Genomic DNA, 72,089 nt, shown 5'->3' with positions numbered 1-72,089 from the left:
ACACATGCTCAATCCTGGGATTTCCCCTTTCAGAAGGAGAAAACGGTTACAATATTACCTCTTTTATGTCCTGGGAGAGATGAGTGGGGTAACTAGCTGGATAGAAGGAGAGCTAGCACTCACTCGGGTCGTCACTAGTTTCCACAGCCACAAAGTCATAATTATGTCTAAACCCCGCCTATTTCTTCAATTGATCTTCTTACAATGTAATTTTAAACATAACCCTAACCTTAACCACAATGCTAACCTTATGCCTATCCCTAAATTAAGAACAAAAAGCAAATGTTAGTTTTCATACATTTTTCTACCACTATCATCCTCTTTTTGTGGGAGTTTGACTAAATGACATACAGTTTATGTCAGAATTTACCCGTTTTTACTTTTCATAGCAGGTTAGGAGATCTTACGCGGCATGTTAGAAAAATTAACATAGCAGGTTAAGAGAATTAGGTTAAGGTTAGGAAAAAAGGTTAGCATTAGGGTTAGCTAAAATGCAAAACAATTCAACTTCGGGATGAGAAACTTTAAGGGTGAAATTCATACATCAGAGGAGGCTGGTGGGAGGAGCTATAGGAGGATGGGCTCATTGTAATGGCTGGAATGGAATAGATAGAATGTTGTCAAACGTGGTTTGATACAGTTCCATATATTCCATTCCAGCCATTACAATGAGCCCATCCTCCTATAGCTCCTCCCACCAGCCTCCTCTGTCAGACCCACTGTAGAATATTATGATGGCTCAATAATACTAGCCTGCTAGGCATAGCCGATGGAAGAACGGGTGCTGCAGCCCCCTAAAAAAAATGTGACCGACCACCTCGATTCGGTCTTATGTAGCAAAATTTGAAATTGTGTTTTTTACATTGAATAAAAGTAGACTCAGAGCTAGAAAATGATATATCACCCACTACAGTTGAGGAACAATGGGAAAGTAATTCTGCTTTGAAAGCTGATCAACTTGTGACCTCACTGTTGAGAAAATGTCCCTTGAATGTTTTGGTACCTAATGGAGAGCTCTTCTTTGTTTACACCCATTCAGCATCGTTCACATCCTCTTAAGCTTTAGCCCCACCCATATCTTTAAGGATTCACATGTGAGGCTATGTACTGAACAATCAAAGATTTCAAGACTAAAGGCTGGTTTATACTATGGGTGTGTTCGTAAATTTAATCTGGAGTGCCAGAGCGCACTGGGCATTCAGAAACTCAGAGCGTTGTCAGATTGGCCGTTCATAAATGCAGAGCGTTTCGCTCTCGGAGCGTTCAGAGCGCACACTGGATGCTCTGCTGAAAAGTAGGGTTGATCCGAGCGTTCTTAACTAACATCAGTTAATCACCCAAGCTAACTGGCTAACATTGGCTAGTTTGCTAGCTACTTCAAGACACAAATGAGAGAACAGTTCACTCTGACCATTTTACTCACCCAAGCAGAGCTGGTTAGGCTGTTTTTATGTTATCCAGAGTGTTGGTGACTGCAACTGTGCTGCTGGCAACAATTGAATTTTTATTTTTTGCAAACAGTTACTGACACCGGCCAAATTCAACGAGTGTTGAGTGTTTGTACATTTGTCAGTTCTTTTGCGCTCTGGAACACTCAGACGAGAGTGCTCTGGAATCGGAGTAGATAGCCAGAGCAGATTTACCAGCTACGTCTATGTACAGTTGTCACAGTGACATCATAAACGTTCTATTGAAATAGTTACTTGCATAGTGGAGTTTTTTGTTTATCTAGCTAAACAATGAACCATAATCCCAACTCATAACGTTACTATACTGCATGAATCTGCAGGTAGCTAATCAAACAGGTTCAACGTTAGCTAGCTAACATTATGCTACAACTAGCAATGCAAATGAATCTGAGATACGAATAATATTACTACACAGATCATACACATAATGTTAGCTAGCTAGCCAGCCAGCTAACATTAGCTAGCTAGCTAACATTAGCTAGCTAGCTAACAGTAAACTCTCACTTGATATGAAAACAAATTTCTGACAAAATTTGAAATGTGTAATATCTGAAAATGTAGCTAGCTAGACTCTCTTACCCGTATACATGGATGGGCGCTTCTACCTCTCTGTCACGGATGCCATGGTTACCCTTAGTTTGAAGAAGTTATCCGGAGACAGGTGTTTTATACAACAGGCTTCTGTGTTCTCTTTTCGACAGAGTCAAAAAGAGACAATTATCTCAGCCAATCATGGCTAGCTGGGAAGGTTGCTCCTTTTTCTGTGGCTAAACAAATTTTGTTTATATTTACCGATGGCATACAAGTTTGTTAATAAGACACATGAAAGTTCACATGTTCCAGAAGGCATTTCTGCCAAAACAACGCATTTTGATAATAGAAAATGGCGCTCCTGTGAAGTAGTGATGTGCGACATATGCCTAGTTTCCTGAAACGAGTCACAAATATGAATAAAAAAATGTTTTATTAAGAAATACAACATTTGGGGGGGGAAATAACAATTCTTCACAAAGATCGTGCACTGGGCCTTTACTAGTCCTGTATTAGTGGACCGATATAGCCGTCTGTAGCGAGGGGAGACCAGGATCTAAAATTAAATGTTTGGTGTATGGTGAACAATAATGCAATTATTATGGTAATATACCACCCATTAAAAAACAGGGTATTGATGTCCAGAGTGACTAGAAAGAGAGTGCATGACCCCAATATTGTCCCTAACAACAATAACCATTAATACACTGAGGACAGAACAGAGATGCGTCACAGGGCATCTTCTGAAATATCTTCTTATTACAGTGAGGACGGATATTTTCTTTGGCAACTCAAGCAAGAGGAGATTGCTATAAGGGTTATTTTATTTTCTGTAGCTCATTTTGGCTCAGTAATGACTATTTGCTTAGTCTTTTGGAAGGAAGAAAAGAGGCAGAAAGGGGAGACCAGGGCCCGTCCAGACACTTCTTGCTGGACGGACACACTTCAGTCTCGAGTGCCTTGGCTGAGCAGCTCGCTGAGGTCCAGAAACGTCGCTCTAATTAATGGGAGCTGAGCGCATCTCTCTGGCCCAACAATGGAGGCCTGTAAGTGGCTTTGTTCACCAGACTCCACCAGTGTTGTGGGTGTCACTGTCCTGAGGATTGTCTGGAATGGTGTTTTCTATTCAAATTTAGGGCAAAATAATATTATTTTATTCAATTATATTGAATAAAGCCTTATAGGGCCTATCAAAAATGGTTTGCCAGAGTATCAAGTTCCAAGTTTGACAATTCCAAACGAGGAGCGAAACCCTTATTTTGAAATCTTGATTTTGCTTAATGACTGTATATAAATGGACAAAGCCATTGATCATGTGACACCATTCATTCATAGGTGAAGACTCAATAGCACTCTGAAGCCAAATGAAGTCGGTTAAGATGTTGTCTCATGGAGACATAAGATGTACAATTTGAGCTACTTCAGGAAGTGATGTTGTAGACTAGCTTAGTGCCTGAGTAACTCAAGTTGACAGCCATTAGCAGCTAAATGATCCTTATAACTTCTTCTGTGTGTGATTTAAAAACAAATAATAGGTTCAAGGACATAAAGTTCAAGTCGGAAGATTACATACGCTTAGGTTGGAATCATTAAAACTCATTTTCAACCACTCCACAAATGTATTGTTAACAAACTATAGTTTTGGCAAGTCGGTTAGGATATCTACTTGTGCATGACACAAGTAATTTTCCAACAATTGTTTACAGACAGATTGTTTCACTTATAATTCACTGTATCACAATTCCAGTGGGTTAGAAGTTTCCATACACTAAGTTGACTGTGCCTTTAAACAGCTTGGAAAATTCCAGAAAATGATGTCATGGCTTTAGAAGCTTCTGATTGGCTAATTGACATCATTTGAGTCAATTGGAGGTGTATCTGTGGATGTATTTCAAGGCCTACCTTCATACACAGTGCCTCTTTGGTTGACATCATGGGAAAATCATAAGAAATCAGCCAAGACCTCAGAAAAAAATGGTAGACCTCCACAAGTCTGGTTCATCCTTGGGAGCAATTTTCAAACGCCTGAAGGTCCCACGTTCATCTGTGTACAAACAACAGTACGCAAGTATAAACACCATGGGACCACGCAGCCGTCACACCGCTCAAGAAGGAGATGTGTTCTGTCTCCTAGACATGAACGTACTTTGGTGCGAAATGTGCAAATCAATCCCAGAACAACAGCAAAGAACCTTGTGAAGATGCTGGAAGAAACAGGTACAAAAGTATCTATATCCACAGCAAAACAAGTCCTACATCGACATAGCCTGAAAGGCCGCTCAGCAAGGAAGAAGCCACTGCTCCAAAAACACCATAAAAAAGCCAGACTACGGTTTGCAACTGCACATGGGGAGAAAGATCATACTTTTTGGAGAATGCCCTCTGGTCTGATGAAACAAAAAGAGAACTGTTTGGCCATAATGACCATCGTTATGTTTGGAGGAAAAAGGGGGATACTTGCAAGCCGAAGAACACCATCCCAACCATGAAGCACAGAGGTGGCAGCATCACATTGTGAGTGTGCTTTTCTGCAGGAGGGACTGGTGCACTTCACAAAATAGATGGCATCATGACGAGGGACAATTTTGTGGATATATTGAAGCAACATCTCAAGACATCAGTCAGGAAGTTAAAGCTTGGTCGCAAACGGGTCTTCCAAATGGACAATGACCCCAAGCATACTTCCAAAGTTGTGGCAAAATTGCTTAAGGACAACAAAGTCAAGGTATTAGAGTGGCCATCACAAAGCCCTGACCTCAATCCTATAGAAAATTTGTGGGCAGAACTGAAAAAGCTTGTGCGAGCAAGGAGGCCTGCAAATCTGACTCAGTTACACCAGCTCTGTCGGGAGGAATGGGCCAAAATTCACCCAACTTATGGAAGGCTTGTGGAAGGCTACCCAAAACGTTTGACCCAAGTTAAACAATTTAAAGGCAATGCTACCAAATACTAATTGAGTGTATGTAAACTTCTAACCCACTGGGAATGTGATGATTGAAATAAAAGCTGAAATAAATTATTCTCTCTACTATTACTCTGACATTTCACATTCTTAAAATAAAGTGGTGATCCTAACTGACCCATGACAGGGAATTTTTACTAGGATTAAATGTCAGGAATTGCGAAAAACTGAGTTTAAATGTATTTGGCTAAGGTGTATGTAAACTTCTGACTTCAGCTGTACATCTGAGGGGTATACTACATACCTGGTTTGAGGAGTTAGCAGGTAACTTTGGTCAACTTTGAGTTCAGAAAGTGGCTCACCCTTTAGCCAGGTACATTTCTATGGCAAGGAATACTTGAGAACTAACCTGCTCTGGGGCAGGCTAACTCAGGGCTAACTCCATTTATCCTGAATGAAGTGTCTGAGTTGTGAGCTGAAGACCAGTTAGATCAGATTCCCTACCTCGAGCAAACATTGCGTCATCATCCCCTTCATTTGAGGAAGACAACTAACATTATTAATCAAATGTTTTTTTTTTAAATAGTCATTAAAATACCTAACACCTTACATATTTAGTAATAACAGGATGCATTTGAAAGTTCACCCACAGTAAAACTGTTGTAGGCTATGACATCAAAGCACATCATGGATGGAATTAACAATATGTAATAATATAAAGAAAACACATCTAATAGCTTATTTCACATCATAACCTGCTGAATTTGCAATATAACTTTTCTTTCATGTTGATTTATCCAAAAATGAAAATGTGGCACTGACTCGCCAATGGATTGATATTTCAGTATTGTCTCAATTAAGATTTTGCTGTTTGACTAGCCATGTCCGACATGCATTAGTGGCAGGCGGACCCGCAATATCCACCATTATAGTAGGCAACTGGTGAAGCCTGAGCTGGAATGTGAAGCTCGTTAATTGAATTATGAAAAGCCTGCCCACTGGGCACATAGTCAGTTCAACATCTAGTTTTGATTAACATTTAAATAAGTTGTCATCTAATGTGAATTGAACTTGAAATTAACAAACATGCCACCATGTCATTGGATATACAGTTGAAGTCAGAAGTTTGCATACACTTTGGCCAAATACATTTAAATTCCGTTTTTCACCATTCCTGACATTTAACCCTAGTAAAAATTCCCTATCTTAGGTCTTTGTGATGGCCACTCTAATACCTTGACTTTGTTGTCCTTAAGCCATTTTGCCACAATTTGGAAGTATGCTTGGGGTCATTATCCATTTGGAAGACCCGTTTGCGACCAAGCTTTAACTTCCTGACTGATGTCTTGAGATGTTGCTTCAATATATCCACATAATATTCCTTCCTCATGAAGCCATCTATTTTGTGAAGTGCATCAGACCCTCCTGCAGCAAAGCACCCCCACAACGTGATGCTGCCACCCCTGTGGTTCACGGTTGGGATGGTGTTCTTCGGCTTGCAAGCCTCCCCCTTTTCCTCCAAACATAATGATGGTTATTATGGCCAAACAGTTCTATTTTTGTTTCATGAAACGAGAGGACATTTCTCCAAAAAGTACGATCTTTGTCCACATGTGCAGTTGCAAACCGTAGTCTGGCTTTTTTATGGTGGTTTTGGAGCAGTGGCTTCTTCCTTGCTGAGCAGCCTTTCAGGTTATGTCGATATAGGACTCGTTTTACTGTGGATATAGATACTTTTTCACCTGTTTCCTCCAGCATCTTCACAAGGTCCTTTGCTGTTGTTCTGGGATTGATTTGCAATTTTTGCACCAAAGTACGTTCATCTCTAGGAGACAGAACACATCTCCTTCTTGAGCGGTGTGACGGCTGCGTGGTCCCATGGTGTTTATACTTGCGTACTATTGTTTGTACAGATGAACGTGGTACCTTCAGGTGTTTGGAAATTGCTCCCAAGGATGAACCAGACTTGTGGAGGTCTACCGTTTTCTTTCTGAGGTCTTGGCTGATTTCTTTTGATTTTCCCATGATGTCAAGCAAAGAGGCACTGTGTTTGAAGGTAGGCCTTGAAATACATCCACAGGTACACCTCCAATTGACTCAAATGATGTCAATTAGTCTATCAGAAGCTTCTAAAGCCATGACATCATTTTCTGGAATTTTCCAAGCTGTTTAAAGTCACAGTCAATTTAGTGTATGTAAACTTCTGACCCACTGGAATTGTGATACAGTGAATTATAAGTGAAATAATCTGTCTGCAAACAATTGTTGGAAAAATTACTTGTGTCTTGCACAAAGTAGATGTCCTAACCGACTTGCCAAAACTATAGTTTGTAACAAGACATTTGTGGAGTGGTTGAAAAACGAGTTTTAATGACTCCAACCTAAATGTATGTAAACCTCCGACTTCAACTGTATGTTAACAGTTGGGTGAAAAAAATACCAAATTCCCTTCATGACTTTTAAAAATCCAATCAGTTTTCCAAGTTGATTCAACGTCATCGCATTTAATTTGTTTGATAAAATTACATGGAAAAAACATTGATTCCACCCGTTTTTGCCCAGTACATCTAGCTACTTGAAAAGTGTAGGCTACCCCTCTGGTGTATTGTGTAACGTCTGCTTCCAACTCACTCTCAAACACGTAGATCCCCTGAACGCAGCTCACTCTCCAGATCCCAATCACCTGAATTCTGATCACCTGTTCACACACTTGTATGTCTTTATCACACACACATTTAGTTCAGTTCTTTGCACCCCATCATTGGGTGGTGGTGGTTTTGTTTGTGTCACACTTCTATTCGGAGCTCTGGTTTTCCCGTAATTTAAACCTCCCGTGTATGATAGTTTTTGTCTGCCTCACTAACGACGCCTTTTGCCTATTCCTTTCCTGTACTTTAGCCTATCGTTATCAACCTATTGCCTGATATCCTGGACGACGTTACCTGCCTTTTCCCTGCCTGTACTGTTGCCTTTTTGGACCCCCTGTTTATGACCTTCTACCTACCCCTGGACCCAGCTACCTGCCGCCTCCTGTGGTCCTTTACAAACACCTGCTGCGCCCTGCGCTTGAAATCAGCTCTCTGTCTCCCATCATGTTCATTACATATTGGAAGCAATTATTGTTAGGCTACCATGATTGTCCTCGAAACACTGTTTTATTCACCTGAAGATTGACCACGAAGATTACACTTTTTCTATTCACTATAATGGGGGATCCTGTTTTCTGCTAACAATGCCTTCAGTTGCCCAGTAAAAAAAATATTTAATAATAAATATTGCCTGCAGTACCGCGGTCGGCCTTGACCTCCCATCGCTTAAATGCTAGGGGGCAGTTGTTCTCCCTGGTTTTGCTCCACATTTAGGTCTAATAACGTTTATCCAATGTTCTGTGCACAAAAAAAATATCCCAAATTCTCTCTCATGGCATAAACTGATGGATGGTCTGATGCGCTAAAAGAAAAGTTTTTATTTAATCTTGGTTGTCACGCTATCTGTGTAATTATGTATAACTCATTTTTGCATAGAAATCGAATTATTAATTGAGATATAAATTAGATTCCACATTCAGTGCGACCGGACTCCTGCAGAATCATATTGAATTTCCTGCTACTGGCTCTTTCGCTCACTCTCTCTTTTCTCTGAAACCCATGAGATCGAGAGTAGCCACTGCAGCTGCTATTCACATTTACGAGGTAATTGTTAATGAAAAGTCACTGCGCGCCATTATGTTGTCCGCAGGATCATTGTTCATTTTCCCATCGCCATTGAAAACTATATTGAGGACCCGAGTGTTGCTATTCAGGATCTGTTGCCTGGTTACTAATAAAGGGGGAAATCACCCACTGTATTGGCCAAGATGGGCCGCAAGCCGGCCCTGTGTAACAATGCAACTTTTGTAAAAAGGCGTTAATACAAGTTAATGACGCTTGTTCAACAAAACATTAATGGACTTCTTCACGGTATAAGACTGCGAATGAGAGGGGACTGCCTCGGCACTGCACTTTAACGTGTGTGTTTTTGTCCCTGAGAAACTCAAAGCGCTGTGTCCACTCCACAGACACGCAAATACGTGGTTTATCTTCCCACTGAGAGGAAAATATCAACAGCTAATCTGTGTAGGACTAAGCAGTGTAAATTAATTCCTGAAGTGTGATTTATTAATACTCATTTGATATTCATTATAATGAATGGGTACATGATTAATTGCCACATCAACATGACTTGAATGGGGCTGTCTGCAATAACTGCTGCTGGATTATGTATATAGTTTCCTCACAACATGGGAGAGGGAACTCATTGCAGTGGGGCTCTTGGAGCTTTGTGGATTTCTGACATTCTTTTCACTCTGACGTTTTTAAGCGGGCAATTTGGTAACGGTCCCATTTGTTGCACCCGCTTTTTAACTGAAGCGGACAAAGCTGTAGGTAGTCCTGTCACCCCGAGCAGAATAAAAAGAATCAAAGGATTTTTCCCTTAAATGGACTAATTTTCTCCTTGAATTATGAAAGTAATGGCTAGGTAACAGCCTGTGCTCTGTACCTAACGGCTTAATGCCTGCTAAACCCTTCCACGTGGCTCGACTAGTCGTGGCAATTAGAGCTCATTATAGACTCATAAAGGATCTCATTTGTGGGATTACTTAACAGACAATGACATTTTATCTTGCAGAATTCTGGAAAAATAATATTGGAGCTAAAATGGTGTGATGAGGGCGCGCGCCACACATCATTCCGGCTGGTTTGTTCTCTCTCTCTCTCTCTCTCTCTCTCTCTCTCTTTCTTTCTTATCTTTCTTTAATCTCTTTCTGTCTATCTTTCTTTCTTTATTCTCTCTCTATATATATCTATCACTCTCACTCTCTCATTTGAAACCGTTCTCCGTACCATAACAACCCAGAGCGCCTCTCGTGTCATACGCTGTGTTCACTTTATTATAGCAATTACAGTCTGCGTGACAGACGTGTTTGTTTTCTGTCATTTATTCCATCTTAAAGTCCTATTCTAATTCGTTTAAAGATGCCAATTCAATTCGTATCAGCACTGGTCACCCACTGGTTGCTCCCCCAAATTAGCAGAAAAACACAGACAACGAATTGACAATGTTCCCTTCCCCTATAAAGCTAATTTACACGTAGAACAAAACAGTTATAAACCCCACAAAAATATAAGTGTATGATCTTGGAGATATAGTTCCATTGGAAAATGTGTAGCCAACGTGGTGCTGTTTATAGTCAGTCCAGTTTGACCTCAATATTGCAATCCTTAAACTGAACTCTTGTAGCTTGTAGGCCTACTTATCCTTTGTTTTATCAAAAGGCTTAATGGATGTTTGCGCCTGTAATGTTTGCGCCATGAAAACTCACAAAGGGCGCGCGCGGCTCGCCTTCCTGCGCTCTGTCTGGAGGTTCGAGGCGTTTGTCCGCAGATGAAAGTAGAAGTTAAACCCACTGGTGACTCACCCGCCTGGAGATCAAACTCGATAATTATTGTCACAAGATAAGGGATTAACATATTTCTGAAATAGCTGCCTGTTTACCCGGCAGAAACCCACCATAACAAACACTTTCTAATTGAATCCTAATAACTTTCATATAGGCACCACCCAGACGGCAGGCATCCATAATTCTTAAACGTTGGACCCGAAATCTTTACCAAAAGGACGCATGTAGTGTATGATTATACTGCAATTATTAGTCCGCGTAGTCACGAGATTTACAACCTTAAATAGCATTTCCACAAATAAACTTTCACATATAAAGTAGACGTACGCTTATTGTCACCACATACAAGGCTTAGGCAATACAATTATGTTAATTATACAGTAAATATCTAAGCATAATTTGCTCAATAATGGGAATTTTGTAACAAAACGAATAACCGATACTAGAGGCTTTAAGATGGTTTGGATCCCTGCTAAAAGAGAGCTCATTGTTATGGACGATCAAGTCTGTGGTTATACAGTACCAGAATTATAATTCGTTTGGAAATTTCATCCATAGCCCCAAGGCAACTGCTCACATCCTAGAAGATAATGCGGGGTTTTTTTGTATCTCAGTTTGCTGAGAGCTATATTTAGAGGCTGTCGATTGATATGATGATAGAGGTTGATATGGTGGTTGGGGCTTTTCAACTCCAATAGGCTACTGCAGATGTTTGTAAATCAGTTTTATCTATAGACCTACTAGTATATGAATAGATGTAGCCTATCGGTCAAGTTCACATTTTAATCGAGCATGAACAGGTGTAGGCCCTACAGCCATTTTTTGGGGGGGAAACATTGCAGAAGATGTGCGCACTATTCAAATCAAATCAACATGTATTTTATCGCATACACATGATTAGCAGATGTTATTGGGAGTGTAGCGAAATGGGTCACCCACGCGTCACCAAGGCAGCTGATGATACTAGAGAAATATTACTTTGCTAACTAACTTTGCTCAATCACGTTATGTTTTTGTGTGACTTGTTATTAACATGGCTTTTCATTTGTGGTAAAATTAGCGAATGTGGAGATTTTGATTGGAAGTTCTCTGAGGCATCACGTGGTTTTGCAGGAGAGCATACTGAGCCGGGTGCGCACGTGGGTGACGCTAGGGCCAGCCCTCTCCGGGGTCCCTTTTGTTTAACTATCAAACATAAGCACCTTCCGAGATCCCGAGGGCTTCAGATGACAAAACAGCCAACATCTTGTGCAAGGATCAATACTGACCGCGTATCGTTCTGCAGCCATGTCTAGGTCATTTTATGTCGACTCTTTGATTATCAAGGACACGGTGCGACCCATACCTCTTAACGAGCATCCCCGACAAGACTTCCTCTTCCCCATCAGCATGCACTCACCCACCATGATGACGGTCACCGCGCCAGTGTGCCCCTCCAGGAAAAGCGGCACTTTCTGCGTCTGCCCGCTTTGCGTCACGTCCCACCTCCACTCTCCCCGCAGCGGCATTTCGATGCTGAAGAGTCAGTTCCCGAGAGCGGAGCCCCAATATTGTCAGAGGATATCACACCACCAACAGTCTCCGCCACTTGCGCACCCGTCTGCACGCCCTGTCTGCACGCCTGTCTACAAGCCCATGTACAGCGTCACAGACCCCATGAGTTACCACTGTCTCTCCATAGGTAAGACTATGTGCTCTCTGACCACCTGTATCTGCAATACAACAACCTGTCAATTCAACCTTTGAAGTTAGAGCGACATATTTTAATTGAACGACTACATAATGTTTGTTAGTTCGTTAGTCTATCCAATTACGCACAGTAAAACCAATGCAATATATTGCATAAAACATGTACTGCGGTGTTAGAAATTTGGAATAGAACTATAATGGTTGACTAAATTGTTGTCCTGTCTCCATCAGGCGCCTCTGAGAGCAGTCACATCCAGAATGGCAAGAGAATGCGCACGGCTTTCACCAGCACACAACTTCTGGAACTGGAGAGGGAGTTCTCCTCCAACATGTATCTTTCCAGGCTCAGAAGAATTGAAATAGCAACTTATCTAAACCTCTCGGAGAAACAGGTGAAAATCTGGTTCCAGAACCGGAGGGTGAAACACAAGAAGGAGGGCAAGGGCACACAGAGGAGCGCGCACAACGGTTGTAAGTGCGCAAGCGGTCACATGGATTACCCGAGGTCTGAGGACGAGGAATCTCTATCCCCTGCATCAGCGTCAGAGGAGAAACATATCTCCCCAATCTGAGGCTATCTCAGACTGCCACTGCACAGACTTCCATTACACTACTGGCACTTAGTCTACCATGGTTCTTCACGAATTCTGCAACACCAGACGACTTCCGGGCCATGAGATACTACTTTCAGTCTGAGAAGAAGTATTGGAAATGTCCTTGGTTTTCCCTGGTTAAATGATGTAGGCCTATTTGTACGTTCATTTTATGTTAACTGTGAATACATGTTTTATTTGTTGAAACATAAAAAAATAAAATAAGTGACGTTAAATCCTTCAGGGTTCAAACCAACGTCAAAGTTGTACATCCTCAGTGGTTGTCATACAATGTTTGATATCATTCTTATCAGTGTAAATATGATGGCCGTGGATCCACTCTGTTTGATTTCTTATTTTTCCACGTGAAATTGTATGTACATAGTAGACTATTATGTGTATATAATATGTATATTTGTATTTATTCTAATAAAACATTGGTGAGTTGTATCTCAGACAAAACATTTTTATTTTAAGGGTTGGCATGGTGGATCTTTGATGCAGTCCTTACAGGCCATCGTCATAGCATATTTGTAGAGCTTTTGTGTTTGATATATTTGTCAAGAAATCGATGTTTAGTCTGTATTTTGACAAAAATGTTAATTTAATATAATAATTACACACATTTTATCTTGAGACCATTTCAAAGAGCATATTGGACGTCATCACACGCAGGTGACCAGGGACGCTATGAAGAACAGTATCAGATTCCCATTCACGTTAACCTTAATTTACTCCCTGTGGAAGATAGTCTAGTACAGGGATCATCAACTATTCAGTCGCGGGCTGATTACTTTTCTTCAGTGGATGGATGGTCGTGGGAACATAATTACAAATGTGTAGATTGCAAATTGACCGCAAGAAACGCAAACAGAATGTTTGATTAAAACACAACCATTGCTTACATTTGTATGTGATCACGTCTCTCTATTAAGCGTGGGAATACTTGGGAACAGATTTCCAAAATTAAAATCGATTGGAGCTGATTTCCTGTTATTTTTAGTCTTTATATTCTATTTCGTTGCTCAGAAAACTTGGGGTGACAAATAAAACTACCCGCGGGCTGCCAGTTGGGAAACCCTCTACTATGTACACTGAGTTTACAAAACATTATGAACACCTGCTCTTTCCATCTCATAGACTGACCAGGTGAATCCAGGTGAACGCTATGATCCCTTATTGATGTCACTTGTTAAATCCGCTTCAATCAGTGTAGATGAAGGGGAGGAGCCAGGTTAAAGAAGGATTTTTAACCCTTGAGACAATTGAGATATGGATTGTGTATGTGTGCCATTCAGAGGGTGAATGGGAAAGACAAAACATTTAAGTGCCTTTGAACGGGTATGGTAGTAGGTGCCAGGTGCACCGGTTTGTGTCAAGAACTGTTTTGTACACTCGGTGTAATCTATACTCATTTTAAGAAGATCAAGAATAGGTGGTTTAAAATTCTTAAAAATGTCAGTATGTTCCTTCGACTAAGGTATGCAGTGTCCATCCCACAGGGGGGTGCTCCTACTCGGGTTAACCATGTGTTCATTTACTGTTAATAAAGAGTTCATTTACTGTTAATGAACTATACTGGCACTTAATGAGAGTTCACTTGTTGTCTATACTTAACAACTCTCTCTCTCTCTCTCTCTCTCTCTCTCTCTCTCTCTCTCTCACTCACTCACTCACTCACTCACACACACACAGATTCTCATCAACCCCCTCCCATTATAAAAATATAAGACACATTTTAAAAATGTCAAATTATGATATAAAGCATTAGAGAAAACTAACATGTAACCTAAACTGACCTATTTCAACTCAGACTCAAATGCATAGGCAGGCTTAAGCCTAATATAATTTAAAATTGGTCATCTGAAATTGAACAAAAGCCTAAATAAATATGTTTGTTATATTTCCATTTAAGTAGACCTACATTCGTTATTAATTATTGTTAATTGTTATTATTATTATTATTATTAACACCACCATTATTATTACGTTATTATTGATATCTGGCCTTTATTTGAACAGTAGCTATATAAAGTACTAGGCCTATAATTGGTCCTGCCCACAACGCCCTTTCCGGTTAAGCCCCGGGATAACAGACATTTACATTTACATTTTTGTCATTTAAGAGACAGTCTTATCCAGAGCGACGTAGAGTTAGTGCATTCATCTTAAACTAGCTAGGCCTCTATCGTCCATGTTATGTTGCTTGTCCAAACGGAGTTTAATTGCTGTTTCAGTCCCACGTTGGCTGATTATGCTGCAATTCCTTCGAAACCACAGAACAAGGATACATAGAACTGGGCAAAGGCTTTGACAGGTTAGATTGTCCTGGGACTCGCATTTAGCAGTGGACCCCCGACGGCTGCAGACTCTGAGGGCTTTGAAGAGACAGCTACAGGGTTCCTCGGAGGGCGAGTGAACGATTTGGTCACTGTTTCATTAAGCACTATTTGAACCTTTCAGTTTATGGTAAATTGAGGGGGCACGCTGTAAATGGAAGGATTACGTAGGAAAGGCGATAGGAAATTATCTAACGGTTAATTTAACTCGTTTGAGTCGACGTTTGGGATACATTCCTAATTGAGAGGGGAAGCAGGTGAAGTTTTGGTCCCACGCAGGTCCATTCAGACCAGGAATAAATGGTCTCTTTTCACATCCCGCTGGTGATCATATATTATTGAGGGAAAGCCACCTAATGAATATATATTGAAGTTCCTATTAATCGAATTAGAGTTCACCCCTTGCAGGTGTGAGAGTGAAAGACCACCGGCCCATTAAAACGGATTAACAAAGGAACTGCAGTTTTGGGAAAGTCTCCCCCTTTTCAGACCGACGGCCCTGACCTCGAACTGTCAGTCCACTATAATAGCCTAAAGCTCATGTTTATTATACCTTCAGGCCATGGCAAGACTATCTGGGGAGACAAACGAAACTCTCAAAAACACCATCACAGTCGTGTAGGCCAGTCAAGTTATTGGCTACAGTCAAAGAAAAGGAATAGCATGAAACAGTTGTGTAAATTCCTGTGGCATGACTTGAAAAAAATGGCATATTGGCCTAAATCATAAACCGTGATAAACCGTTTTCTCTTTGCCCGTGGAAACCTGTGCTTTGGTCATCAATCTGCAAGTAAACTTCGAATTGATTTGGATTTTTGATTTGAAGTACAATTCTGGCACTCGATAAATGTGACAACCCTCTCTTCTGAGTCCAAGGCCTTCGAGTGACCACGAATCATCCTGCCCTGCGTAGCCTATAGGGGCCAGGAGTGTCCGGTGAGGAGCTTGCTTGTTTTAAATGGTGATGAAACTGTGCATTCTGGACACGTGTCCCATCAATGCTGTCATTGGTGACTTAGTCTAGTGGTATCCCGGTCACCACACAATATGTGCCAGTAATTTTTACCATGCTCTTCATAATATGCCTTTTCTAAAGTGTCCATTCATTTGTTGGATTAGAGTTGCCTCTTATCATTTAGTGGCTGAATTAATTAATATAGCTCTCCAAAACAGAGGACAATGAACTGAATATGATGATATCGATTAAATACATTTCAGAAAGCCCAAATTGCAGACCACTGCAACATAATAATGATAACACCTTATTTTGATGCAGAGTGATGTACTTTAGCTCAAGAGACTTATGAATAACTATACCAGCAGAATAGAGATGTTATAGGCCAATTGTTATATTCAGTTGTATTATGATCATAATGGCACATTTCTTTGTGTGTGTGTGTGTGTGTGTGTGTGTGTGTGTGTGTGTGTGTGTGTGTGTGTGTGTGTGTGTGTGTGTGTGTGTGTGTGTGTGTGTGTGTGTGTGTGTGTGTGTGTGTGTGTGTGTGTGTGTGTGACATAATTACTAATCACTGCCCTACACTGAAAAAAGTAAAAGTTCTTCAATGGTTTTTCCTTGACTGATAAAGAACCTTTGAGTTAAGTGTGGGGTTTTTTGACATGGCATCTAAGGTTCTTATGAATTCTAAAAGGTTCTTGAAATATATGGAAGCCTGTAGATGTGTCCCTTTCATAGCACACAGCAAATTGGCCAGTGTTAACTTAATTTTTCAGTAAAGAGTTAAATTAACACATAGTGGTGTAAAATAACCCCAGTGTTGGTGTTAATAACCAGAGTTGAACCAAAATCGCACCCATCATTACCATACAGGTAACTGCCAAAATAATGCAATCACTTGAGTAAATAACGGATACAAAGTATAATGAAAGCAGGTGCTTCTACATAGGTGTGGATCCTAAGTTAATTAAACAATTAATATCTCATCATGCTTAGGGTCATGTATAAAAATGCTGAGCAGGCCATTATTTTGGCTACCATGGCTATGCCCCTATCTGATGACAATGCCCCCATCCACAGGGCATGAGTGGTCACTGAATGGTTTGATGAGAATTAAAACGATGTAAATCATATGCCATGGCTGTCTCAGTCATCAGCTCTCAACCCAATTGAACACTTATAGGAGATTTTGGAGCGTGCCTGAAACAGATTTTTCCACCATCATCAACAAAACCTACCAGCTTTCACAGTCTCACGTCAGAATTAGACGTTCATCCATGTTTCTCAAACATCAATATTCAAAGTGTTTAAGGTTAAGGTTAGGCATTAACTCTGAATGGTTAAGGTTTGGGATAGACTTTACACTTAAAAAAAAAAAAAAAAAAAACATTTCTATCACTGGACTCAAACTTTGGAACGCTTATGGCTATCGCCATCCCTGTCAACTCCCTAGCAAAACCAAAACTTACTTGAAGATAACAGCGCTCACTGTTGCCCCTAGTGGCCAGTTTCCACGCCCTCTCCCGACATTCTCAGACATGGATGGACGTGACCTGGCTGAACAAAACACCAAATTATGGAATTCCACATGGAAGAATGATGTCGGATCCCTCCGATAGAGTTCCAGACACTTGTAGAATCTATGCCAAGGTGCAGTGAAGCTGTTCTGGCTCGTGGTGGCCCAACGCCCTATTAAGACACTTTATGTTGGTGTTTCCTTTATTTTGGCAGTTACCTGTATTTCCCAGCATGCTCTATTGCAGGTTGATTTTTAGAATTCTTTGTTTCAATATCTTTGTTTTTGCATGCACATTGATTGATTACTTAATCTTATGCTACTGAAATATAAATAACATTATTATTTTTTAAACTATTCCCATCTGTTACATGGATTTATTGCACCCGCTACTGAAATGGTTGCTCCAGTTTATATTTTCAAGGTAGTCTCATGGCTCAGTTTTATCAACCCTGGCAATTATTAAGAAGCAGGTTGCGGGTGAATAAACATTCCAAACGCTGGATGTCCCCACTCTGGCTGGATCCAAATAGGAATTACAGACATCGCATTACAAGAGAGCATAATGCGACTTGCAGAACTGATATGTCCTGTGAACTGAGATTCAGCCCACTGTGTTTAGGTAAAACTAGTTCCATCAAAATAAAGCCTTATGAAATATGTATTCTAATGAAGAACTTAATTTTCATGGCAACATGATCACCTCGGAGCTTAACTTTTTTTTTTCTCACCTTAATTTAACATGGCAACATCTCACTTACTGAAAGTCCTGAATGAATTCAACACTCATGTGTCTGTCACACTGTACTTGTAACTCAAATATTCTCTTGTAAGGCACCCAGGGGAATATGCAAACAAGGCCTAAAACCCTAAAGCAGGGCTATTAAATAACGGTGTTTGGAGGTCCAAAACATTCCTGGGTTGGGATTGTTGTATAGTTCTTAGAAGAGACATCCCATTTATGGTTCTTCAGAGATCCTAAAATGGTTCCCCTATCACTCTCAATAACCTTATTTGGTTCCAACTTGCAACTTTATTTTTAAGAGTGTACTTACATATGTTCCCAGTTTTTCCATAAATGTCGCTGGTGTTATTTTATCAGCTAAACCAGTCATGGTGAATGACAGCTTTACATACAGTATTTACAAAGGAAATAAATTAAACACCCCTTTGATTACGAAAGGTGGATGAATTAGCCCTACATTTCATGCAACAAGTCATAGTGAATTTATGCAATTGAATACGGTTCTGTAAGACTACATATTGGCCTCCAAGAATCTGTCCTTGTCGAAGTAATTTTTATGATGTGAATATATTATTCCATTTAGTAAATATCAATGTCGGATTTAGGTATAACATGTCGGATTTAGGTATAACATTTTGTAGTTGTTAAAAATGTGCACCTTTTACCAAACAAATAGGCTAAAAGGTAGAAAAAAGGTTTCGTGTTTCAGGTAAAAAAATAATAAAAAAAACGTAAGTTAACATGGCTGTAAGTTTCATGTTGGGACTTTTTGTTTGTGATTCATTCCCCTCTGGAAATAACAGGTTACATTTTGCATCAGCGCAAACCTTGGTAAATCTGGCCGATAGCCCAGTTATTCGTTTAGTGTCAGTCACGTGACTTGGATCAGGTATGCACTCATAAACGCACTCCAGGTTGTGGCCTCACTTGAAGGATATATTGCAGGGACGTACATAAACGTCCTAAACATTATCGCTGGGAAAATTTGCTCAATAATGGATACCTTGGGTATTTATGATGGTGGGCGCTTCCAACTGCCGTCACCGGAGGAGTATGACTACAACCCACCCTCCTGCCGCTACAGCTGTGACACCGAGCAGGTACGGATCCCCATTCCCGCGTGTGCCTCTGCCGAACACCAGAGTAAGGGGACTTTACTGCCCTACGATCTATCTCCCTATCAGTACTCGAGCCCTGTTCAGACACAGACCCAGGACCAGGAATACCTGACAGGCCAGGGTCGTGTACCGGACGACTACCATCCAGGAGACAGCCCAGTAGTGGAGGGAGAGTCCCTGGGACACTTACCTTTCTCCTGGATGAGGAGCTCCAGAGTTCACTCGTATCAATCAGGTGAGCAGGCTACTTTGGGGCTACTGCATTATTACAATATTTTTTCATTTGCATGTCATAATTGTGAAATTGATCTCTATTGATTTTTTAATATGCTTACACTTGTGTTTTGAATCGATTTAGTGTCTGACAGGTGAAATTAAATGAGAGATGAGGGAGCAGAGCAAAGGTTTCACAAGGCATCAAAACTAGGCCTAACCTAGAATAAATAGGGTTATAGTATAAGAGTAAAAATGCATAAAAATCGAGATAAATTAACAGAGAAAAATAGCTACACTCCTTGTAACCTTGTATAGTCTTTTTTGAAGGTGGTCATTCTGAGAACCCAGACCAACACAAGCGGAGCCGCACCGCGTACAGCCGGGCTCAGTTATTGGAGCTGGAGAAGGAATTTCTCTTTAACAAGTATATCTCCAGGCCTCGCAGATATGAACTGGCCACCACACTCAACCTGACGGAGAGACATATTAAAATCTGGTTCCAGAACCGGCGGATGAAGTGGAAAAAAGAAGAAACGAAAAAAAATCATCTGAACACCACGAACCGGAAAGTTCCAATAACAATTGCTAAAACGTTTGGAGCAACATGTGACCCTGGGTTTGAAAACCATGCCGGATAATATTTTGCACTTGCCTATTTAATCATATACAGTATGTCCTTAAACTTTATAGCCTACGTTAGGCCTATTCCGAGGTTCAATGAACATTTACAATTTGAAGTTGCGAGCTATTAAGTTATTTATACAGTTAATGTGCATATCTAAGTCATATGTTAAGTAGTTGCCACATTGATTTAAAATATCTAACATTTTAATTAAAATGGATAAGATCACCCATTTGTTTCACTTGGAATTTATTGTCTAATTTATTTTAGACAAACAACAGTTTACATAAATTAATCACTTGTTTACTGGGTTCTAAACTTGCATGTTATGATAAAAGCATGATAGGCCTACATTAATTAATTATCCATGTATGAATCAATGAATGAATCAATGAATGATTGTGTTGAATAGATTGAAGTCGAAATTGGAAGAATATCCATATTCTGAGGCAACCTGGTCTCAAAGCATTTCGTATTATTCTGTACATAAATCAGACACCCCATTTGGTATATGTTACATTTTATATGGTATGTTTTAATTTGTGGATGTCCTTCACCCATTTCTTATGATATGTTAGGAATAGCAATTCCTATTATATGTTACGAATTTTCAAAACATACTATATGTTATGAATTTGCTAAATCTATGATATGTTAAGCATTCTAGCTAGGTGGCTAACATTAGCTCGCTGGCTAATGTTAGCTAGGCTAGGGGTTAGGGTTAAAGTTAAGGTTGTTTAGGAGTTAGATTAAAGGGTTAAGTTTAGGGTTAGGTGAAGGGTTAGCTAAAAGGGTTAAGGTTAGGGGTAGGGTTAGCTAACAGACTAAGTAGTTGCAAAGTAGATAAAAAGTAGTAAGTAGTTGAAAAGTTGCTAATTAGCGAAAATGTTAAAGTTGTCTGTGATGAGATTCGAACTGGCAACCTTTGGGTTGCTAGATGTTTGCGTTATACGTTGGGAAATGCCTTCAAAACTAGCCACTAGGGGTAGCAATGAGTACCATTACATCAAGTGGGCAGGGGTGGTGGAAGGGTGCTATCCCATGACTCTGGTTCAGAAGGTTGCATGATCGATTCCCAGGCAGGTTACCCATGATACAACTCAGTATTCGATGTCCATCCATGTTTAAAGGACATTGTGAGATGAAATGCAAACCAGACACTAGGGTCAACAGTGAGTGCTGTTACCTTCAAGTAGGCATGGCGGATGGGTGCAAGCATCTGCCTCTGATTGCATATTTGAATCCAGCAATAGACAGTTATTTTTGTTTAAAGCCTATCACAAACCCTTACCGTAGTCATTCAGAGTTAATGCCTAACCTTAAGAATTCAGAGTTAATGCCTAAACTTAACCCTTGAACGATTCAGAGAAGAAGCCAAACACTTCGACATTTGGAATTTGATGTTTGAGAAACATGGATGAATGTCAAAATCTGACATGAGACTGTGATAGCTCGTTGCACTCCTAGTTGTGGACACTGGTTTGTTATTTTTGGTTTTAACCCAAACCTTAACCCTTACATGCTGACCAGACTGCCCAAGTTGTGTGTGCGAGCGTTGCAAAATAAATGTACACATACATGTTATTCAATCATTTAATCCAAACTGCTTGTGCGTGTCAACGGGTGTCTTTGTAGTCAGGTGCTAAAATCGAACTTGGAATAGAACTTAGTTTTATTTTAGACACTTGACACGCTCCAAGTCCCCCCTCTCACATCTACTCATTGGTTTTTACGAGCATATACCCAAGTGGGTGATTGAAAGGGGCGGCAGGTAGCCTAGTGTTTAGAGCATTGGACTAGTAACTGAAAGGTTGCAAGATCAAATCCCAGAGGTAAAAATCTGTTGTTCTGCCCCCGAACAAGGCAGTTAACTCACTGTTCCTAGGCTGTCATTGAAAATAAGAATTTGTTCTTAACTGACTTGCCTAGTTAAAATAAGATGAATGAGGTCCACACTCCGGTCCAGTTGGTGGCCAAAATGTATCTTTAAGTTGGTTGCCAAGGTAAAATAACCCAAAGTTTATCTCCCATGACAAATTAGCTAAAATCAGCAAGCTTGCTAAATGTCCATGAATGTTTCATATGTGTTTTGACCTCTCCCCATATTAATATAGTTGTTTCACATTTGGTTTTGTTATTTTAACCTAGGTGTTATGAACGCGTCTGCAGGGGATAGACAAAATCAACCTGTGCAAGATGGCACACTCATGTCACCTTAACCATTCGGAATGAGTGACTAAACATAACCTTAACCTCGAAATTTGACATTTGGAGAAATGGAACAATACAGAGCATCAGGAGCAACAAAAACACTTCGGGAATTTGACGTTTAGAGTAACATCGGAATTTGCCGTTTGGAGAACGTGGATGAACGTCTAATTCTGCACTGATACTGAGAGCTTCTTGTTCCACATAGCCTTAGCCAGCAGAATAGTTGGTCTCATAAGTCTAAAAGGCATCTGCAAAGGGTTTACCTTAAGGGTGTCAAGACCTGTAATTTGTGGACAAATTATTTTATGAGCGGTTTAAGATATGATTTCCGTTTTCGATTGTAGGCCAATTTTTATAAACCTGCGGCTAAAGATAACAAAGTACCTTTTCAAAGTGAAGAACAATGCATATTGCAACATTTTCTCTTTCAGGGCCCTGTCATAGCCTAACTCAGAGAAATTGAAAAGAAGAAAAAGGGACCAGCAGGACGATGGCAAATACCCAGAACAAGTATGACTCCCCCCCGAGTTTGAACAAACAATTAAGTCACTGTGTCACCTCCACTGTTTGTGCAAATGCAGGTTGCTCAGCAACACTCATCAACACAAATCAACACAAGCGACTTTACTTTCAGCCTATAGGGGTTGGATTAAAAACATGGTATTTTTGTAAAATCCTGGGCTATTTGTAGAACATCAATGTTGGCTGATATGAAAATGTAATTCTTTGACGTTTTGAGGTCGATTTTGCATCAGGACTATATTCGTTTTTAGCAGGTTCCCTTGTAAATTGAAGTTCAGTTATTGAAATCTCTATTTGACTCATTCATTGTGTACTCTGAGGTCATCTGGACCAACCTTTTAGGCTAAATGTGACGTATGCACAAGTCATTTTCATGTTGTTAGAATACTAAGATAAGGATATTTGTGTTTGAATGGGAGTGGAATGGAATGGGCTGCACCTTTTGGGTGCGGACCACTGTGTGAAACGATGAGAAAGCCCCTACAGTAGCAAGGGCGCGTTTCAGCAAGCTAGACAGCGCTCGAGGGGACAGATAACCCTGTACCATGCAATGACCACTGAATATGCTCTAGAGAGTAAACTATGCCTAATCTTACGTAAAAGCCATGTGTTTGAATGTCTGAAAGTGAAGTTACATTGCTGATTGAAACAGCCTAAGATTAGACGAGTTTTGTTAGTCTATCTACGAATTACCTTACAAAAAACTTAACAGAGAGAGGTCCCCGCCCCTGTATCGGTAAAAATCTGAGGGACGGGGTCGAAGAAATGTTACAACTCTCAAATTCATAGACAGAGCTATGGATGCAAGGACTGACCAACCATGATATCAAAATTATAGTTTAAACCATGTTTTTAAGTTATGTAGTATCTGTTTAAATGTACTTTGTTAACAAACATTGGAGTAAAACTAACGTATATGTTTGTTTCTGTTGGGGTGCGACAGTTGAACTAAGCTAATGAGGAATTTCTAAGTTATATTCTTCAATAATCAATGGGTAGGCAACTACATATCATTCCTTTCCAAGAATGGATGTAGCAACTGCAGATTGCACCTCTGACATGACGTTTTACGACGGCAATATCGATTCCAACAGGGTGTGTATCTTCACATTTCTGTGGTGATTGAGATGGCCTATCCTAATTCAAAATGTGCAGATTTATGCCTTCATTGATGTCAAAGGGAGATTTGCGAGTTGATTCAAATGGACAGATTGACATATTCTGCCCAGAGGCAACACAAATATCCATATGACCTTATATATCACTGACCTTTCGTATAGCTCTATATAACAATGTGTTTGTCTTCATATAGCCTAAGTAGTGCAATCTCTTTGGAACTTAGAGGGCTCTCCTAAGCTGCTGTTTAGAAGTCTCACATGGCACATCCATAGATAGCTTATTCCTATTCATTTCTATGGGTTTACAGTATTATAGGCTATTGAAACTGTAATTTTGACTGATGCTGGGTTCAGACACTAAAACGGGTCTGGAAAAACAGTTTGGGGTCAATTATTGACCAAAAAGCCTCCAGTTGAAACCAAAAACATTTGAATGCCCCCTTGTGGATGCTTGCTTCTCAGTGGAAGTAGGCTACAGGTAACTGACAAAATAAAGGAAACACGAGTAAATGAGGGGTACAAAGTATAGTGAAAGCAGCTGCTTCCACACCGGTGTGGTTCCTGAGTTACATAAGCAATTAACATTCCATCATTCTTAGGGTCATGTATGAAAATGCCCAGTTGCCCATTATTTTGGCTACCATGGCTAGAAGAGAGCTCAGTGACTTTGAAAGTGGGGTCTCAAAGGAGCATTGGGGGTTTAAAGGGTGCGTGTGTGTGTTTCTGTGTGTCAGTCACCAGATCTCAAGAGATTCTGGAGCGGTGCCTGAGACAGCATTTTCCATCACCATAAAAAACAAAAACAAATTCTGGAATTTCTCATGGAAGAATGGTTTTGCATCCATCCAAAAGAGTTCCAGACACTTGTAGAATCTATGCCAAGGCATATTGAAGCTGTCTGGCTCGTGGTGGCCCAACGCCCTACAAAGACACTTTATGTTGGTGTTTCCTTTATTTTGCAGTATGCAATCTTTTCTTGTTGGCAGTCAATAAATGTTATCATCCTGATCCCCAGTTGGTTATTGGGCTATACAATTCATGAATTACATTTCCAAATTATTACTATAGACCAGGGGTTCACAAACTTTTCACTTAGGCCCCATCATTGGGGAACATCTGTAATTTTTCAGGTTTAATAAAGCTTATATCCTCTAATTCCATAGGCCTACATTTTGCCATGGCATGGATTTTTTTCTTCAGTTTTAAAGCTCATTCCCTGCAATTCTACACACTTTGCCATGGGTTGGAGAGACGATTTTGCAGTTTTAAAGGTTATTTCCTGCAATTGTACACTTTTTCCATGTCTTATGTGTGTCCGGTGTGATATCTGAGTAACTCAAACATTACAACAAAATCACTAAAACACCTAGCTCAAAAACATTAGCTTACATAGGCTAGTTGATCTGGACATTTCTGAAAAGTTATAAATAGCTCTCTAAGGTCTGCAATGACTGACATGACAAGAGGAAAACTGCTGATGCACTACTCAATTTTGAAATGGCACATAAGGACACTACCTCCGCCTTTGTGCAAGGAGGAGCAGGAGGAGCACTGCCAGAGCCCTGCAAAATGACCTCCAGCAGGCCACAAATGTGCATGTGTCTGCTCAAACGGTCAGAAACAGACTCCATGAGGGTGGTATGAGGGCCCGACGTCCACAGGTGGGGGTTGTGCTTACAGCCCAACACCGTGCAGGACGTTTGGCATTTGCCAGAGAACACCAAGATTGGCAAATTCACCACTGGCGCCCTGTGCTCTTCACAGATTAAAGCAGGTTCACACTGAGCACGTGACAGAGTCTGGAGACGCCGTGGAGAACATTCTGCTGCCTGCAACATCCTCCAGCATGACCGGTTTGGCGGTGGGTCAGTCATGGTGTGGGGTGGCATTTCTTTGGGGGGCCGCACAGCCCTCCATGTGCTTGCCAGAGGTAGCCTGACTGCCATTAGGTACTGAGATGAGATCCTCAGACCCCTTGTGAGACCATATGCTGGTGCGGTTGGCCCTGGGTTCCTCCTAATGCAAGACAATGCTAGTCCTCATGTGGCTGGAGTGTGTCAGCAGTTCCTGCAAGAGGAAGGCATTGATGCTATGGACTGGCCCGCCCGTTCCCCAGACCTGAATCCAATTGAGCACATCTGGGACATCATGTCTCGCTCCATCCACCAACGCCACGTTGCACCACAGACTGTCCAGGAGTTGGCGGATGCTTTAGTCCAGGTCTGGGAGGAGATCCCTCAGGAGACCATCCGCCACCTCATCAGGAGCATGCCCAGGCGTTGTAGGGAGGTCATACAGGCACGTGGAGGCCACACACACTACTGAGCCTCATTTTGACTTGTTTTAAGGACATTACATCAAAGTTGGATCAGCCTGTAGTGTGGTTTTCCACTTTAATTTTGAGTGTGACTCCAAATCCAGACCTCCATGGGTTGATAAATTGGATTTCCATTGATTATTTTTGTGTGATTTTGTTGTCAGCACATTCAACTATGTAAAGAAAAAAGTATTTAATAAGATTATTTCTTTCATTCAGATCTAGGATGTGTTGTTTAAGTGTTCCCTTTATTTTTTTGAGCAGTATATGTAAGTGCCTTTGAACATGGTATGGTAGCAGAGGTGTAAAGTACTTCAGTAAAAATAGTTGAAAGTACTACTTAAGTAGTTTTTTGGGGTATCTGTACTTTACTCTACTATTTATATTTTGGCCTACTTTTACTTCACTACATTCCTAAACAAAATTATGTACTTTTTAGTCCTTACATTTTCCCTGACACCCAAAAGTACTTGTTACATTTTGAACGCTTAGCAGGACAGGTCAAATGGTCCAATTCACAATCTTATCAAGAGAACATACCTGGTCTTCCCTACTGCCTCTGATCTGGCGGACTCACTAAACACATGCTTTATTTGTAAATTATGTCAAGTGTTGGAACATGCCCCTGGCTATCCGTAAATGTAAAAAAAACAAGAAGGTTCTGTCTGGTTTGCTTAATATAAGGAATTTGAAATGACTCATACTTTTGATTCTTAAGTATATTTTATCAATTACATTTTCTTTTTATATTTAAGTATATTGAAGACCAAATACTTTTAGACTTTTACTCAAGTAGAATTTTACTAGGTGACTTTCACATTTATTTCAATAAGCATTTTCTACGGCTGGCCACGCTTTCCACCTGGCTACCCCTACCCCGGTCAACATCCCTGCACCCCCCACAGCAACTTGCCCAAGCCTCCCCCATTTCTCTTTCCCCCAAATCCAGATAGCTGATGTTCTGAAAGTGCTGCAAAATCTGGACCCCTACAAATCAGCCGGGCTAGACAATCTGGAACCTCTCTAAAATTATCCAACGAAATTGTTGCAACCCCTATTACTAGCCTGTTCAACCTCTCTTTCGTATCATCTGAGATCCCCAAAGATTGGAAAGCTGCCGCAGTCAACCCCCTCTTCAAAGGGGGAGACACTCTAGACCCAAACTGCTACAGACCTATATCTATCCTACCCTGCCTTTCTAAAGTCTTCGAAAGCCAAGTCAACAAACAGATAACCGACCATTTTGAATCACACCGCACCTTCTCCACTACGCAATCTGGTTTCTGAGCTGGTCATGGGTGAACCTCAGCCACGCTCAAGGTCCTAAATGATATCATAACCACCATCGATAAGAGACAATACTGTGCAGCTGTATTCATCGACCTGGCCAAGGATTTCGACTCTGTCAATCACCAGATTCTTATCAGCAGACTCAACAGCCTTGGTTTCTCAAATGACTGCCTCGCCTGGTTCACCAACTACTTCTCAGACAGAGTTCAGTGTGTCAAATCGGAGGGCCTGTTGTCCGGACCTCTGGCAGTCTCTATGGGGGTGCCACAGGGTTCAATTCTCGGGCCGACTCTTTTCTCTGTATACATCAATGATGTCGCTCTTGCTGCTGGTGATTCTCTGATCCACCTCTACGCAGACGACACCATTTTGTATACTTCTGGCCCTTCTTTGGACACTGTGTTAACTAACCTCCAGACGAGCTTCCATGGCCTCCAACTGCTCTTAAATGCAAGTAAAACTAAATGCATGCTCTTCAACCGATCGTTGCCCACACCTGCCCACCCGTCCAGCATCACCCATCATCCCACCTCCGCTGGACTGAAGAGCGTCGCTGGATGCTCCGGACTGAAGAGCGTCGCTGGAGGCTCCGGACTGAAGAGCGTCGCTGGAGGCTCCGGACTGAAGAGCGTCGCTGGAGGCTCCGGACTGAAGAGCGTCGCTGGAGGCTCCGGACGGAAAAGCGTCGCCGGAGGCTCCGGACTGGGAGGCGTCATAATAGGTTCTGGACTAATGACCGTTGCTGCTGGCTCCATGCCATGGATCATCTCTACAGGTTCCGCGCCAAGGATCATCACTGGAGGCTTCTTACCATGGATTATCTCTACAGGTGCCGGGCCATGGATTATTCTTACAGGCTTCGTGCCATGGTTTATCTCTACAGGCTCCGGACCATTTATAATCCCTCCAGGCTTTTTGCCAAGGATTATTTCTTCAGGTTCCGGGTCATGGATTACCTCTTCAGGCTTCGTGCCATGGAATACCCCTACAGGCTCCGGGCCATGGATCATCACTAGAGGCTTAGTGCCATGGATCATCTCTACAGGCGTCGGACCATCGATTATCACTGGAGGCTTTGTACGTGGAGCAGGAACAGGTCTCACCGGACTGGGGAGACGCTCTGAGGACCGAGTGCTCAAAGCAGGCACCGGCCGTACTGGGTTATGGAGGCGCACTGGAGAGAGAGTGCGAGAGGCAGGCACATGCTTACCACAAAAAGCACGGGTAGTTGACTCAGGCCTCACCCCTGGCCCAGCCAAACTACCCGTGTGCCCCCCCCAAAAAAAAATGTGGGGGCTGCCTCTCGTTTTTCCCAGCTAGGCTCCGATATCTATCGATTACCTGGCCCCAAGTCCAGTTCCTCCTCTCCATCCACTCCATATGTGACCAGGTGTCCATTTCAGCCCGGGCATGCCGCTTGATCCAGTCATGGTGGGTAGTTCTGTAACAGGGGTCGTCTAAAGGGGTCCAAGGCGCAGCGTGTAGAGTGCTCATATTTACTTTATTAATGAAACACTTAACAAAAACAACAAAACGACTACCAACAGTTCCGTCAGGTAACACATACAAAACGGAAAACAACTACCCACACCTGAATAACAGGCTGCCTAAGTATGGCTTCCAATCAGAGACAACGATAGACAGCTGCCTCTGATTGGAAACCATACCTGGCCAAAACATAGAAAACAAAAACATAGAAATCTAGAAAAAACCCACATAGAAACAGAAAACCAAAACCACCCAAAACACACCCCTGTCACGCCCTGACCACTCTACTATGGAAAATGACCTCTTACAAGGGTTCAGGACGTGACAGCTCCTGTACATAGCCCATCTGTAAATAGCCTATCCAAGTACCTCATCCCCCATACTGTTATTTATTTTGCTCCTTTGCACCCCAGTATCTCTACTTGCAAACTCGTCTTCTGCAGATCTATCACTCCAGTGTTTAATTGCTATATTGTAATTATTTCGCCACTATGGCCTATTTATTCCCTTACCTCCCTTATCCTACCTCATTTGCACTCACTGTATATAGACCTTTTCTATTGTATTATTGACTGCATGTTTGTTTATTTCATGTGTAACTCTGTGTTGTTGTTTGTGTCGCACTGCTTTGCTTTATCTTGGCCAGGCCGCAGTTGTAAATGAGAACTTGTTCTCAACTAGCCTACCTGGTTAAATAAAGGTGAAATAAATAAATAAAAAATTTAACTTGAGTAATTTTCTATTAAGGTATCTTTACTTTTACTGAAGTATAACAATTGTGTACTTTTTCCACCACTGTATGGTAGTAGGTGCCAAGCGCACCGGAACTGCAACACTGCTGAGTTTTTCACACTCAACTGTTTCCTGTGTGTATCAAGAATGGTCCACCACCCAAAGGACATCCAGTCAACTTGAGACAACTGTGGATAGCATTGGAGTCAACATGAGCCAGCATCCCTGTGGAACACTTTCGACACCTTGTAGAGTCCATGACCCAACAAATTGAGGCTGTTCTGAGAGCAAAAGGGGATGGGGGTGCAACTCCATATTAGGAAGGTGTTCCTAATGTTTGGCTATACTAAGTGTAGACTGTAATGATTATGTATTAGGTAATGCTGGGAAGTGAGTGAGTGAGTGAGTGTGTGTGTGTGTGTGTGTGTGTGTGTGTGTGTGTGTGTGTGTGTGTGTGTGTGTGTGTGTGTGTGTGTGTGTGTGTGTGTGTGTGTGTGTGTGTGTGTGTGTGTGTGTGTGTGTGTGTGAAGTGATGAACTATACTGGGCTGTGCATTAGTGCCATACATGACATTCCACTCCTGTTTAAAAATGTGGAATGTTGAATCAACATCCAAATGTAATCATATCATATCCATAGAACACCCTTATACTTGTTTGCAAACACAACGTGATAGATATGAGTTGATGCAAGAAACAGTTATCACAAACGGCATCCTCAAGGGCCAGCTGACCTTTTACAGAGTTGGGAAAAGCAACACTGGTTATAGCCACGATACTGTCTCTGAATCTTGATCAAAGAAATGAATAACTTAGAGCAGAGATTGTCAGAAAGTGAGCTCTAGCTGGCCCATATAGGCTACACATGAAAATGTCTGAAAGCAATTGGCTACACATGTGCCCTAATACGTGTATGTATCCAACTGATTTGTACAGCAATGCATTGGTTCAGTTTTTTAGTATAGCCAACTGTAATGCTTACAACAAATCACAATTCCGAAAATCCGAATGAACTTACTATTTTAATGGACTGACGTTTTGAATGTGTTGTTGAAGAGTGTGAAAGAAAATGAGAGCCAACAGTAAGGATCTCTACACGTTTTAGGCACAACATATTGACTTCTTTGTTTGGAGAAAAAGATACACTGTTATTTTGTTGTTGCGATTCTTCGTCTAAGCTAGGAACATGTGGAAGTCATCGTGCCTAGCGGCTGGAGAGATGTGTTTCTCTGCAAGGGAAGCGTTGCGGTGCGGGCCGGGCACCGCTGGAAGTGCCACTGAGAGAGAAGCCAGGTCAGCCGGCCTGGTCGTCTGACCTGGCTCCGTATCGCTGAGTGCAGTGAGATATAAATTCATAATGACTCTTTATCCTGTGTGTCTGTTAGGAGAGCTTCATGTTCGGGGGTGAGGCAGGGAGGCACATATCACCTTCACAGAGTCCGTAAACAGAGGCAATGGTGTGCCAAATCTGCCAACAAAGCAACTATAATTTTGTTGTTTTTCTTTATAAGAAATTGCCCAAAAAATAAGAATGACTGGAAGTTATTCTATCTGAGAGTTAAATGAAGCAAATATGTGGTTGAGAGAGAGAGAGGGAAAGAGAGAGATTTGAGTTGTGTAGTTCATGGTGTTGGAGCGCCCCCTATGCGCTATGGAGGCTTGGACGCTCATGTTTCCAAGTTTCGGGTTTTGAAAAGTGCCGATGCTAGGCTACACTAATGTTAGACCAAAACTCTCCAAATACAACCTATTAGTATACTATTGTTACTATTTAATTAGATGTGTATGACAATCACATTTATTTGACTTATTTTAAACATAGGCCATCTTAATAATTTAGAAAACAACCCTGGTCACATTTGTACATTTGACAGTGTTCCCTTTGCGTCTTTGCGAAAACATCCATAAATGTCGCTTGATAACTCAATTGTATATTGCGTGCTTTCCTTATATAATAGTCTCTATACCGGATTCTTATTTCTCCCCCTTTCCTACATCACTACATAGCAGAGAAATCTGACTCCCGCTCCAGTCTCACTGAGAAAACAGCTAGGACTCTTATTTTGAAAGGCACCCCATGCTGGAGCGGAGTAGAGGGGGTCATTTCCTGAGAGTTATTTACTTTGAGCCAGATGATTAGTTTTTTTTGGGAAGGATGGACTGTAACGTTGAATCAATTACAGGTCGCTGTAGCTCAAGCGCATTTGTGAGCGCGGTCGTGGACGCAGACGGAGGGGTGCACATATGCTAGCTCTCACAGTGAAGGATCGTGGCCATAGGATCACTACTACTACACACTTGAGGAGAGGAGCCTTCACTGAGAGGAGCCCTCACCGGAGTGATTTTATGCTCCTGATTTAATTCTACTGGGATTTATCATCGATACGCAAAATCCAAGGGAATTTAAAAGGTTTGTATTTTAGACAAATTGGCTAATCTCTTTCATTTTTTTGCAAACTTTAATTTTCTCAAGAATTCTATTAATTGAGACCATTTTTATCTGAAAAAAATGAAAAAGTTACTAAACTGGACCACTTTTAGGCTAGTTGAATATGTCCTTCTTTGTGAAAATTCACAAAATAGCCTAGCTTTTTATTATGGCACAACATTGTGAAGAAAAAAATCCTGATAAGAAATGATTCATCTGACCGGATCCATCCATCACACTTTGGGGGCTTTCATTATCGTAATTTCGCTACGAGGAAACGTTTCACAAAACTTGTTTAAACTTTGAAGATGCATTCGCTTGCAGGCTATGTGTTAACTTCTGCATTGAACGGGATTCAGTTTTCCATGCACCATATGGTCTCACCTCCGGATGCCGAGCGGAGAAATGTTGCTAACTCGACTGGATAAAAAGCGCTCAATTTCGGCCTTACTGCTGGAGGTGTCACCTCGAGAACTGAGCCTCTATTGTGGGATAGCGCTGCCTGCCCTCTCATCTAATGGGAAACACATTGGAAATTGGATTTCAAGTTGTTTTCGTTTCTGCGCTTGGAATGTGTGGAATTAAATGGAACATTGTGCATTGGGATGTGCTTGCTGAGCTGGGAAGCAGGCTGTAGCCGATCGGATTTTAAGTTAGACACAAGATTCATTTTGAGACCCGCTACAAAAAAGTAGGGTAAGGGGGACCCCATTCCTGGTTGGATGTAATTTCAGTGCGCCAGACAACAAAATGCAAATAGCCTACACGCATATTGCCTCCAAGAATAGTATTCATAATTAGATTACAATTGAATGATGCACTATATTTCTTAAGATTTACATAATTGAGTTGAGCGCCGCACGAAAGTCAAATTAGATAGAACAGTTAAAGTTTTTCATCAGTGAAACTCACTGCCTTGCTTGCCTCAATGCCCCAACCACCCTCTTCATTTCGAAATGCTATCTTTATAAATCTCTCTGCTATATTCCCATGGAAATCAATTCTTCACATGTGGGATTGAATTTAACAGTTTAAGTGTCTGTGGAGGACAGCGAGCTGAACAACCCTCCCTCAGCTGTTGCTCCAAAGTGTCAAGCCCAGAACGGCGCGTTTGGTAGGCTGCACATTGGTTGGGACTGTACTGTTGGTGGGGGTGAGGAAAATAGGTAGAGGAGAACCAGCGGACAAGCGGTACATTTGCACAACAGGCTGGATAGGAAATGTCCTACACCAACGATGTGCGCAAAAGTGTCAAAGTATATTAGTCAGGATTCCCACGCTAATGTTTGTCTTACAGACTTCTCTTCAGAGAGGGCTCTTAATTAGAGGCCCTCTAACCCTGGGTTTGATTTGCCAGTCATAATTAGCCAGTCCGGGGATGAGACAGAGCGGATTCGCACAAACAACTCTCTTACAGTCAAAGTAGCAGCAAACTGTTATAAAACAAAAGGGATTTTGATAACGGATAAAAAATTATGTAGACTATTTTTATCGCCCCAATAGGAGATTAGAACAATTAGTAGATCATTTAAAATAATTATCCTATAGTATCAAATTTGTTTAAAACAAAGAATAGATTAGAGTAAAACTGGTAGACTGCATTCATGTTTCCAATGTTTTCAGCGTTGAGCGCCTCTGCTTGGAGTTGCGTCTGTCTCTGATAATTTGTTGATGGAATTCAGGGTCCGAACATCACAGACAGACAGACAGACAGACAGACAGACAGACAGACAGACAGACAGACAGACAGACAGACAGACAGACAGACAGACAGACAGACAGACAGACAGACAGACAGACAGACAGACAGACAGACAGACAGACAGACAGACAGACAGACAGACAGACAGACAGACAGATAACACACAGACCAGGAAAATGCCTGTTGACCAGGACATGACCAAACGGCAAACTAGATTAAACCTAGATTAGTTGTTTATCAGCTCAAAAACGTATATTGGTCGAGTTCCTTGGTTTACAAGCCAACACTGAAAAAAATAAAGGTTCTTATTAAATGGTTCTTCCTCAGGTCTTAACGTTCCTTGGATAACTCTTGCACGATAAATAACCTTTAACACTGATAAATAACATTTAACACTGTAAAGGGTTAAATTAACATTCAGTGGCGTAAAATAAACCCAGTGTTGGTGTTAACAATAGAGTTAAACCAAAACCACACACATCATTATCATATTTCCCAGCATACTCTATTGCAGGTAGATTTTTCAAATAGTTTGCTTCAATATCTATGTTTTTGCATGTACATTCATTGATTTATTAATCTTATTTTACTCAAATATAAAAATATACATTTTTCTAAACTATTCTAATCTGTTACTTGGATTTATTACGCCCATTACTGAAATGGTTGTTCCAGTTTAGATGTAGTAGTCTCATAATCTGATGTCTAAATCTATCCAACCCTAGCAGTCATATATATGAAAAATGTTGGATATCACCGTTCTGTCTGTAATCTAATATGAATTACACATCTCTTTGCAAGGCATCATGATGTAACATGCAGGCCTGAGGCAGCCTCTAAACTAAGAGTTTCAGGCTACTGTGTTAGGGTAAAACTAGGCCTGAAGAAGTCCTTATGAATATTAATTGTCTTAAATATAACGTTTTTAATGATAACATAGTTACTTAGGATCTCAATTAGTGAAAACCACAGTACTGAAATTGAATGAATGCAACAACCATGTCTCTGTCACTAGCAAACACATCCATGGGTAGTACTGGTAACTCTAAAATTCACTTGAAAGGCACCCTGGGAAATATGCAAATAAGGCAGGACAGGAATTCCAGTTCTGGAGAGCTGAAACATTTCTGGTTTTAGATTTTTCTATGGTTCCATTTATGATTCTTCAGAGACCCTAAAATTGTTCCCCTATGGCGTCGCTCTCAATAACCTTATTTAGTTCCCACTTGCATCTTTGTTTTTAAGAGTGTATGGTGGTAACCATGTCTAGATTTTCAGTTGCAGTGAATAAATCAAGCCTATTTCTAGATGCAAACAAATATAGGCCTATTTGAAAACTTTTGTAGTGCTTTCAATGTGTTGATTAAGGGTGCTAGATTAGGCAGGTAAATCAATCAAATGGAAAATAGAGAAGGCCAGATTTAAAACTTCAAAGCAATTAGAAGAGAAGGAGCACACCATTTCTGTAGTTCTGTATTGCCTAATGCACATCCAACTCATGTTGCTGCTACTAATGTGCATTGTATGGAGAAGACAAATACAGTCTGCAAGTTTGTAGCCTACCTAGCCACAGAAATATAATATTCCTTTTGAGGGGACTAGATGACATGGAACAAAGGAACTTTCCTGCTGGAGAAAGGATTTACAGCCAGAAGATGCCTGATGCAAGCAAAACGTGTACTATGTCGCCCCCTAGCGACTTCAGTGCCTGAATTTATTTTTAACCCTGGCCCCTATGCTATTCAACCATGTCCAACGATTTTATAAACATCTCCCAAAAACAAACCAGCGTAATCATTGACTCATTGTGCCCTTTACAAGACCTGGCAAGGAGAAAGACAGTCAGTCTAAATGCTGTGCTGGAGCAATAAAAGTCCACCTATTGATTTTAATTGATCAAATTGCAATGTTTTCCAAAAAGACAGAGGTATCTTTTACCATAAGTCAATGTATTTTCTCTTTGCTTAGGCTGATAGTTTTGTTTTTGCAACATCTGGTGGAACCATGTTTGACCTGCCTGTGTTTCTACTCTTCCAGCTGAATTAACCATCCGTGACCATGGATGAAATGAAGACATGTCTCATCATTGGGGTGGTCTTGTTTGGGTTGTTATCGGGTAAGAAGCTAATTTAAATAAGTAAAAACCTTTCTATCACCTGGGGGGGGGGGGGGTATTCATTAAAACATTTACTCCAAACGGAAAATGTTTTGCAACGAAAACTAGAGTTTATATTGGACAAATTCAGGTAGGTCCCTCCTCATTTTGTTTTCTGTTTGATCTGTTTGCTTCCGTTTGGTTCTTAAACAGTAAACGGTTTCTGTTCCAAGATGTAATGAATATACCCCTGGGTGTGTTCATTAGTCAGATTCCGTTGCAAAACAAAACAACCTGCCTTTTAGTTTTAGTTTTATCACTGTTAAAAACCTGTATTGTTTTGTATTGATTACCCTATGGACGTTCAGTGAACTGTTGCACTTTCCTTTAGTTACCTGCGGACTGACGCCACCGACCATTGTATCAACTGAGGATGAGTTTGTTCTCGAGCCACTCTCCGTTTTCAACATCAGCTGCACTAGTGAAAGGAACGTTGCTTGGGTCGAGCCCTTACCGAACAACACATTTGTTTTGCCTGGATATTACACGGCCACGCTCTTCATCTATAACGCTTCCGTGACACACACCGGATATTACACCTGCAAATACCAAGACAAAGAGGGCGATGAAGAGGACGATGAAGAAAATGAGGCAGTCATATACGTTTTTGTCCCAGGTAAATCTGGTGGGAATGGTTGTCATTTCCATGCACCATCACTTTATTCTATTCTATTCTACTCTACTTCCCGTAGCTTGCAGTTTTTTTGACCGAACAACCTTGTTTTGCCTTGTGCAGATCCCAAGGTTCCGTTCGTGCCTGAGGAGCCAGGTAGCATGGTAGTTCTAGTCTATCCTGGTGAAACCATCATCCCATGCAGGGTCTCAGACCCTCACTACCCGGTGGTCCTAAAGAGTGCTCCCAGTGGAGTAGAGGTGGACGCTGCTTATGACAACAAGATCGGCTTCATTGGCAACTTGGACGCTGGACTCTACGTCTGTGAGACCACCGTCAACGGCGTGACAATGACCAGTGACATCTACACCGTGGAGGACAACAAACGTAAGTCCAGATGTGGATGATTTGGCTGCGCTGCTTAGTTGTCATATCACATTGGTTGTATGTACACATGGCTATAAGCCGCTTTTGGGTAAAAACATCTGCTAAATGGCATATATTTGATTATTTAAAAAACTGACTTTGTTTACCAAAGAGAGAGAAATAGAGGGAGGGAGAGAGAGAGCGAGAGATGTGAGGTGATCTGACTGCATTAAAGAAATGACATCATGTCATTGGTACCAGGGGAGATGACTTCACAGGGTTGTTGTCAGACAGACGGAGAGAGTGTGATGGCATCAGCCTGCAGTGAACTCTGAGAGGGAGATGACCTCATGGCTGTCAGGGGGAGCAGTTGACCATGCAGGGACCTGTAGATGACCATATTGTCCCTGTTGACCGTATTGTTCCTGTTGACCATATTGACCATAGGTCCCGTGTGGCTCAGTTGGTAGAGCGTGGTGTTTGCAACGCCAGGGTTGTGGGTTCGATTCCCACGGGGGACCAGTACGGGGGAAAAAAGAAAATGTATGCATTTACTACTGTAAATCGCTCTGGATAAGAGCGTCTGCTAAATGACTGAAATGAAATGTTCCTCCCTCCCGTGATGGTCTGTACAGTGATGGAGGACTTCCATGTGGAGGTGAAGGCCAGCGAGGAGGCAGTGAGACTGGGGCAACCCTTCAACATCACCTGTGTGGCACCTCCAGGACTGCCTTACCAGCAGCAGTGGCTTCACCCCAGGAAACAGGCAAGGGCCTTATCCCTCTCTCTGTCGCACTCTTTCTCTCGGTGTTTGTCTCTACTTCCTCTCCCGTGTTAGCCTCCTCTCTTACCTCCCTTTTAATAATATCTATATGTCCTTGTCGTCCGTTCGCCATAGCTCACTTCTCTTCCCTCCTTAGTATGTCTCCTTGTGTCTCTCGATCCAGCTCTCTTTCTCTCTTTCCATCCCTTATCCCTCTTGGTGTCACTACGTCTGATTCATGTGCCCAGTCTTCTTGTAGTGATGAATGGCTTGGGCTCAGGCACAGTGTGGGTCCGCGTAACATAACTCTGAGGATGGATGGGCCTTAGTTGGTAAAGGTATGTGTCACTAAGTACAGCTGTATCTCAGTGCCGTGTCCATTACCAGGGCTGGAGCCAAATGGTGCATCATGGTACTATAACCCCAGCTCTCTCTCAGTCAGACAGATGGAAGGAGTGAGACAGTTGTTTGTTAAAAAACAGGGCAAATGGGTAGAAGGAAGAAGGAAGTTCAAAGGAGAGGGGAAACAGTGAATCACGTGACCTCTGTGACCTCTGGATGTGTAGAACAGACATGCGCCCCACCTCCTCGCAACCCCCAGTGAACTTAGGATATGTGTGGATGTGTTTGAGCATTGCGCGTGTGTTAAGTCAATAGCATGTTTATATGAGGTAATGAGAGTGTGTCCATCCGTGTGTATAGTCATGCGTCATTTAGTTCACTTAAGTTTGTGTGCCAGTGTATATGATAGTAGTATGGGTAGTGGATAGAGACTTTGTCTGAAGTGTCTATGTGGATTGAAATGTACGTGTGCACCACTGTCTTTGTGTGCACTGTGCGGTAATCCCTGCATCACATTGTGACAGAGCGTCTGTTTTAGTGGTGGGATGACTCTAAACCCTTTTCCAGAGACAGTTAAGGTAACTAGAACTCAGGACTTCTGACTCCTGGCTTTAGTCTCAGTTGCAATTACAGGCTTTTAAAAGCCTTGGGTCCTGATTTATCTCCTGTGGACAAGCACGTGTTTTAGCCATCAGCTCACAGACAGATAGAGAGACATGCTGCTCTGTCATATAGAATTAAACACTAAACCTGTAAAAAGGTGGAGTATAGAGACAAGATATTTTATTTCCTAGAGATTGGGATAGACGGTGTGTGTGTGTGTGTGTGTGTGTGTGTGTGTGTGTGTGTGTGTGTGTGTGTGTGTGTGTGTGTGTGTGTGTGTGTGTGTGTGTGTGTGTGTGTGTGTGTGTGTGTGTGTGTGTGTGCATGTGCTTGTTTGTGTGTGTGTATGTGTTTGTGTCTACAGTGGTTTTAATCTCCTGTCCTCTTGTTCCTCTATCTAGGCTGTGGATGCAGTCCAGATGAAGCAGACTCTTCCTGATAGAGTGGTCTACACCCTCAGTATCCCAGCAGCCTCCTCTCAGGACAGTGGGGTGTATGAGTGCTCAATCACCAACAACTTCAATGGAGAGATCAGAGCCAACATGGTGGCTGTCACTGTCTTCGGTACGCTCGCTCATCCTTATGGCCAATCCAAAATTGTTATTGGAAAAATATGACTATAGTTTATCACCAGTCAAACCGTGCATTGTAGACATTTTGTCTTAAGACATTGCCTATCCTTCAAAAACATTTATATTTATTACCAATACCACTGAGTTGTAGATGTATTAAACAGAAACGACTTGGGATTTTTTAAGATGTATTTGAATCCAGCTGGTACATCTTGGTTGGAGTCTTTAAAAGTAGTCTCATTGAATTCACATGAATGCGTAGAGTTAATTCATCCTGCCTGTCAGTGTCAGTATGAGGTGCTAGAGGGAAGGGGCTCTGCACTCTCCCTACAGTAGAGTCCAGGCATACCTCTGCTTTCATCATCAGCCCCAATGCTTTATGGGATGGCTTCAACAGATGTGTGCCAGACTTTCATTTCTCGTTTTCGGTTTCTCTTGTCCTTCCTTCGGGGTGTCCACCCTCTATCCCTCTCTCTTTCTTCTACGTCCTCTCTTTTGCACCCCTCTCTGTAGAGGAGAACTCCTTTGTGATGTTGGACCACAGTGGGATCGGAGCGGTGGAGTTTGTCGGTATGATGGAGGAGACGGAGTTCACCATAAGTATTGAAGCCTTCCCTGCTCCTAAAGTCACCTGGCTGAAAGACGGCATCGCCATCACTGAGAACAGCTACTTCCTCACCAAGACCAGACGTCTGGTGGGCGACCAGTAAGCTCATAACATCTGTATATAGCAACGCCGGTGTTTGTGTGTCTGTGTGTCTCTGGAGCTCTGTGTGGTGTGTGCTGCACTAAGCTATGTGGTTCTCTGCCCATCTCTCAGCTACCAGAGCACTCTGACTCTTCGGCAGTCACTCGAGAAGGACAGTGGGAATTACACCATCGTGGTCCTCAGCAGCGCTCACATTGCCCAGTTCTCCTTCACCCTCAAAGTGAAAGGTGAGAATAACCTCAAGCCAAGTGAAAATGCACTTCTACATGTGTGTGAACATGCATTTATGTTTCTACGTTTTCAAATGTGTTAGCAACTGAATGCGTCGGTGTGTGTGTATTATCTCAGTATCGTCCTAAATCTGACAATATGTCTGCCTGTGTGTGTGTCTTCCAGAATCAGGCCCAGTACTGTTCCAGCCGGCCTCAGCGCCAGTGCTGTTCCCCCAGAGAGAGGAGTGGATTGTTCCCCTCCACACCCCCTTCACCCTGACCTGCAGGGGCGAGGCAGAGCTGGCCTGGGACACGCCCTTCTACCTATCAGAGCAGACCGAGGAGGACAACAGCGGCCTGTTCATCACCACGGTTACCGTAGAGAACGCGACAGCAGGGCACACTGGCTTCTACACCTGCTTCTACAAAGGAGGGAACTCCACTGAGGAGGGAGAGGACAGCAGCATCTACATATATGTTCCAGGTATAGGGAAGACAGCACTGTGGTGCCGGATTTAAATCTGTGCTAACAATTTGTATTATAGGAAACTTACCATGCCCTCTTCTCACTTCCTCAGATCCAGAGGAGCCCTTCGTGCCCTCACTGGTGCCCTTTAGCAACCACGTCCTGAATGGTCACGATGAGATGGAGATCCAGTGCCGTGTGTCGGACCCCAGTGCCAATGTGACCCTGGTCAACACTGATACCCAGCAGGCCGTGCCCATGACGGTCTACGACAGCAAGAGGGGTGCCGTGGGCTTCTTCAGCGCAGGAACCTACGTCTGTAAGGCCCTCGTCAACGGAGAGGAGCACCTCAGTGAGGAGTACATCGTCCATGGCTGGGCTGGGGGGTTGGAGCTGCGTGTGGAGCTGAAGGCCCAGAAGACAGCCCTCTTTGTGGGAGACACCATCACTGTCATTTGTGTGGCCCGGGGTCCTGAGATACTGGAAGACCACTGGAAGTACCCTGGAAAACTGGTAAACAAAAGCACATACATAATTATTATTCTCTTATTGGAGAGGAAATTCATTGATTCATTTTAAAATGCATTTGTTTGTTCGATTGTAAATGGGTCTAACTTGTGTGTGTCAGGCGGACCGGGGCTTGAAGTCGGTGCGCGAGAATAAGAGGGACCAGGAGATCCAGTACACGTTGACTGTCCCCCAGGCCTCAGCCAAAGACAGCGGCATCTATGTCTGCTCCATCACTGACATCGTCAGCAACGAGAGCCAGACCAAGGAGCTGGCCATCACTGTCTATGGTATGTTTGTGTCACTGTTTATTTACCTAATAACAAGGCAATAATCTTGGTTTATCATCTTGCTTGACCTGGTAGATTGCTCTAACTACCTGTAACCTTTGCATCATGTATTAATGGTTCTATCTCCATTTGCTGTCCTGATAGAGAGGCCATTCGTGTCGCTGCGCCCGGCGTTCAGTTCACAGGAGTCAGCAGATTTGGATGAGGTCAGACAGTTCCAGGCTGACATTGACTCCTTTCCCAGCGCTCAGGTCACATGGCTCAAAGATGGCCTCCCTCTCAACGACGTGGCGGCTGAAATAACCACCAGCCTCCGGCAGGTCAGCGAGACCAGGTGAGAAAGACTTCCTCTGACACCACTCAACAACACCTAAATACTCGCACACTACACTCATTGGCTAATAACATGTTCAGGTCAGCAAGATCAGGTGAGACTTCCTCGGACATTATTCAACACTGACCGAAGAGATGGGATATACCACCGTCCTGCACACTACACTCTGTGGCCAATGACAGGTTCCCAGTTCACCTAGGATGTTCAGATGGCTATTATTAAGGTCTGGTGTTGTTGTGCGATGTTAGTGGAACTAGTCTCTCGTGACGGACTTAACAGCGTGCTCATGAGATTTGGTTCTGGTTGCCATGATTAGAGTGTAATCATACATGTTGTTTGGACTCTGTAGGTACCAGAGTGTTCTGACCCTGATTCGGGCCAAAGAGGAGGACAGTGGGAACTACACCATCAGAGTGCAGAATGGGAACCAGACCTACAGCCACAACTTCAGCCTGCAGGTCAAAGGTGAAGCAGAGGAATGCTCCAACCACTTAATTTGGATTTACCTTTATTTTACTGACTAACATACTCCCTGACACTCTTTCTTTTACCCACCTCTCTCTCGCCCCCCCCCCCCCCCCCCCCCCCCCTGTGTTTGTATTGTGGTCTGACCCCCTGTTCCCTCTGTCTGTGTCCAGTGCCTGCAGTCATCGTGGACCTGATGGACCTCCACCATGGCTCAGGCCAGTCTGTAGTGTGTATCGCTGGAGGCATGCCCACTCCTAAGGTGGAGTGGTTCATCTGCAAGAACATCAAACTGTAAGGGCACACTCTCATGACCCCGCCTTCTTCCTCTTCATCTCTCCATTCTGTCTCTTTCAGTCCAACAATAGCCCGTTTTCTTTCTTAGAATTCACATACTACTGTACATTGTTCACCTCTACCTGACCACTTCATATGCTACTATGACCAATGTGACAATGTCATGGTATCATTTGGTCTCATGTCTTTACCCTCCCTTCCTTCCTTCCTTCTTTCCTACCCTGTCCAGCTGTGCCAACGACTCGTCTCAGTGGGTGCCCCTGCCTACCAACAACACAGAGATCACTGTGGAAGCGCACATCGACCAGGACAACCAGCTGGAGAGTCAGGTGATCTTTGGTCATCTGGAGAACACCTTGGCCGTTCGCTGCCTGGCCAGGAACGAGATGGCCGCCGTCAGCAGGGAGGTGAAACTGGTGTCACAAGGTGAGACGTACACTCACAAAGTCACACTTACCTCCTCCTTCAGTTAAACAACAAACATGGTTGGCAGAGTGTGGTGAATAGATTTACAGTATCTTAGATTGCCATTTTGCCTGCGGTATATTTTCTCCCTCCTGTAGTCTCCTTTTTTACTAGCTAGTTTCTTCCTGTAGTTGCTTCCCTTTGTGACACTTGAAATGTGATAGGCATTGAAGAGACTTTGCTGGGCTGTCAGTGTTGAGGCAGCTGTCTGGTAAAGCTATCTGTGGTGGGGCAATGCGTGTCCCACACTGTCATTGTGCAGCTGTGTGTTAGCCTGGGAGACTTTTACTGTGAAAGTGAATCCCCAGTAGTTTAAGCCATTTGGCCCCTCCAGCTGTGCCCCCCCTCCCCAACCCTGCCCATCTCCTTAATCCCTTCAACACACCTTTTGAGGCCCCACTGGCTTGGCTGATTGGGTGTGAGACTGCATGCTGAACTATACAATTTAAGTAGGGTATTTGGATTGCCATGTTGAAGTTCTTCATATTTGACCTCATTTGGGGTTTTTCAGTTCATCAAACTAACATTCCCATGTTGACTTACATTGATTCCTCCATGTTATTTTTGTTCTCTGTGGCATTCTCCATGTTGTGCTCTCCATCTCACGTGTGTGTGTGTGTGGTGGTTCTCTTCCTGAACAGACCCTCACTCAGAGCTGACTGTAGCTGCTGCTTCCCTGGTGCTGCTGGTCTTTGTCATCATCTCACTCATTGTCCTGGTCATTATCTGGAAACAGGTACAGCAGAGGATCAATGCCCCTCACACACAAGCACAAACTCACTCACTCACTCACTCACTCACTCACTCACTCACTCACTCACTCACTCACTCACTCACTCACTCACTCACTCATTAAATCACTCATCTACACTTTGTGTCCTAAAGCCTTAGGTACTGATCTGTTTTGCTGTGTCCTCTGTCCTACAGAAGCCTCGCTATGAGATCCGCTGGAGGGTGATAGAGTCAGTGAGCCCTGATGGCCATGAGTACATCTACGTGGACCCCATGCAGCTGCCCTATGACTCCAGATGGGAGTTCTCTCGCGATGGGCTCGTACTGGGTGAGCCGACTGCACTGCTTCCTCTCTCTGTGATCTTACTGTGGTCATGTTCTTGTCAGAGTGTCACAGCACCATGGTCTGATGGTCGTGTTCTGGTCAGGCTGTGGTCTGGATGTCTCCCTCTGGTCTTTGAAGTGAAGATGTGATAAGGCCATCTGGCCGGGCAGACAGGGGAGGCTCGGACGTGCTGCCTAGGGTTTGGGTTGTGACTCACTGATCAAAGAGAATCTCAACCACTGGGGACCTGGGGAAGTCACTGATGAGAGGGCAGTGGCAGATGTGTATGTGTGTGTGTGTGTGTGTGTGTGTGTGTGTGTGTGTGTGTGTGTGTGTGTGTGTGTGTGTGTGTGTGTGTGTGTGTGTGTGTGTGTGTGTGTGTGTGTGTGTGCGCGCGCGTGTGTGTGTTTGTTTACTTGCCTGTCTAGTTTTGTGTATTTGTTTACACTCCATGATAGCTGATCGTATGCCATGTTTGGTGTGTCCGCAGGACGTATCCTGGGCTCTGGGGCGTTTGGGAAGGTGGTGGAGGGAACTGCATACGGACTCAGCCGCTCCCAGCCCGTCATGAAGGTGGCCGTGAAGATGCTGAAACGTGAGTTGACCACAGACAGCTATACAGACAGCTATAGAGAGGATCATTAAGGCCTGCGGAGATTGCCTGGAGAGAGCTGTGTCCTTGAACACCATCAGTCAGTCACAACAATCCCTTTAGGCTCAGACACACCGGTAGCCTTTGCCGGGCCGAGAGTACTTAGCACCTCTGAATGGAGTGCCGGCCGTAATTTGTAAACTGAGTGCAAACCGGTTCTACACGTAGAACCACATGAAAATGTTGTCAGTCAGACGTCCATCAGCGGGTGGTCCATAAAACACACACATCTGCACGGCAGATCCACATTCGGTGCGGTGTGTGCGCTCCCTTACGTTGTGATGGATGAAACAATTGCAGGCATTGATGGGTGTTGTTGATGTTGATGAGTTGATTGATTGTGTGTGATGGACCGATAGGTGTGATTGATTTGAAGGTTGAGCGATTGTTTGTCTGTTTTGCGTTGCAGCCACGGCCCGCTCCAGTGAGAAACAGGCCCTGATGTCAGAGCTGAAGATCATGACTCACCTGGGCCCTCACCTCAACATCGTCAACCTGCTTGGGGCCTGTACCAAGTCAGGTGACTACACACGCACAAACATATGCTTATAGGCACGCACGCACATGCACACGCACACTCACACGCACACACCCACACAGTTTTGATAGCCAAGAAGGGAAGTTGCCATTTCTCTCTGAGCCAATGGTGGATGTGGTATTTTAATAGGATTTTTATGAGTGTAAAAGCTTGCCCTCTTGACGTTGCTTTTAGCCTTTACGAGCCTCTGATAAGACTAGCCAGCAGACTGATCTCTATCTCTTTGTTCTGTTCCCATGCAGGCCCCACCTACATCATCACTGAGTACTGCTTCTATGGAGACCTTGTCAACTACCTGCACAAGAACAGAGAAAACTTCATCAGCGTGCACCCAGAGAAGACCAAGAAAGACCTGGACATCTTTGGCATCAACCCTGCAGACGAGAGCAACAGGAGGTAAAGAGACATCCATCCCAGCTAGCACATTTGGTTCCTTGGAAGTTCTGACAACCTACTTTTTTGGTTTCGCATTGGTTCTGGGAACGAACCCATACATTTCCTGACTGGTAAAACGGAATGTTTTTTAAACGTTCTGAGAAAGGAAAGTGAACATTTAGTCAGTTCTGGGAATGTAGATTTTTAACTTGCAGGGAGGTTCTGAGAACATTTTACTGTGATTCCCTGAAAGTTTTCCTGGGAGATTTTATTAACGTTCTGAGAACATAAATTATAGGTTATTTGAAGGTAATTAAATAATGTTCTGAGAACATGTTTCAATAACAATTAATAACCCTGCTAGCTTAGGTTAACGGTTTTGAACAAATAAGACACATGGAAATTAATTTGCTTACGTATTAATCATGGAAACACATTAAAATAAAATATTGTGGCACGGCATCAGTGAGATTCAAACCTATGATCTTGTGTGTTTTATCCATGGAATTAGTCACTGCATCACTAGGATGGAGCAAACATGCCATGTTTTTTTTTACTCATACAAAGCTGTTCATTTTAGTCTATTCAAACAGATCCCATTTCAAAGGAAACAAGCACTCATTAAGATTAGGTGAGGCCAATTAGTGGGCGGGCCAACACTCCTGAACACAGAGGATAGAGAGAGTCTTGCTGACGCTGAGATTGGAATGTATATGTTTTAAATAACACTCTTAGAATGTTCTTTGAACGTTACTAATGTTTTCTAGTGTTTTTTATGGAACATTTTCTTCATTTTCAGAGAACATGACTTTAAATATAATCATGAGGAAACCTGCAGAAAACATTATGCTGACTAACTGAAATTCTCACAGAAGAACATTGTTTCTTAACATTCTCTGAACAATTTCAGAACTTCACTTTAAATAGAACCATGATGAAACCTGTAGGAAATATTATGCTGAAGTACTGAAATTCCCACTTAAGAAACATATGGTTCTCAGAACGTTATGTGCTAGCTGGGTATCCTGCACCATTCCCAGAAGGTTGTATGCAACTTAACGATAGGACAACCACGCTCTCAAACAAGCTCTAAGAATCATATGGTTCTCAGAACATTGTGTGTTAGCTGGGCTAAAGGATCAGCCCCGAAAACATACACAGGAGCGCACACTCACACACAGGCCAGGAAACACAGACACTCACACCCACCCCTCTGTCGTGTGTCCCCCTCTTCAGTTGCCCCTCCTTTACCCCACTCAGTCATTCTGTCTCATTGACGCAGCACTTTACTACACTCGCTCAGTAACATAACGTAACCCTACCCCAGGCTTCCTCATGGCTGAGGGGGTTGTCTGGCGTCTTCCACTAATCAAATCTGTGTCTGAAGTGGTACTCGGCTTTCAGGCTAATCACATTACTCTTGTTTGGTACCTGTTAATGGTCTATGTCCAGCTCCTCTCTGTTTGCTGATCTGTGTTGACGGATGACTCACAATGACCACATTTCAGAGTGTGACCACACCATGATTTAATCTCAACCACCCTGACCATCAACCACACCCTCTACATCGGGAACCTCACGACATACAGTACACTGGGCCTTCTTAGAGAACCAATGGCGACTCTAACATTGCTGTTGTTGGTCTCTTCCCAACCTCCCCTTCTCCCTCTCTCCCTCCCTGTCGCCATGCAGCTATGTGATCCTGTCCTTTGAGAGTGGTAAAGGGGACTACATGGACATGAAGCAGGCAGACACCACGCAGTATGTGCCCATGCTGGAGATGAGTGACGCCTCCAAGTACTCCGACATCCAGAGGTCCGAATACAACCACCCGCCATCACAGAAGGGTGGTGAGTACACAGTCTGACAGCCTCCTTCTCTTCCCTTTTGCTCTTCCTCTCTTAATCTAACTCTCCTTGCCCTCTCGCTGTGTGGCTTGGCTGCGTTGGCTGAAGTGCAGGGTTTAAGTCAGTGCTGGTTGTGTTGAGGGGTCCACCCTTCTCAGTATGTAGGCCTGCCTGGGCCGGCCTGTAATCATACAGAGCAGGTAATTGTAGCACACATAATAATGAATCGTTCCCCCTGCCATTAGGAATAAACTGGTTACAGCAACCAGTTCTATATTTACATGCACATAAACATACAAACACTTTATTCACTCACTCATAGACCGACTGAAGCTAAATGGGTTTGTGTGTCTGTGTGTTTTCCTGATCCAGATAGTGAGATGGACAACATGCTGTCAGGGGATGATAACGAGGGCCTCAGCACCACAGACCTGCTCAGCTTCACCTACCAGGTGGCCAGAGGCATGGAGTTTCTATCCTCTAAGAACGTGAGTGACCAAGGGCTGGGAATGATTGTAAATCAGAGGGACTGGTGACATGATGTTAGTTCAGTGCGGTGGGCTGGGGATGATGTCATACAATAGAATAGCTACCCAACAGACATGTGACGATATCAGCTAGATTCACAGAGGTGAGCCTAGGAAACCATATCCATCTTTTAACGGTCTGACTTAGCAACTAAAGAAGGAAGTGGCGGCGACATGATTCCATTGGCTTAGCAGAAGCTGGTGCCACTGGCAAGCTGGTTCTGTCCTCTCTGTTGGTACACAGCAGGGAGTGGGTCGGTTGCCACGTCAACCCTGTACATTTCAGGGGTAACCACGGTAATGATGGCAGGCAGGTTGTGGGCTGCTGTTGTGCTTGATGACAGCTGTGAAAGCCAAGAGGTTGGCTAAATCAGGGGTTGTGTGATAAGCGGCCCTATGAAGGCTGAGCTCACTGCTCAGGAGACAGGCCAGGTCTTTATATAGAACACCCAGTAGGCTGGAATTACACTGGGTACAAAGTAGCTATAAGCTCCTCATAACAGCCTCCTAGTTATTATCCTTGAATATACTCTGGGACAGAGTGGTCAGTCAAGGCCGTGTCTTAGGCTGGCTTGTTGACATAAAGCCACCCTGTAAAACACAAGGAGCTAAGGGAGAATAAAAGGAAAGGATGTGTGTTTTGATTGAATTGAGATGAATGAAATGCTGAATTTTGCGGTGTAGTGTGTGCATCGGGACCTGGCTGCCAGGAACGTCCTGCTCTCTCAGGGGAAGATAGTGAAGATCTGTGACTTTGGCCTGGCCAGAGACATCATGCACGACAACAACTACGTCTCCAAAGGCAGCGTGAGTATTCCCCTAGGACGATACTGGCTGTTTGTGTACCCTGATGAGCTTAGACATATATCTGTGAAGGTGGCTTGTCCCCTGCTTGTTCATGTTAGCACTCCATTATGGTCCACTTTTGTATTGTCCGTTATACGAGTGCAGTGTGTTTGATCCATCTGCGCTCTGTGTTGACCACAGACCTTCCTGCCAGTGAAGTGGATGGCTCCCGAGAGTATCTTTGACAACATGTACACCACCCTCAGTGACGTCTGGTCCTACGGCATCCTCCTCTGGGAGATCTTCTCTCTAGGTGAAGCTCAGCTGACCCCTGACCTTTTTCAGTGACACGTTAACAGCAGCATGTTAGGGAGACGGCTGACTCCAGATCAGTGTGTAGATACAGTGTGTTGACAGTGATACTGGTGTTTGCTGGTGTACTGATGGCAGTGTGTTTGTGTTAAAGGTGGCACCCCATACCCAGGGATGGTAGTGGACTCCAGCTTCTACAACAAGATCAAGAGTGGCTACAGGATGGCCAAACCTGAGCACGCCCCCACTGATGTGTATGTACATATATTTTTTTGTATAACAATTATATGTTGTGTTGTGTACATTATTATGCCAAAACACTTTTTGAAACACTGGATTAGATAACATGAAAATACTACGGAAGGCTATGTACTACTGCTGTAAAAGTCGAACGCACAGTACTAAACTGTGATGTAGAATGCCATGGCATGACTCGAACACTAAATGATACCATGCTGTTCCTCCCTGCACTGTTTGTCCTGTTCTATCTGTTTAACTAGTGTGTTTTCCCTCCTCCAGGTATGAGATGATGATGAAGTGTTGGAATAGTGAGCCTGAGAAGAGGCCTTCCTTCTTCAGCCTGAGTGAGAGCGTGGCCTCGCTGCTGCCTTCCGGCTACAAGAGGGTGGGTCTCTCTACTGTATGACCTCTGACCTAACGGCCTCTCCCGGGGTTCCTCACACCTGCTTTCTAATCTCCCTCTCCCTTTCATTTCTGACCCTGACCTACGACGTTTGGACCTACACTTCACTCTTATAATTTATTTTCCTTTCTATCAGTCTCATCCCCCTTTTACCTTACCTGACCGATCCTATTTTTCACCAGGAGCCGAGTAAGTGCTTCAACCATCCTCTTTCTCTTCCCCCTACACTTGGGTCATGTTACAGTTCTACATTACTAATAAAGTGTAGAAGTTCATCTAAAACCAGGCTCACAAACTCCAACCACTTCCCCCCAACTCTGCCAGTTGAGTGTGTTTCTGTGGGCTCTGCCAGTTGAGTGTGTTTCTGTGGGCTCTGCCAGTTGAGTGTGTTTCTGTGGGCTCTGCCAGTTGAGTGTGTTTCTGTGGGCTCTGCCAGTCGAGTGTGTTTCTGTGGGCTCTGCCAGTCGAGTGTGTTTCTGTGGGCTCTGCAAGTTGAGTGTGTTTCTGTGGGCTCTGCCAGTTGAGTGTGTTTCTGTGGGCTCTGCCAGTCGAGTGTCTTTCTGAGTGTTTTTCTGTGGGCGCTGTGCATTTCCGTTGTGTTAAAGCCCAGCCCTGGCGGTGATTAGAATGCTAACGCTCCAGCTGGCGGTCAGTGGCCAGCCCCAACCACTGTAGTGACGCAGCAACAGCAGCCCCAGCTCCCAGCTCTCGCCTCCGTCCACCGGCTAGGCTAACCATAACGAGCCTATTAAACAGCACGCCACACATGGCACATCAAACCTCCTCCTCTCCCCACTACTCTGCTTTAATGGCCCAGGAGAGTGGAGGAGCTGGCTCCCATTTTAGCACCTCGGATTGGGGTTTGCTGAACTAGGGTGGAGTGGGAAATGTGGTTCCCTGTATGGGTCTCACCACCAGGCTAACAGACTGACTGAGTGAGAACACACCTACCAATGACAGCTGGTTGAACTGGTTCACGTGTTATATCAGTTTTAGGATTCATCAGATTTGTGAGTTTTGTCATTTATGAAGCCGATGCAGCTGTTTTGGAGGTACTGTATGGGAGTTACCAGAGCACTAAATAACTCTGACTAGTACAGGCCAAAAGTATTTCCTTTATATGCGCAGTGCTCTTGGCTTTAGAAACAGCTAGCCATATAGCAGCGTTTTCTGCGGGCTACTGTAGACATTCTGCTCCTATGTTACTAGATAGGTTGATGTTCATTGTGCCCTCTCTTTCTCTGATTGTGCAGTGCTTCGAAAGGGTGAACCATGAGTTCCTGAAGAGTGACCACCCGGCAGTGACCAGGGTCCAGGTGGAGAATGACGACGCCTACGTTGGGATCACCTATAAGAACCAGGGCAAGTCGAAAGACAGGGAGAGTGGCTTCGACGAGCAGCGCCTCAGCTCTGACAGTGGTTACATCATCCCCCTCCCTGACCTGGACCCCCTGTCTGATGACGAGTACTGCAAGAGGAATCGCCACAGGTAGGCTACCACCTCAGTGTCAGACATGTCTATCTTCTTTTCAGACCTTTATAAGTGGTACAGATTGATAACACTGTTTTACACCAAAACATGTGCTAGTCCTGTCTAGCAAATCCAGCAAGTGAGATACCCGTCTTATTTAACTCATGGTCCACTCCTGTATACTATACTATCCACTCCCATTAGCTGTTCAGTAACACTAACCTGCTCCTCTCTATCCTGTGTAGCTCTCAGACGTCTGAGGAGAGTGCCATAGAGACGGGCTCCAGCTCCACGCTGGCCAAGAGAGAAGGAGAGACCCTGGAGGACATCACCCTGCTGGATGAGATGTGTCTGGACTCAGAGCTGGTGGAGGACAGCTTTCTGTGACAGGCCTGGAGAAACCTAAAGCCTGCCAAAGAGAGGGGGATATTGGGGGAAAAGACACCTGAACATAGACCCTTAAACCACCCACTCGTCCTCGCCACCCCCTATCTCAAACCCACCTCATCCCCCGCCCCACACACCTCCAGTCCTCTTAGGAGGACAGTGCAAAACCACTTCACTGCTTGGATGAGTCTGTGGCCAGATCATCGAATGCCTTCTGTTCCCTCCTCAGAAAGCGCCCCTTGTGGTGCTAGAGGGACGTGCATGGATAGATGGATAGATGGATAGTTGAGACACTGAGGACTCGCCACTATCCTGTGGTTACTGAGTCTCTATGGAAGGTCAGTTTTGGATGGGACTAAGTGCACACGAGGAGAACATGGAGGAAGATAGTTTTTTATATAAATGTATAGAACCTTATTGTAATGGGCATTCCGAACAGCAACATAAGCAAGGATGGATGGAGGGATCAGAATGGATCAGGCGTGAAAATCAAAGACCCAGAATGAACAGCAGTTTATCTCAGCCATGCAGAACCACTACAGACAGACCCACTATTTAAACCACATCACACCAGTGCCAGCAAACAGACCAGTACGAGGCCAGCTACACAACAGACAGCTTTACTTCACAACTCACCTACCTACAGCATATGTTCTATAACTACAATATATCTGATGCTGGCACAATCAGTAGTAATACTTTGATTAAAAAGCACAACATCTGGACTATGTATATGTTTTTATATGCAATTATATGGCATATGTTGTCAATAGCTAAATAAGTGCAGGAGTTCAAATGTTTTTTTAAAAACTTTTTATCACGCATATAAATATGTATATTTTTTTTAATACTGCGTCGAGGAAGGTGATGATATGGGTTTTAAATTAAGAATACAACTTACTTCCAAAACTAGACTCCATAGAACATAATCCATTACATTATGTAAATTATGAAATGGGAATTTCTTTATTCAAATTGTGAAATGAACTCATGCTAAGTATGAGTGACTTTGAACCTGGGCCAAAGTACATTTATGTGCATTTGTACAACATGCAAGAATATTTGTTGTTTTCAAGCTTTGAGCTTATGCCATTGTAATAATAGTAATGAATTGATGTTAATAAAAAACACGGACCATTATTCACTGCAGATAAAGGAAGAGAACAAGTGAGAAAAACACCACAGTCGTCTGATTTGACAGTTTGACAAATCTCATGCTTCTCAAAGCCAAGGAGCTGGTACATCTTCCAAATCAGAGAGGATGTTATGCATGTGCTGTTGTGATTGGTAGCAGTGATTTAGCTGATGTTGTATATACAGCCATTTTGCTGTCCTGTACAGAGACAAAAGTACAGGTGTTGTATCAATGTTAAATACACTAGTTTACTACACATTATGTGATGTCAGCATCATACGTCATTATGTCTTTGTTTAATGTTTAATCCTGCAGTACTTCCTACCAGCTGTCCTCACTGCTTTCGTCTGTCTCTACCGTCGACTGTGATGTTCTCTGTGATCACATTAAAACTGTAGCACTTTTTTTGTATTTTCCTTGTATTTGATGTGTGAAATGATTGGGCTTTTTGCTGAGAGAAGGGCTTGGTTTGGCTCTGGAAGGTTTCCTCTCTATGGCAATAGCGTTGTGAATGTAGAGTGGAAGAAGTGGGGGAAAGAGAGGTATGAAGTATAATCCACGGTACAGTATCTGTAATTATAGGTAGTTATCACCAATACCCGGAAGTTATCCTCATGTTTCATTATGCATTATGTACATTCAGATGGTTTATATTTCAATAAATGATTTAATAGTGTCCCTTGTTTGGAAATCTGTTTCCCTTTCTTGCTTTCTTTCTTTCTTTTTGTAAATGTTTGACACACACACACACACACACACACACACACACACACACACACACACACACACACACACACACACACACACACACACACACACACACCATTCTCCATGATAAAAACGGGTAAAACTAAACGATACCTTTTTATAGAGGCGGTTTATAATTATGGTTTGGTAGGTAAGAGAAGGGGTCAAGGGTTAGTTTACCTGGCTGACGTCACTTCCGATTTTCTAACGGCTTGCCACCAGTTGTGCTTGTTCTTTCTAACTCAGAAACCGATAAGTGATGAAGTGGTCGAGGAGAGGGTCAATTCGTTAGTAGGTGGAGGAGTATGCTTGCCTCATTACCTAGTATGAGAGAGGATGCACAAGAGTATGTTGTTTTCTCGATTGGAGAAAGCATGCACACATTTAAAAACAGTACGCTACTTATTCTTTTATCTAGAAAATGTCTTGCACGACTTGCTAAATTTGTTTTTATCACTTTACACATTTAATTGGGATTCCACCCCAGTAAACTTAATTTTCCTAATGATGCACGACTGGAGGAGTCTCATTTCATACAAACACATTTGTCTCCATGTTTCCTCTCCTCGCCTCCTATACAAAGACAAACTATAGACTACTAGGGCTAGGCTACACAACACAACAACCAACACATAATTCTGGTGCAACTGACATTGATAATTAATTAGCCCTGTAGTGTTGTCGTCTCCACCTCATAATAAACCCCCATGGCACAATTTCATAAACAGAATACCGACACTGAATGCAGTCTCAGAGAAGGCCACTAGGTTGCATGATAATCCCACCATAGAGTGCAGGGATAAATCCATAGTTATAGACATGCAGATTATGTATAATCATAAATGCATGATTTATGGAGAAAAAAATGGTGTGGGATTTCTTATATATTTTTTTATATTGTTTATTTATCAAAATAATATTTCCAACAATCGGTATTAATACCAAGGATTTTTTTTATAACTAACCAAATATTAACCACAGCCTGTTGTTTCCAATGGGAGCAAATTAATAGGCAGTTGCATCAAAACTCTAAGCACATTTTCAACTGACTAATTACAACACACAAAATCATACAATCCCCATGTGGGCAGAACAAGCGAAGAGGTGGGCAGAGCCAAGCATGAACTAGTGAGATCCTATTGGCGCATTCTAGTTTGTATTTGCATTTCTGTGACGTGCATGTATGCAATAACTCAATTCGCCCTTGCACTGCTAGACAACGCACTTTTAAAAAACGTTGGTAAAGGGTAAAGTCTACAAAATGTAGTCCACTCTGTTCGTAACATATTCTAGTTTTGGGAACAGAAAACTGTATTGAGATCAAATATTCAATCGTTGAGACAATTTGCAGAATGTCGGCCAAAATCCATCTATCTCCATCTTCTCCCACTGCCGGCCACTGGGCTTCCTCACATCACCATATTTGGTGGTGAGTGGAAACGCCAACCAGATGGCTTCAGATTTATACATCCGGTAAAACATCTGGCTTATTGTTTTATCTGTGTTAATACTATATTTAATGTGTGAATGTCAAGTAAATCCACCAGAGGGAGATATTCCATAAGTCATTCTTAGATACAAAAAGCATCTCCAGTTTTATGCTTGAGAACCAGGGGTATCATTTAAAAATATGTTTTTAAATTAACTGTCAGTGAATGGTCAGTTCTTGGAAAAGAGAAACCTAATTCAGAAAATGTATGTTGTGTGTCTGATGTGTGTGTGTGCATATATTGTTTTGCCCCCCAAAAAGTATTGTTTTGAACTTTTGAACTTCTCAAATTGACTTTGGTCAAATGTACTTTTCTCCATAATGTTTATGTTTATGTTGTGAAGATTCCTCAGGTGCAAAAGCTGATTTGCTTAGAGCAATAAAAAAAATATGGTATCGCTTTGGTGCAATTTTCATAAGTATGTGTTTAATTTTCCAAACACTTAGTACAAAACCCAAAACATCATCAAAAAGGCAGTTGCATCAAAACTCTAAGCACATTTTCAACTGACTAAGTACAACACACAAAATCATACAATCCCTTTTTCACCAAACTTAATCAGTGTTTCATCTAGACATACATGTTTCACATTGCAATACATTTTGTTTATATAAAGTAGTTGTTAATCACAATGCAATGCTCACATTTTTTTGATATGATTGTCTTCCCACTTGTTAAAATACATTTAACTATTACTTAAAGAGGCACTATGCAGAAATCGCTCCGCCATTTCCTGGTTGCAAAAATTTTAATAGCAAGTATCGTGAAGAGAATCCTTGTACCATCTAAATCGCTGTGAAATATATTTTCTATAACCAAAAATATTGTATTTTTAGCTGTTTTAGCCGGTTTACAAAACCAAAAGTAATAGACAAACTTAAACATGGAAAACATAGAAATAGCACATACAGTATCTGACAAAAGTGATATATTTTTGTAAATATTTGAGTATATCTTTTCATGTGACAACACTGAAGAAATGACACTTTGCTACAATGTAAAGTAGTGAGTGTACAGCTTGTATAACAGTGTAAATTTGCTGTCCCCTCAAAATAACTCAACACACAGCCATTAATGTCTAAACCGCTGGCAACAAAAGTGAGTAGACCCCTAAGTGAAAATATCCAAATTGGGCCCAATTAGCCATTTTCCCTCCCCGGTGTCATGTGACTCGTTAGTGTTACAAGGTCTCAGGTGTGAATGGGGAGCAGGTGTGTTAAATTTGGTGTCATCGCTCTCACACTCCCTCATACTGACTGGCCACTGGAAGTTCAACATGGCACCTCATGGCAAAGAACTCTCTGAGGATCTGAAAAAAAGAATTGTTGCTCTACATAAAGATGGCCTGGGCTATAAGAAGATTGCCAAGACCCTGAAACTGAGCTGCAGCACGGTGGCCAAGACCATACAGTGGTTTAACAGGACAGGTTCCACTCAGAACAGGCCTCGCCATGGTCGCCCAAGAAGTTGAGTGCACGTGCTCAGCGTCATATCCAGAGGTTGTCTTTGGGAAATAGACGTATGAGTGCTGCCAGCATTGCTGCAGAGGTTGAAGGGGTGGGGGGTCAGCCTGTCAGTGCTCAGACCATACGCCGCACACTGCATCAAATTGGTCTGCATGGCTGTCATCCCAGGAAGCCTCTTCTAAAGATGATGCACAAGAAAGCCCGCAAACAGTTTGCTGAAGACAAGCAGACTAAGGACATGGATTACTGGAACCATGTCCTGTGGTCTGATGAGACCAAGATAAACTTATTTGGTTCAGATGGTGTCAAGCATGTGTGGCGGCAACCAGGTGAGGAGTACAAAGACAAGTGTGTCTTGCCTACAGTCAAGCATGGTGGTGGGAGTGTCATGGTCTGGGGCTGCATGAGTGCTGCCGGCACTGGGGAGCTACAGTTCATTGAGGGAACCATGAATGCCAACATGTAGTACTGTGACATACTGAAGCAGAGCATGATCCCCTCCCTTCGGAGACTGGGCCGCAGGGCAGTATTCCAACATGATAACGACCCCAAACACACCTCCAAGATGACCACTGCCTTGCTAAAGAAGCTGAGGGTAAAGGTGATGGACTGGCCAAGCATGTCTCCAGACCTAAACCCTATTGAGCATCTGTGGGGCATCCTCAAACGGAAGGTGGAGGAGTGCAAGGTCTCTAACATCCACCAGCTCCGTGATGTCGTCATGGAGGAGTGGAAGAGGACTCCAGTGGCAACCTGTGAAGCTCTGGTGAACTCCATGCCCAAGAGGGTTAAGGCAGTGCTGGAAAATGATGGTGGCCACACAAAATATTGACACTTTGGGCTCAATTTGGATATTTTCACTTAGGGGTGTACTCACTTTTGTTGCCAGCGGTTTAGACATTAATGGCTGTGTGTTGTGTTATTTTGAGGGGACAGCAAATTTACACTGTTATACAAGCTGTACACTCACTACTTTACATTGTAGCAAAGTGTCATTTCTTCAGTCTTGTCACATGAAAAGATATACTCAAATATTTACAAAAATGTGAAGGGTGTACTCACTTTTGTGAGATACTGTATATAAACAGATCTACAGCTTCTTAGACTGAGAATGACAGATCTGTAACACATATTTCTATGTGAATTTGGTAAACCTATATATTTTAAATTAGTTTGTCTACTACAGATTTTGAGAACTACATGAAAATGTATGTTTGTAAAGTATAAACATATAAAGTATGGTATATATTGTAATTGTCACGACTTCCACTGAAGTTGGTTCCTCTCCTTGTTCGGGCGGCGCTCGGCGGTCGACGTCGCCGGTCTTCTAGCCATCATCGATCCACTTTTCATTTTCCATTTCTTTTGTCTTGTTTTCCTGCACACCTGGTTTTCATTTCCCTCATTAATTGTTGTGTATTTAACCCTCTGTTCCCCCCATGTCTTTGTGTGGAATTGTTTGTTGTTTCGTGGATGTGAACGCTAGACTGGTTTGCGCTGGGCTATGTCAACCCATATTGTGTTTAGTGTTTTTTGTGCGTGTGTTTTGTTCGCCGAAATAAAAGGCTCATTTGGCTACCCAACTTCTGCTCTCCTGCGCCTGACTCCCTTACAGCCAGTTACGCATACCTAACAGAATTCCACACCACACCATGGAGTCAGCAGGAGCAGGTACCCCGGTTATAGGAGTTGAGGAGTGCGTCAGAGAACACCCGGCGATGCTACACCATCTCGGCATCGCGATGGACCGCGTCGTTCAGACCATGGACCGCTGGGAGAGACAGAGAGTCCCTCCAGTGCCTCCACCAGCCCAACAGGGGTTACCACTACTCATCCCTCCTATACCCGGGTCCCAGTGGGATGAGTCTCGCCCTTCCCAGGGAGTATGATGGGACGGCGGCACGGTGCCCTCGGGAAGGGAGAGGGTGTCTGCCCTCGTCTCGTGCCTCTCGGGGAGAGCTCTGGAGTGGGCTAACGCCGTGGGGAGAAGGAGATGCGGCGTTGGACGACTTCGAGGCGTTCACCCGCCGCTTCCGGGCAGTGTTCGACCACCCGCCCGAGGGTAGAGCGGCAGGTGAACGTCTCTTCCACCTGAGGCAGGGGACGAGGAGCGCCCAGGAGTTCGCCCTGGAATTTCGAACCCTGGCCGCAGGTGCGGGATGGAACGCCAGGGCCCTTAGCAACCACTACCGCTGCAGCCTGCGCGAGGATGTCCGTTGGGAGTTGGCCTGCAGGGATACCACCCGGTTGACCTGTCCATTCGGTTGGATAACCTGCTGGTCACCCGCGGACGTCCAGAGAGGCCTCTGTCGATTCCCATTCCCAGCATCACCGCTCCGGTGCCTATGGAGCTGGGAGGTGCTGCGCTCAGGGAGGCCGGGGAGGGGCTTTCACGTGTACCATCTGTGGCCGCAGAGGTCACACTGCTGGTTGGTGCCGTGTTGGTTCCTCTAGGGTTCGAGGCAGCAGGCAGGGCACTCTTGCGTCGCCCCCAGGTGAGCCTGCACCATGCTCATCCATAGCCCTCTGTTGTATGCCTGTTTGTGCATGTTTACTTTCCTGAGTTTTCCCCGCATTCACAGCATAAGGCGCTTGTCGATTCAGGCGCAGCTGGAAATTTTATCGACAGAGCATTCGCCCATAGGTTAGGGATCCCTATTGTTCCAGTGGTTAGGCCTTTCCCAGTTCACGCTCTGGACAGTTGACCATTTAGGGTCTGGGTTGATTAGGGAGGCTACCATTCCCTTGGGCATGGTGACGCAGGCGGGTCACGAGGAGAGAATCAGTTTCTTCCTCATTGACTCTCCCGCGTTTCCCGTGGTACTAGACCTTCCTTGGTTAGCTCGTCATGACCCCACCATTTCATGGCAACAGAGGGCTCTCACGGGGTGGTTGCGAGAGTGCTCAGGGAGGTGTTTAGCGGTTTCCGTTGGTGCTACTACGGTGGAAAGTACAGACCAGGTCTCCACCGTGCGCATTCCCCCCGAATATGCCGATTTGGCTCTCGCCTTCTCCAAAAAGAAGGCGACTCAATTACCACCCCATCGAGAGGGGGATTGTGCGATAAATCTCCTAGTAGACGCCGCACTTCCCAGGAGTCACGTGTATCCCCTGTCACAGCCAGAGATGGCGGCTATGGAAACATATGTCTCCGAATTCCTGCATCAGGGGTACATTCGGTCCTCCACTTCACCCGCCTCCTCGAGTTTCTTTTTTGTGAAGAAGAAGGAGGGAGGTCTGCTCCCGTGTATTGACTGCCGAGGCCTAAATCAGATCACGGTGAGGTACAGTTACCCGCTACCTCTTATCGCCACTGCAATTGAGTCAATGCACGGGGCGCGCTTCTTCACCAAACTAGCGCTTACAACCTGGTGCGTATCCGGGAGGGAGACGAGTGGAAGACAATGTTCAGTACGACCTCAGGGCATTATGAGTACCTCGTCATGCCGTACGGGTTGATGAATGCTCCATCAGTCTTCCAAGCCTTTGTAGATGAGATTTTCAGGGACCTGCACGGGCAGGGTGTAGTGTGTATATTGATGACATTCTGATATACTCCGCTACACGGGCCGAGCATGTGTCCCTGTTGCGCAGGGTGCTTGGTCGACTGTTGGAGCGTGACCTGTACGTCAAGGTTGAGAAATGCCTGTTTTTCCAGCAGTCCGTCTCCTTCTTAGGGTACCGCATTTCCACCTCGGGGCTGGAGATGGAGAGTGACCGCATTTCAGCCGTGCGTAATTGGCCGACTCCCACCACGGTAAAGGAGGAGCAGTGGTTTCTAGGGTTTGCCAATTACTACCGGAGGTTTATCCAGGGTTTTGGTCAGGTAGCGGCTACCATTACCTCACTGCTGAAGGGGGGACCGGTGCGTTTGCAGTGGTCGGCTGAGGCGGACAGGGCTATTGGTCACCTGAGGGCTCTGTTTACCTCGGCTCCCGTGCTGGCCCATCCGGATCCCTCTTTGGCGTTCATAGTGGAGGTGGACGCGTCCGAGGCTGGGATAGGAGCCATGCTCTCTCAGCGCTCGGGTAAAGGAAGCTCCGCCCCTGTGCCTTCTTCTCGAGGAAGCTCAGACCGGCGGAGCGAAACTATGATGTGGGGGACCGGGAGCTGTTGGCTGTCGTCATGGCTCTGAAGGCGTGGAGACATTGGCTTGAGGGGGCTAAACACCCTTTTCTCATCTGGACTGACCACCGCAATCTGGAGAACATCCAGGCAGCGAGGAGACTGAACCCTCGCCAGGCAAGGTGGGCCATGTTTTTCACCCATTTTGTTTTCACCCTTTCGTACAGACCAGGTTCCCAGAACATGAAGGCAGACGCACTGTCCCGGCTGTATGACACAGAGGAGCAGCCCATGGATCATACCCCCATACTCCCGGCCTCCTGCCTGGTGGCACCGGTAGTGTGGGAGCTGGATGCGGACATTGAGCAGGCGTTACGTTCAGAGCCCACTCCCCTCCAGTGTCCCGCTGGGTGTCTGTACGTTCCGTCTGCTGTCCATGACCGGCTGATCTATTGGGCCCACACGTCACCCTCCTCTGGTCATCCAGGCACCGGTCGGACAGTGCGCTGTCTGAGTGGGAAGTACTGGTGGTCCACTTTGGCTAAGGACGTGAGGGTTTATGTTTCCTCTTGCTCGGTGTGCGCGCAGTGTAAGGCTCCTAGGCACCTGCCCAGAGGTAAGTTACACCCCTTACCCGTTCCACAACTGTCTGTCGATCGATTTCCTGACCAATGTCCCCCATCATTTCTCAAAGTCCTGCCGTCTCCTTCCTCTGCCCGGTCTCCCTACGGCCCTACAGACTGCCGAGGCCTTGTTTATGCACGTCTTCCGGCACTACGGGGTGCCTGAGGATATAGTGTCGGATCGGGGTCCCCAGTTCACTTCGAGGGTCTGGAGGGCGTTCACGGAACGTCTAGGGATCTCGATCAGCCTTACCTCGGGTTTTCACCATGAGAGTAACGGCAGGTGGAGAGAGTTAACCAGGATGTGGGTAGGTTTCTGAGGTCTTATTGCCAGGATCGGCCAGGGGAGTGGTCGGCGTTCGTGCCCTGGGCAGAGATGGCCCAGAACTCGCTCTGCCACTCCTCCACTAACCTCTCCCCCTTCCAGTGCGTACTGGGGCACCAGCCGGTTCTGGCTCCTTGGCATCAGAGTCAGACCGAAGCTCCTGCAGTGGACGACTGGTTCCGGCGAGCGGAGGAGACATGGGACGCCGCCCATGTTCACCTTCAGCGTGCCGTGCTGTGCCAGAAAGCCAGCGCAGACCATCACCGCAGTGAGGCCCCGGTGTTCGCACAGTCTGGCTCTCGACCCAAAACCTGCCCCTCCGCCTGCCCTGCCGGAAGCTGGGTCCGCGGTTTGTGGGGCCATTTAAAGTCCTGAGGAGACTGAACGAGGTGAGTTACAGGTTACAGCTTCCTCCCGATAACCGTATTAACCCCTCGTTCCATGTGTCTCTCCTCAGGCCAGTGGTTGCTGGCCCGTTCCAGGAGTCTGAGGTGCGGGAGGTTTCTCCGCCCCCTCTGGACATCGAGGGGGCCCCGGCGTACTCCGTTCGATCCATATTGGATTTGCGGCGTTGGGTGAGGGGCCTTCAGTACCTCGTGGACTGGGAGGGGTACAGTCCGGAGGAAAGATGCTGGGTTCCGGTGGAGGACGTGTTGGACCCTTCAATGCTACGGGAGTTCCACCGTCTCCGTCCGGATTGCCCTGCACCTCGCTTTCCGGGTGTCCTCGAGGCCGGTGTCGGCGCGCTGCTGGAGCCGCACGTCAAGGAGGGGGTCTGTCACGACTTCCACCAAAGTCGGTTCCTCTCCTTGTTCAGGCAGCGTTCGGCAGTCGATGTCGCCGGTTTTCTAGCCATCATCAATCCACTTTTCATTTTCCATTTGTTTTGTCTTGTTTTCCTGCACACCTGGTTTTAATTTCCTTTATTAATTGTTCTGTATTTAACCCTCTGTTCCCCCCCATGTCTTTGTGTGGAATTGTTTGTTGTTTTGTGTATGTGCACGCTAGACTGGTTTGCGCTGGGTTATGTCAACCCATATTGTGTTTAGTGTTTTTAGTGCGTGTGTTTTGTTCACTGAAATAAAAGGCTCCTTTGGCTACCCAACTTCTGCTCTCCTGCGCCTGACTCCCTTACAGCCAGTTACGCATACCTAACAGTAACGTACTATTATGATGATGACTATTATGATTTTACAATACATTTTTTTTAAATCTGATAGTGACAAGATCAGAGATGTACAGTATGTAACAAATGCATCCCCTATACAGTAAACATTTCTACAAAATTAACTGATGGGCCACACAGGATGACTACAATACATAAGTACAGTACTATATTGTAAATACAATTCATGATTACAATACAGGTGGAAGGTGCATGATTGCCATCCCCATGGAAGTGCCTTCCTCCTTCAGACCATGTATGAGGACAAATGCTCAAGACAGGCTTGATGTAATATAGTGCCTACTAAACGTTATGTTTCTTTCATTCGTTTAATTTGTTTCATTTGATTACAGTACATCTACATTGTAATTATATCTGAACAGTACATTTGTTTTTTTGCGTCACGGATTGTGAAAGATGTCTTCAGTGCTCAAACCTTTAATTAATCACACATGGTACATAAATGACGGAAATGAGATTACCAGTCAATTTTGATGCGTAGTGCAAGTGTATTGCCAAATGTAAAGCATAAGGAGCTCGTGTAACGTACTGTAATTTACAGTAGTGTAGCATATAACATATTCAAAGGGCAAATTTTAAACATTTATTTTGCATTTTTTTACTATTGGATTAACTGGCTGTTAAAATAACTACGTTGAGAAGTTTAGGTGATTTAATCAATGTTCTCATGCAGTGGTGATTTTAGCATTTAAATCTTGGTGGGGGGAAAAAATTATAATACGGGATGCATGCCAGCAAAGCCATGTCACTGCTTCCGCCGAAGTCGGGTCCTCTCCTTGTTCGGGCGGCGCTCGGCGTCGCCGGTCTTCAAGCCATCATCGATCCACTTTTCATTGTCCATTTGTTTTGTCTTGTTTTTCCTCACACCTGGTTTCAATTCCCTCAATCACTTGTATGTGTATTTAACCCTCTGTTCCCCCCATGTCTTTGTGTGGGATTGTTTATTGTAAGTGCTTGTGTTGATTGGTGCGCGACGGGTTTTTGTACCCATATCGTGTTATTTTTATGCCGTTGGTTTTGCTATTAAACTGCTCTGGCTATTACCAAGTTCTGCTCTCCTGCGTCTGACTTCCATGCCACCAGTTATGCACCGCTTACAGAATCCCACACCAACTATATGGAGTCAGCAGGAGCAGGTGCCCCTGGAATAGGGGTGGAGGAGCACATCCGGGAGCATGCGGCGATGCTCCACCATCTCGGCGCCGCCATGGACCGTGTTGTCCAAACTATGGACCGCTGGGAGAGACAGGGAGTTCCTCCAGCGCCTCCACCAGCACAACCAGGGTCTCCAATACTCGCCCCCCCCCCCCTTCACCCGGTCCCAGTGGGATTCGTCTCGCCCTTCCCCGGGAGTATAACGGGACGGCTGCACGCTGCCAGGGTTTCCTGTTACAGCTCGACCTCTACCTGGCAACCGTCCACCCGGCTCCTTCAGGTCATGAGAAGGTGTCCGCCCTCGTCTCGTGCCTCTCTGGGAAAGCCTTGGAGTGGGCCAACACCGTGTGGGGAGAAGGAGATGCGGCGCTGGACCATTTCGAGGATTTCACCCGCCGCTCTACCCTCGGGTGGATGGTCGAAGACTGCCCGGAAGCGGAAGATGAAATCCTCGAAATGGTCCAGCGCCGCATCTCCTTCTCCCCACACGGTGTTGGCCCACTCCAAGGCTTCTTCCATCTGAGGCAGGGGACGAGGAGCGCCCAGGAGTTCGCCATGGATTTTCAAACCCTGGCCGCCGGCGCAGGATGGAACGATAGGGCACTGATCGACCACGATCACTGCAGTTTGCGCGAGGATGTCCGTCGGGAGTTGGTCTGCAGGGACACCACCCTCACTTTCGACCAGCTGGTGGACCTGTCCATTCGGTTGGATAACCTGCTGGCCACCCGCGGACGTCCAGATCGGGTTCTATCGGTTCCATCCCCCAGCACCGCCGCTCCGGTACCCATGGAGCTGGGAGGTGCTGTGCGTAGGGAGACTGGAGGAGGTTCCGGCTCGTGCACCATCTGTGGCCGCAGAGGTCACACTGCCTGTTGGTGCCGGGTTGGTTCCTCTGGGGATCGAGGCAGCAGGCAGGGCACTCTGGCGTCATCCCAGGTGAGCCGGCACCCTTCTCACCCAGAGCCCTCTGTTGCACACATGTTTTTGTATGTTTCTTTCCCTGAGTTTTCCCTGCATTCCCAGCATAAGGAGCTCGTTGATTCAGGCGCGGCTAGGAATTTTATAGACAGATCGTTCGCCCTTAGTTTAGGGATCCCATTGTTCCTGTGGCTGTGCCCTTCCCCGTTCATGCCTTAGACAGTCGACCATTAGGGTCAGAGTTGATTAGGGAGGCCACCACTCCTCTGGGTATGGTGACGCAGGGGGGTCACAAGGAGAAAATTAGTCTATTCCTCATTGACTCTCCTGCGTTTCCCGTGGTGCTAGGCCTACCCTGGTTAGCTTGTCACAATTCCACTGTTTCTTGGCCACAGAGGGCTCTTACGGGATGGTCGCGAGAGTGCTCGGGGAGGTGTTAAGGCCCTCCGGGTCGCCCCCGAGGCCGGCGTCGGCACGCTGCTGGAGCCGCGCGTCAAGAGGGGGGTACTGTCACGACTTCCTCCAAAGTCGGGTCCTCTCCTTGTTCGGGCGGCGCTCGGCGGTCGGCGTCGCCGGTCTTCTAGCCATCATCTGTCACGTCCTGACCATGGTAAGCTGTTATTTTCTATGGTAGAGTAGGTCAGGGCATGACAGGGTTTTTTTTTTGTTTAGTTTTTCTATGTTGTTATGTTCTAGTTTTGTATTTCTATGTTGGGTTGTTCTAGTTTTTGTATTTCTATTCTGGGCTTTGTTTGAGATGATCTCCAATTAGAGGCAGCTGGTCATCGTTGTCTCTAATTGGAGGTCATATTTAAGTTGGTGTTTGTCCCACCTGGGTTTGTGGGAGATTGTTTTTGAGGAGTGTATGTTTCACCTCTGCGTCACGGTTTGTTGTTTTGTTTATTCAGTTTATTTATGTATTGCATAGTTTCACAGAGTAAATAAAATGTGGAACGACACACACGCTGCACTTTGGTCCGCTTCTCCTTTCAACAATCGTGACATCATCAATCCACTTTTCATTGTCCATGTGTTTTGTCTTGTTTTTCCTCACACCTGGTTTCAATTCCCTCAATCACTTGTGTATTTAACCCTCTGTTCCCCCCATGTCTTTGTGTGGGATTGTTTATTGTAAGTGCTTGTGCACATGTTGATTGGTGCGTGACGGGTTTTTGTACCCATATCTTGTTATTTTTATGCCGTTGGTTTTGCTATTAAACTGCTCCGGCTATTACCAAGTTCTGCTCTCCTGCGTCTGACTTCCCTGCCACCGGTTACGCACCCCTTACAAGCCACTACACAACACAACACTAAACAATACATTAATTGCACTATAGCACTGCTACAACTGGCTATCAGCAGAGCCTTGTATGGCAGCGAAACAGTTCATTCAGCCTCATTTACTGTCTTTTAAAAAAACATAGCTGATATGGCTGACTTGCTTAAATGTGGTTTCTACTGACAATTGAGATGTACAAACTATGGCATGAGGGGATGACGAGTGGATAAGAGGCAATCCGTAATTTCGATTAAGACATTAATGAGCGAGCTAGGACGGGCGTAGTCAATAGTCAAACCATTTGTTCAGCATGTTTGAAATGTACAGCGACAAAATTCAGAACATGGGCCGTTCTTACAGTGTTCTCCCTGCACAACAAGTCAGAACCATATAGGATAAAGGGGACATATAAGCAGACAATGAAAGCTTTTACAATATTGGATGATTACATTTCTCAAAAACAGGTTATAGGCTACATGTGCACCACCAAGTCAGAACAGTAGGCAAAACTAAGAAATGAAAATAGACCAAATTGTTAGGGTGAGGCACATACCTACAGCTTACTACACAACATACACTTAGTATTACTTTCTTAGCTACAGTATACATATCTCCCTGGCATATTACATAATTTATGCAGCAGCATACAAGACAAGTTTGGACACACCTTGTTGTGCTGTGATGACTTGAACAGGAAGGTGGCGCAAGGATCCTTTGGGGGCAAATTTTGTCATCAAACTTTGCCATCAAAGTTTGGCATTCTCTGGATTTATGGTGCTTTCAAGACAACTGGGAACTCGAAAAAATGTTGAATCATGATGAAGTCAGTGATCTTCAGGTTGTAGCTCTAGAAGAGGCCAGAGTTCCAGATTTACAATTCCCAGTTGTAGCTCGTTTTCCTGAGTTCCCAGTTGTCTTGAACTCACTAAAGTCAGATTTTGCAGTTCCGAGTCAATAGCTGTTTTGAGCGCGTCACAAATCATGCTTCATTGACAGCATGGCCAATGTTGAATGTTTATAATTTTAAACTAGGAAAAGAGACCCTTCATCTTAGATTTGAGAGCACACAGCCACTCCACTGAATAGCAGGCTAATGATTGCTTTGCAATGCTTGCAGTTAGCCGCTGATTCCTTCCAAACCACTCATTGTTGAATTTGCGATTTCCAATTACCGATGAGCACCGATACGTTTTATCTATAATTTCTCTTCATATGACAAGGATTAAAAAGGATTTGCCAGTAGATTGTCGAATTGATTCATGATGATGACTGCTGGCTAAGATTTTGTCAAATCAAAGCTACTGTAGATATAACGTGATTTGATGTAATTTTATCTGTGGCCAATGACCTTGAGCCTTCTTGGATGGGCACTTCTAATGAAACTCTATGGCAGCACCCAAGGGGCTAGAATTTTGAGCTTTACCCTCAGACTCGGTGGTGACGTAGTGTTCCGATGAGGGATAGAGCACTGAGCCAATCACGGCGCAACACTCGTAGTTTCTGCTGGCTTGCCCCACCACCACAGAAAGCACTGAGCTAGGCTGAAACACCTGCATTTTGGAGATGCCTTACTCAAGAAAACAAAAAAGACACCATGTTTGTAAACCGCTTTATTAACTCAATGACATATATATTTAAATATGAACTGATATGAGACATGTATTAATGCCAAATCAACACGCAAAACAGGCAAGCCTAAAACACATATTTTTTGGGGGGTTGCTAAAAATGTGGTGCTCAAAACAGGTGGGGAAGCCCTGAATGATGGGTCACCACTGTTCTCATGGTTTTTCACAGTAAACCTATATTCTGGATCAATGGTTGTTTGGTAAAAGGTGTGTGTGTGTGTGTGTGTGTGTGTGTGTGTGTGTGTGTGTGTGTGTGTGTGTGTGTGTGTGTGTGGTGTGTGTGTGTGTGTGTGTGTGTGTGTGTGTGTGTGTGTGTGTGTGTGTGTGTGTGTGTGATGGAGTGATTGACTGCATGTTTGCTAAGATACTGAGAGTCAGTGCCGGTGGTCAGTCCAGTTCAAGTGTTAAGCAGTCTGATGGCTTGTGGATAGAAACGGTCTTTGAACCTGTTGGTCCGAGACTGGATGCTCCGATCCCGTCTGTGGGATAGTAAGGGAGAGAACAGTCCGTGGCTGGGGTGTATTGGGTCCTTAATTATGCTGCGTGACATCCTCAGGCATCGTTTAGAGTGGATGTCCTGAATAGTTGGGAGCATGGCGCCAGTGATGAACTGGGCAGTCTTCACCAACCGCTGGAGGGATTTGCGGTCGTTGGCAGAGAAGCTCCCTTACCAGGCCCTGATGCAGCATGTCAAGACACTCTCGATAGTGGAGTGGTAGTATTTGCAGAGGACCGGGGTGCATGACGAATTTCTTCAGCCGCCTTAGGAAGTAAAGGTGCTGTTGCGCCCTCTTGACATGTTGGTCCATGACAAGTTCTCAGGGATGTGGACGTCGAGGAACTTAAAACAGCTGATTCTCTCCACTGCTCTCCCGTCGATGTGGATCGTGACGTGTCCTCTCCTCTGCTTCCCGAAGTCGACGATCAACTAATTTGTTTTGCGGACTTTGAGGGAGAGGTTGTTTGTCGTCCTGGCACCACAATGCCATTTCAGTTACCTCCTCCCTTTAGGCGGACTAATCATTGTTAGTGATCAGGCCTGGTGTCATCAACAAGTTGATGTCATGCTTAGCCTCCCAATCATGGGTGAACAGGGAGTACAGCAGAGAGCCGAGAACGCATCCCTGGGGGGCCCCTGTCTTAAGAGTCAATGTGGAGGAGATGTTGTTGCCAATCCTCACATCCTGCGGTCTGCCTGTCAAGAAGTCCGGGATCCAGTTGCAGAGGGTGTTGTCCAGGCCCAGGACCCTGAGCTTGGTGATGAGCTTGGAGGGAACAAAAGCGTTGAATGCTGAACTGTTGTCAATGAACAGCATTCTGGATTTTGTATGGTAGGCCTATGAAATAATTTGGCAGCTCTCATACATTTCTGTCAATGAAACAAAATGAAAGGCAAACTAACCAGAAGATACCGACGTCATTCATCTAATGTATATTATTGAATTGGTATTGGATCTGATTTAAAATGAGAAATATGGATCTGTTTTAACAGTAAGCAATGCTTGGTGAGACACCTTACAGACCATAACTCAGCTGGCCAAGTGGGTGAAAGAGGGAAAGAAATAGAGCGAAATTTGATTGTATAATGTTTTACTTTATGAGAGTGAGAGGGAATCAGATTTTTATGTATTTGGCCATATGAGCGAGTGCCAGACAATTAGATTACTAATCTCTTTGGCTTGTTTGATATGTAACATCAGTCTCTCTTGTGAAACTCGAAGCCAGGCGGCTGAGTAAACTACTGTGGCCGGCCTCCACTGTCCTGCACTTTTCTTCTCCGTGAGGAGAGCCTACTTACTGTTTGGACTGCTCTGCTGTAAAATGGATTTGTCTCTTGGCCCAGGCAGGTCCCTCAAGGCGTGTATCCTGTTACAGATGCGTCTCCGTGGACCGGTGCTTTGCCAAGCTTTTGTTTAACAGAGGTATCATTTCCAGATTAAAACACCATCTCTGTAAGTGATACTTCCATTGATTTATCACTTAGATCAAAACCTCTGCCACAACAAAATAAAAAACCACTCACAAGTGGAGGATGGAGTGTCCATAGGCCTATCACCTTCTTAAGTCATTTGGCAACATCAAAATAACAATTTAAGGATTTATACACTATTAAATTAGCTCACTTCATGAATAATGCATTTTTAGGCACAAACGGGGATTAGAACATACACAGTAGGCCTAAAGCAATAACCAGTTGCCCGTTGGAAAGAAAATTATAGGCTAGTCTCAAACAGAAAAGTATTTTAAGACCATATCCAACAAGTTTAGTCATATCTGTTATGGTTTAGATAAAGATAATTGTGTTGGATTGACTTTGAGTTAATTTATGATGTAAAATCATTTTGAGATTCTATTTAAGGATTTGTTGTAAGTGTAACTAAAGTTGTCTCTCTTCTCTCTTAGAGGCACACACACAACTATACAGAGAGGAAAAGGGAGAGAAGGAGAGGAGAGAACTGCTGATTTAGTACAGTGATATGTTTGTCATCATATTGCTGCGAGGTATAACCTAATATAAACAGATGAGAAAGAGTGCTTATCTTATGACTGGTGTAAAACCCTATCTTGGTTTATCATGTGAGACCCTGCTTCTGGGCAGGACAATTCAGGCATTAGACAAAGTACAGTTTTGTACTTATTTAGGCTATATTTGCCAAAGACCTCTTTCTATCCTTAAACTCATGCCTAAACATATTTTCCCTTTGTACAAGACACACATTTCCAGGTATCATCTCCATTTTTGGCTGTATGGAGTGCCAGCAGTAAGAGAATTAGTACTGTATTCAGATCAGATGATAACAATATCCAATTGTGAAACGTAAACTTCACTTTATCATTTACAGTTTATATTTCTCATTTGTGAATACAGTCAGATATTTTCTTTCTCTAGGATCAGTTACTGTATATTCATTGTTTTTGGCTGCAAATCCCATTTACTAGATATTTACCACAGCACAATGTAATTTCCATGTTATACGTACAATATGTCTGACCTCACCTATAGATAATGTTATCATTATGATGCCACAAACAGTGAGGAGTAGCTGTTCCCTCAGAAATAACATGTACTTCCTTGATGGACTGACATAAGTCAGTCAACAGCTATTTGTTGATGGAATTAAAGGTCAGAGGTCAAGTGCCAAATTATACCTCACAAATCAGGTGAGCATTTGATCGTCTGAAGTTCACTTGAGAACACAGTTCCTCTATTCGTCAGATGTGTTATTCCATAAATTCCATGTAACAAAGGTCAAAGTTCACACAATCAGACATACACTAAGTGTACAAAACATTAGGAACACTTTTCTAATATTGACTTGCACCCCCTTTTGCTCTCAGAACAGAGCAAAAACATTGTCTGGAACAAAGACAAATTGTTTGGAACAAGTAAATCAAATTTCCAGCGCGGGCTCCGCTTATTTTGAAGTTGCAATACATTTTATTTTACCACCAACACAGTAATCTCCGTGGATAAATCTACATAAACATAACTGGTGCCGTAGAAACTGTTGGGAAGAAATGGGATGTGTGGGATAACGAGCAGCAGTAGTTCCGATGTTTGGGTTTTTCGTCACTGGTTATTTGGGCAAATCAGGATTTAGCATCTTTCCAATTTCGTAAAAGGGGGGGGGGGGGGCATTCGGTCCATAACTTGAAACGAGAGAGGGTGGAGCTCCTTGTTCGGGTTCTGCTCTTTGTTCTAGCATTTCTTAATTACTTCTCTTAACACATCTGAACCCTGAACTTAATTGAGCAGCTGACCAATTACTTGAAACTTTAGATTTTGATTAACCGAGATTGTCAACACAGTGAATGGGAAAATGGAATCAAAGAGAACTCCCTCAGCTGGTGATTTGCTGAATATGCAATCCTAAAGGAGGGCTGATCAGTTAATGACATGTAATGTCAATTTCTATGTATGAAAATGTACCACAGAGCACACTCTCGAAATTCAATGTGTTTGAAGAGTATATTGTTCCAAGCAACATGTCTAAAAATAAGCAATCATAAAGGGTACTTTTGAGATTTTCTATGTTGAATAAATATATGTTGCAGAATCAAGGCGTACTTTAGAGCTCACTATGAGGAGCATAATTAAACCAAGATGTTGTCTACATCATGTTCACGGATCATAGGGTCTTACTGGAGGCATGTATAGGTCTAAGGGGCCTAAAATTGACACTTTCATAAGGATTTCCTAAAAATAAAAGTGTGATATACATGTAAAAAGCATGTCAAACAACCTTTCTCTCAATGAAGTTTCTATGTGAGAATTGCCAGAACAATCTGAGATACCAAAAATATTTCCGGTCACTCTGGCGTAGAATCGCCCCAATGTTTCTTTCTTTGTCTCAGGTCTTCTAGCCCAGTTC

General features: G+C 43.9%; 2 protein-coding genes, 1 non-coding gene and 1 pseudogene across 4 annotated transcripts; all 4 read left to right on the top strand.

Annotated features, from left to right (window-relative positions):
- Positions 1-11,513: 11,513 nt before the first annotated feature.
- LOC106584086 (GS homeobox 2) lies at positions 11,514-14,213 on the top strand. Its single transcript, XM_014168924.3, has 2 exons — positions 11,514-12,023; positions 12,263-14,213. Exons 1-2 carry the CDS (start codon positions 11,630-11,632, stop codon positions 12,601-12,603), a joined length of 735 nt encoding a protein of 244 aa, XP_014024399.3. The 5' UTR covers positions 11,514-11,629; the 3' UTR covers positions 12,604-14,213.
- A 4,859-nt stretch (positions 14,214-19,072) lies between these two features.
- Positions 19,073-21,719, top strand: LOC106584088 (pancreas/duodenum homeobox protein 1-like; annotated as a pseudogene). The gene is made up of 2 exons (XR_014382292.1): positions 19,073-19,532; positions 19,829-21,719. The product of XR_014382292.1 is annotated as a pancreas/duodenum homeobox protein 1-like (transcript).
- Positions 21,720-31,951: 10,232 nt separating this feature from the next.
- Positions 31,952-53,507, top strand: LOC106584117 (platelet-derived growth factor receptor, alpha polypeptide). Its single transcript, XM_014168993.3, has 28 exons — positions 31,952-32,222; positions 35,980-36,058; positions 36,429-36,713; positions 36,834-37,097; positions 37,712-37,842; positions 39,186-39,348; positions 39,870-40,062; positions 40,177-40,292; positions 40,462-40,761; positions 40,856-41,256; positions 41,372-41,540; positions 41,685-41,874; positions 42,224-42,339; positions 42,513-42,633; positions 42,866-43,062; positions 43,743-43,837; positions 44,029-44,161; positions 44,649-44,753; positions 45,220-45,330; positions 45,591-45,744; positions 47,416-47,573; positions 47,943-48,058; positions 48,782-48,904; positions 49,085-49,196; positions 49,350-49,449; positions 49,715-49,820; positions 51,092-51,327; positions 51,555-53,507. Exons 2-28 carry the CDS (start codon positions 36,001-36,003, stop codon positions 51,694-51,696), a joined length of 4,395 nt encoding a protein of 1,464 aa, XP_014024468.1. The 5' UTR covers positions 31,952-32,222; positions 35,980-36,000; the 3' UTR covers positions 51,697-53,507.
- On the top strand, positions 37,523-37,598 carry trnaa-ugc (transfer RNA alanine (anticodon UGC)). The gene has a single exon. It is a non-coding gene; the product is annotated as a tRNA-Ala (tRNA).
- Positions 53,508-72,089: the final 18,582 nt, after the last annotated feature.

The sequence above is a fragment of the Salmo salar genome, chromosome 23 (genome assembly GCF_965601325.2).
Source record: "Salmo salar chromosome 23, fSalSal1, whole genome shotgun sequence".
Taxonomy (NCBI): Eukaryota; Metazoa; Chordata; class Actinopteri; order Salmoniformes; family Salmonidae; genus Salmo; species Salmo salar.
This window is presented reverse-complemented; position numbering and strand designations above follow the sequence as displayed.

Coding starts and splice junctions, on each gene's coding strand:
- LOC106584086 (XM_014168924.3), top strand. CDS start 11,630: ATGTCTAGGTCATTTTATGTCGACTCTTTGATTATCAAGGACACGGTG. Junction 12,024..12,262: donor TTACCACTGTCTCTCCATAG/GTAAGACTATGT, acceptor TGTCTCCATCAG/GCGCCTCTGAGAGCAGTCAC.
- LOC106584117 (XM_014168993.3), top strand. CDS start 36,001: ATGGATGAAATGAAGACATGTCTCATCATTGGGGTGGTCTTGTTTGGG. Junction 41,875..42,223: donor CGGCAGGTCAGCGAGACCAG/GTGAGAAAGACT, acceptor TGGACTCTGTAG/GTACCAGAGTGTTCTGACCC. Junction 48,059..48,781: donor AGTTTCTATCCTCTAAGAAC/GTGAGTGACCAA, acceptor TTTGCGGTGTAG/TGTGTGCATCGGGACCTGGC.